General features: G+C 35.7%; 3 protein-coding genes and 1 long non-coding RNA gene across 7 annotated transcripts; 2 read left to right on the top strand and 2 right to left on the bottom strand.

The window, feature by feature from the left end:
* Positions 1-25,025: 25,025 nt before the first annotated feature.
* On the top strand, positions 25,026-27,866 carry LOC116265806 (DNA polymerase-like). Its single transcript, XM_050080880.1, is given in 1 exon segment — positions 25,026-27,866. A coding segment is annotated over 1 exon segment (2,841 nt).
* Positions 27,867-28,993: 1,127 nt separating this feature from the next.
* Positions 28,994-30,748, bottom strand: LOC116265805 (probable DNA-directed RNA polymerase). Its single transcript, XM_031646750.1, has one exon. It carries the CDS (start codon positions 30,746-30,748, stop codon positions 28,994-28,996), a length of 1,755 nt encoding a protein of 584 aa, XP_031502610.1.
* Positions 30,749-46,815: 16,067 nt separating this feature from the next.
* Positions 46,816-61,759, top strand: LOC116266484 (uncharacterized). 4 transcript variants are annotated; one of them, XR_007575083.1, is made up of 5 exons: positions 46,816-47,103; positions 49,265-50,003; positions 50,147-50,484; positions 52,046-52,143; positions 61,422-61,759. It is a non-coding gene; the product is annotated as an uncharacterized LOC116266484 (long non-coding RNA). The 4 variants fall into 4 exon arrangements; XR_004175384.2 differs by lacking the exons at positions 49,265-50,003; positions 50,147-50,484 and having other exon boundaries at positions 46,824-47,103; XR_007575084.1 differs by lacking the exons at positions 49,265-50,003; positions 50,147-50,484; positions 61,422-61,759 and adding an exon at positions 58,084-61,411 and having other exon boundaries at positions 46,824-47,103.
* Positions 61,760-63,684: 1,925 nt separating this feature from the next.
* On the bottom strand, positions 63,685-68,406 carry LOC116266262 (uncharacterized). Its single transcript, XM_031647409.2, has 7 exons — positions 68,126-68,406; positions 65,987-66,454; positions 65,762-65,885; positions 65,420-65,550; positions 65,060-65,122; positions 64,901-64,969; positions 63,685-63,986 (listed from the first exon to the last, which is right to left on the bottom strand). Exons 2-7 carry the CDS (start codon positions 66,164-66,166, stop codon positions 63,915-63,917), a joined length of 639 nt encoding a protein of 212 aa, XP_031503269.1. The 5' UTR covers positions 66,167-66,454; positions 68,126-68,406; the 3' UTR covers positions 63,685-63,914.
* Between the last annotated feature and the right edge of the window lie 3,141 nt (positions 68,407-71,547).

The raw sequence follows: 71,547 nt of genomic DNA, 5'->3' as shown, positions 1-71,547 counted from the left end.
ACTTGGTACTTCCTCTCCCCTGCATTTGGAGTTTGACTGCATGGTGGAGTGACACAAACAACATGTTTGTGTCCAACAAGAACGAGAAAACTGGATATATGCACAGGCTTCTATGCATGTCAAGTTCCACCAAAAGTGGGTTAGGGCTCCAGTATAAATGGGCCAGAAGGCCGCTTGTCTTTTTCTTAAAGGCTGCATGCCGAGCACGTAACCGGCCCTCCAAAAATGACCTCCCTAATAAATCAACAAGATTGACCCAGCTGGCGATTGCGGGCACTTGTGCCTTTATGGATTCCTTCCCTCTACCAAGTCTCTTGACTCACACAACAACAATGAGACGCAGTTGTATGCCACTCCTTTTTGTGTTACTTTTCCAGGTTATGCTTAGTTAATCTTGTATCATAAAGGTGCGTGGAAGTGGGTGAGAGAATGCATCTATAAAAGCACAAGAGCTGGCATTTTATTCTCACTTGGTCCAGTCCTGGACTTTGATTAAGCTTGGACTAGACACCGACCCGGTTGGTGATTGAAAGTCATGAATTGGGTATTCAAATTTTGATTTTTGCTAATGGTTTTGGATTTAAATATTCAAATCTTGATTCAAATATATAAATTTGGAATTGGACATTTAAACTCGGATTCAGATATATAAATTAGATTCATAAATCCATTTTTTATGTTTTATATTTACTATTTGATCTGATACTTATTTGATACCAAATCCTAATCCAAATTTGACAAGATGTCACTTTTAGAAACCAAATCCGATCCGATTTTATTTGGATATCAAAATTTTGTCTAAAAACATCCATCCTTCATTTGACATTAAGAAAATGATATTGTTGAGTTCAATCTAACTTCCTTTCACTCAATTCGCACTTTCCTATTTTGAGTTTCACCAGCAAGGTAGCATGTATGTAACAACCCTAACCTTTAATGAGCTTCTGGAAAGTGAAATTAAAGAAAACAAGACGACCAGGCATCATCATTGACAGCAAATAAAACATCCAATCTACTTGCATTGAAACACTAGAAATTCACACTAACGACATTCAAACCACAAGTAATGTTAGTTATTTGATTTCAGCAATTACGCAACAAGTCTCCAACCAACACTGACCGAGAATGCCAAATGTAGAGCTACGCCCGAGTAACCTTCAAGACCATGAATTTTCATAGCAAACTCCACAAGTCAATATGATAAATCAAGCACTTGTAAGCTCAATAAAACATGCAAAAAAATAAAAAAAGCCAAGCCAGGATCTTTTACCTTGATGGATCACGTGACCTCACCATCAAAAGCCAAACTACATAGCCTGCACTGAAGTCAAATATTCCAAGTATATGCACACAAAAGGTCAAGGCTTAGGCCAAAAGTATCCAGCTTGGTGCCCATACACCTTACTTGACCAAGAAATCCGTTGTTTATCATGTTGGCCATCACTAGCTTAAGAAACTACGTCAGTCACATGAGTTTTTCAAACATATGGGTCATGATTTTTTATCTTATTAAAAATCTATCACTAAAATTAGAAAGGTGAAACTACTTACGAAAATCATTTGATTGTTTTTCAAACCTGCGGAGTCATTATTCCAATTTCACTCATTTCTACTTAGATTTATTATACTTTTTCCAAATTTATGGTTTACTGGCACTTAAAAGTCCTGGCATGAGGCTGCAAACCTGACCCAGGACGAGAGGGAGGTGGAGGGGTGGGTAGCGCATTGGGCAGCAAAGTGATCCACTAGTCCACTAACAAGGGGGTCTAGGTTATGTTCCCTCTGCTCACTGTTGTCACGTTCCAATGTATTGTTACCCGAGACTATACAGGTCCCGAAGCATGCACTGTGAACCCTAAAGACAAGAGACGCAACGAAAGGCCAAAGACCTCTCTCCAGAGTGGTAGAAAAAACACTTTCCCGAAAAAAAAAAATATTAAAGAGGCCACAAACCCATGTGGACCAGGACGAAAGTTTTTGAACCAAATGAAGTCCTAGACCATCCCCTGATTATGCTTCAAAGTTCAAACCCTATAGAACAAGTACTCTCATAAACTATTCTATTTTTGAAACCTGGTTTTAGACCATTCTAACATGATGGTATTTTAATGTGGTAATATATAGTAGACATGACGGTCATGACGAATGGTAGTGGTATTGAACATGGTCATAATATACATGACCAAAGCAGATCTAATGGTGATAATGCAGAAAGTGGCAGGAACAGCAGGCATAGTGGCAACTAACTTATAGAATGAGTGAATTAGTTATATGAATCATGGATTCTGTGATAATATATTGATTTACCATTACTGGTCAAATACAACTTTTCAGTTTGACTGAATAAGAGGCACTTTCTCTTTCCCGTGGACATAAATTCCCTATGAACTTGCCTTATTGTGTTTCCTTCATTTTCTTCATAAAAGAAGACCTGTTGTGCTATCAACTGAATTCTCTTTGTTTCTTTGAAGCTGACTCGTGACGATTTTCTCTTATAGGATGCACAAATTTTGGCTATTGATTGAAGCTAGGATATGGATGGACTCCTTTTGGGAGAGACTGGCATGTCTCCGAAGCATGTGAAGGACTGTTCTAGCAAACAATAGATAAGCCTTTTGTTCCCATCCTGCATATGTTTCTTGGAAAAAATCATAGTCTTCTCACTGTTTTGGATAACTGATTTTAGGACTAGTTGTCATACTTGACACCTTCAAAGAGATATGGACTGTCATACTTTGAATCTTTTTCTCAGGACTCCAAAGAAGGATAGTTTCGTTCCATTATGAGAGGAGTTAAATGAGTAGAAAAAAGTAGAAATGCAAATCCAAGAATTTGTGTGATGGTCTTGGTGCTATTTGAAAGCATGTTGATGACAAGCTTAAAGTTGTTTGGATTCTACAAGGACTCGAAATTGGTTATGAGCCCCTTGTAACCAGCATGTTGAAGCCTACGGGTCCATTGATTGAGATATTGTACCACTTCTTCAAAACTATAAAACTAGAAATCTTATAGAATATTACCTTCCAAGCTGCATTTATTTCTACCAAAGGCAATTTCAATAAGAAACAATATTATTCAAAGGGGAAATTTTAAAAGGAAGGGTTTTTAATCAAACCTCAGACAAGGTTGTTTAATTAAGGAAATGTGGAAAAATGGTTCAACCAATACATCACACCCTCAATCTTCACTTTATTTTGATAAATACATACAACTTATAAAAAACTTGAAAATGTGACAAACACTTACAAACACTTAATCAATTTAAATAAAACACATAACACTATTTGTGTCATTCATTTATCTTATACACAAACCATATATGTATAAATACATTTATAGAAAATAGACATGCATCCTTATTACATTTTTCAAAAAGGTTCCCAAGACCATCATAAGGAAGGCTAGCACAATAAATGACATTCTAACATATAAAAAGCTCTTTCTCAATAGGATCTGAACTATGTTATTCAATTTGCCTGCTGCTCTAGCCTACAAAGACCTCAAAACAAAAAATACCAATACAATATTGAACCTTCAAGGAATGATGGATAACCAACCAAATATTAACCCATAGTGTGTGTGCATCATATCAAGTTTTAAGGCATTACATTACCTAACACAATGATACTTTCCTGCTACATTTCACAATACATTGCAGACTCTTATTACGCATTCCACATCATTTGCAGCTTTTTAAGTATATTCACATGTCATATACAATTCCACAAAATCATATGCCATAATATACTCAATCAAACATTTATACGATCGCAATACACTTGATCACAATAGACTTGATCAACCATTCACTTGATCTTTTTGTTTCATTTAAAGGGTATATACAATGGGAGTATTATCAGCTAACTAAAACAAGTTTTCATACAACCAGGGTATGCATTTTTCAATGCTTAACATTTCAAGTATACATATTATTGCTTCAATAGCTTGGACCACTATAAACACCCTTCTATATCACATAAATGTAACCCTCATTCATTTAAGAGTTTTAATATGTTTACCCCTTAAGCTGTATACTAAGATGCGGTTAAGTGCAATCTACTTTCAAAGTCCTGAACTATTAATTTAAGTGGTATTACCAATTTTTAACCATCTTATATTACACTCCTTTCACATTTCCACTTTTTTATTATAGGTTATGCTAGATTAAAGCATAAGGGTGTGTGTGTACCACGAACAACATTCAAGTCATGGGAAACCCATGTGATGGCTCGAAACATGATGGATCTTGACAAATACTGCAATAGATAAGCCAATTGGGAATGATAAAAGTAGAGATATTTGATCTGCCCTAGGATACAAGGTCAGAAAGGTGAGATTGTTCCATTTCCACTTTTTTATTATAGGTTATGCTAGATTAAAGCATAAGGGTGTGTGTGTACCACGAACAATATTCAAGTCATGGGAAACCCATGTGATGGCTCGAAACATGATGGATCTTGACAAATACTGCAATAGATAAGCCAATTGGGAATGATAAAAGTAGAGATATTTGATCTGCCCTAGGATACAAGGTCAGAAAGGTGAGATTGTTCCTCTCCACAACATAATGCAATACAATATCCTAGGGCTTTGCATCACCTACCCTTCAATTAAGCTAGCCACTAGACGATATAGGGTGCACCTGCATGGGGTGTTCATTCAACTAGCCAGACACACATTTAGTACATTATCAATTTTAGATGTTGGGTAAATAAACATACGAGCAGTTATTTGATAATTCATGTCGGCATAACACATTACCCATAAATTTAATTCACACACAGTTACTCAAAATTCAATCATAATCAATTTTGGACCACAATAGTTAGATGGTACCCAATGGAGCCTCCTTGGCATTAACACAAACATAATATCCTATCAGTCAATCATTCAAGCATTCAACTCTAGTAGCATCAAATACTAACTCCTATTGAGTTCGACATTCAAGACATATTTTCCTAATTTGTTATGTACATTCTAGGTTCACTTGGATCCTAGGTAGGTTCATTATGTCATAACCTAATTAGAGGTCCTCATTCTTTTAGAGTAGATTTAGTTTGTAAAAGCATGCACATCTATCAAAACCCACGGAGAGCATTTTCCATGTGTAGTCAACAAAAAATGATCTTATATAATTAATAATCTATCATGCTATCTAATGCATGGGTTGTGCTCAAAGAGTCAATCTTATCTCATAGACACACCTCAAACTATCCTAAACAGATGTGATACTATATGTGCATGTTTATATTCATTCAAATCGATCAGTTGCATTCATATATCAATCATGTTTCTCCAAGAGTGCACATTCAATTGGTTGAATTAGATGATATATTTCAATATACAAAGTTTGAGCAAGAATTTAAATGAAAAGCCACCATACTTGTGGTGCATGCTATAATGCAGTCAAAATTTTTCATTCAAACCTCTACATAAGACCACCTAACTATCCCTACTATTGAAACTGCCACAACTAGCTCACTCTTCTCAACAGCAGTATTGTTAATGTAGCAAGTGTCTTTTCTTCTTTTCTTCTATTTTCTCCTTCTTCCTTTTCCCCTTTTTATTTTCTCTTTCTTTTTCTTTCTACTTTTTCTTTTTTTCCTCACTTATGTTGGCTATTGAACTGCAACCCCCTTCCTTGGTTCTCTCATAACTCTTTTTTTTTTGTCTTTTCACTTTCTCTTTTTTCTACATTGTTGTATGTTGTGACACCCATCTTTATATTCTTCTACTGACTTGCCATGCCACATAGTCTCTCTCTCTCTCTCTCTCTCCCCCCTCACCCTTTCTCTATTTCTCTCTCTTCGTTTCTCAACCCCATTCTTTCCTCCCTTTCTCTCTATAAAACCCCATCCTTCCTCTTTTGACTCTTTTAATTAGGTTGAGATATGTAATGAAATGAACGAGATTTATAGTTTATTTAATGATTTTAACTTGTAATTACATTTATGAGATTCATTTACATGATTCTAATCACAAGCATGTAATGATACAAATGAGATTTAGGGACTTCAATTTGTTCAGTTATAGTTTCTTTAATGAGATTAACTTGTAATTAGATCTACACAGATTCAATCAATTGATTGTAATCATAAGTATAATGAAATGAATCAAATTTAGGTCCTTCATTTGCATATCCATAGTTAATCCAATGAATTTGACTTGTAATTATATCTATAGAGGTTCACTTAAAAAATTATAATCACAAGTGTATAATGATAATTTGAACAAGAATTTGGCACTTCATCTGATTAATTGTAGTTCATCTATTGAGATTTGTTTCTAACTACATCTAGAGCAATTCATTTGATTGGTTGTAATCACAAGTATGTAACGAATTAAGGAGATTTAGGTCATTCATTTGTATCATTGCACTACAACAAATGCTGTTTTTTGGCAACAGTGGCCAACCGTTCATAGTCCTTACGGGTCCTTGGTTGAACATGTATAAGCATACGAGTCCTAAATCCACCTAGCCACTTGTGTAAACAACAAAAACTCCTTCTCCCATTCTCTCTTGTTCTTTAACCCTAGAGGAAGTGAGCAAGATTCTTTCATTTAGATCACGATCTATCAGCTGGTTGTCATCCTCAGCCATGCTGCCACCATCAATCTCCCATTGTTCGTCCACATTGACAAAAGTAGGGGGAAGTTGAGCATCATTGAGGAAGTGAGGCTCATCTCATCTTCTAGAAACATGAAGGCAGTAGAGAAGACGAGGAGCTAGATAAATGAGGAGAGAATACTCAACGAGAAGACTATTTTGTGTTGTGGGAAGAAACTTGAAGGGAAAAGGAAAGAGAATCAATTTCCAGTCTCTTTTCCTTCCTTTCTCATTGAAGCAAAAATCAGTGGAGGGAAGCAGGCGATTGTCTCCATTTTTGCCTTCCTCTTGCTAGGCCTTCTCTCAAACCTTGTATTTTATTCATCAGCTTTGTTGGTCACCATTAACTACATCAAGTTCTGTGAGCATGTCCTATATGAAGGCGAGAACATCTTCTTTGATCTCATAGATCACAATACCTTCTATAGTTCCAATCAGCCAAACGTCGATTTCACCGTAAGATTCTAACTTTTCATCATCTGTTTCTTCTAATTTTTTTGTAGATTTGCGCCTTTGTTCTCTGATTAGTAAATTTTTTGTCTTGTACATGGGTGACTAGTGTATCATTTATTTTTAAGAGGATTTCTTTGTTGTTTTTATCCTTTTGATGATTTTAGGGGTACCTTTTGGCAGGTATGTGAAAAAGCTAATGGATTTTCATGTTTATGCAGAGTCATTGATTGTTAGAGTGTTTTTGCTCATCTAGTTACCATGAAAACCATCTTCACCAAATTCATGTCACATCATAATGTACTACTTTACTGAAAATTTGGCTTCCATGCTTCCCTGTCGTGTATTTCTTCCATCTTGTTATCAATGGTTTACCAATCCATTCCATTTTAATTTGTTCCTAACTAGTTGCTGCTAGTCTACAACATCTATTCTTTGATTTTGAACTTTGTATATGTCATGTGCAAGGTCAAAGTTTTTAATTTTGTAATGTGATCATGAAGCTCCATTCAATGTCCATAAATGTGTTAGGAAACTCGCCTAGCTTTTACTCAACCTTCATTTTCTTCATTGTGAAAACCATGCTTTTTCTATCTTGATATTTTAGTCTACATGGACATTTTTTTCCAATCTTGCTGGTATTATATTATTTTATATATTTTTCATTTTTTGATAAGATTATGTATTGAAACCAGTACATTAGTTTGTATTTCCAAAATTCACAAAAAAAATGTTCCTGCCGTTAATAGGGTCTGGAAAAATCTATCTTTCACATGGTTCTATTATTTTTTTTACTAATTTATTTGATAAATAAGCTTTTCCAGCATCAAGCATATCTATGTGGATTATGTGTCAAAGCTCCTCTTACATTTTTTCTCTCATGACCTTGAATGATTTCCTGCTCTGTAATGTTGGCAAAAAACTTAGTGAAAAAGTTAAATGCTAAACAGCAACTAAGGAGAGTGGTAGGATGATTCATCTTGTGATGGGGCAAGAAAATAACAATTATCAGTATGTTTCTATTTTGGAAGATTGTGATCTTTGTCTTCTCATGGAATAGGCATATTGAGTTTCAAATCATTTGCTTTTGTGTTGTGTTTGGGGTATGTGTTGTGGTTTATGCACATGTAAATAAGGTATTGATTGTGGTGTAACATTAACATGATGAAAGTTTAGATTCTGGCTCACATGAGCATGGGGTGAGTACTAAACTTGATAGTTAACAAAACATATGCTTCTTGGGTTGGAAAAAAATGTGAGATATGCTAGCTCGAAGAATTCAATTTTGAACAATCACTTGAACTCTTCAGCTATTATACTTTCAGAATTGCAAAAGCTATGGGGAATTATGTAGTCATCAACACTTTCCTTTCTTTTACCTAAATGACTTAATTGCTTTATTTGAGTGACTGACAAAAAAAACATTCAACGTACTATATATCCGTTTAATCTTAGCCATATGCCTTTACGACAAGAAGATTTAAGCTTTATATTTTATTACAATCTCCTAATTTCAGGCTTTTGGAGGTAATATGCGTTCCACTTTGTGTGCACCACTTGCTGCATCTTGTTGCCTCTTTTGGTCATTTTCTTGAAGTTTCTATGTTCCTTAGTGGACTTTTAGATCTTTGGAGTTACATACTATAGCAGTGATGTTATTTGGCATTCTTACCTATGAATTTTGACAACCATAGGATCTTGGAAGAAGATGAAGAAGATTCTGATGAAAAGGCTATTGTTCTTGATGAAGGGAATGTTGAGTGCAACTAAGCTGCTGACCTGGATGATCGAGGCAGTCCTAGTTCTCTTTCTACAGCTATTGGATTGGGAACAGATGGTGGCAACGGTTCAATTAGTCATTGTACTGAAGGGGTGTCTTCGGATTGTGATTCAGCACAAAATGTATTAATCGATTTGGCTAACCATGTGGCTCGTACAACAAACGATTTTGTTGAGAACAGATTTTCCCACACAAGATTTTGTTGAGAATGGATCTTCCCATTGGGCAACTGATGAACTCTCCAAAACTTCAAGAGATGGAGACACTAGTCCTGTTACACCTGCTTCAAGTAGTTGTGATCTTGTCGACCGCAAGCGCTAGTGCACACCTTTAGTTCTGAGGCTACCCATGGGATCTTACTAAAGAAGATGTCTAGAAAAGTCAGTTTGATGTGGCACTCAATTTTGACAATTTACACACAGCAAAAAATTTGGGGATTGGTTCTCAGCATTCCTTGAAATTCTAGATATACTAGTTCGTACTTGTATGAGGAATTCTGGTTTCACAACTGAGCTTTCCATATCCAGGGATAAGTTCCTTTGGTTCTAGTATGGGTGTCCAAAGTTAAATTATGATTTAAACCAAAGATTTTGCTTTATAGCCTTGTAAGAAAGAAAGTGGGAGAGAGAAAAGGTAGGTAAATAGTTCTAAAGAAAAGAAAGGTACTAATAAGCCACTAAATGAGGCAGGAGATCATAAGAGAAAATTCAAGAATGTACACACACACACACACACATATATATATATACATCTTCAGCTTTGTCTAGTATAAGATGTTTGAAATGTGGAAGTGCCTACAGACGTTGCTTTTGCTTCTATAGGTTCCTTCACTTTTTCAGCCAGCATTCTGAAGTTATATATAGCTTCTTTCCGAGCTAGTGCTCATGTTACACTTTGTTCCAAAACATGCTTTTAGTGTTCTTATGTTTATCTTATACATCTTTATTTTCCACATTTCTTTTAGGTTATCAATAATTTTCTTGATCCTATGGAGCATGATGATACAGATTTTGATTGGTCCAAAGGCAAAAAACTTGACGTTGAGTTTTCCAGTACCACTAAGTAGTAAGAGAAATTTAGCAGGAGGTATTGACTGGCTCGTGTAATGCAAAGAGGTAACTCTTCTTCTCTAGTGATAGTCAATCCCATTTTCCCTGATCATGAAAAAGCATGTGAGTCATTCAATATGGCAAGCTCTTTGACATTACAATGTTGAAATTGTGTAGGTATTTTTTGGTGATAAGGCAAAATGGGATTGACTATCACTGTCAATGGAGAATTACCTCTCTACATTACATGATATGGGTAACTTCAAATTTTTTTCCTTTTTAGCTTTGTCACTGTCTTTCTAAATCATTGTTTTCTTTTAAGATTTGACATATTGGCATTGTGATTGGGTTGGAAAAGTACTCATTATGCATAAAGATTGGATACTTGTATATTATTTTTGAGTGATCTTATGCAAGATTGAATAAGATTTTGCTAATATCTAGCTTATTAGATGGATAACTATATTCAAGTAAAGATGAAAGAATAAAACTTTTTAATATTCAAAGTCGAGATTCAAGCACTTTTCTGGCTGGCTTCTGGATAACATTTCTATGGTAAATATGGTACGTTTTTTCTTGCTGCAAGTTGTGAACATGCCTCAAGTTTACTTGGAATGATTTTGCAATTCAGGAGAATACAAGAAGAAGGATGAAATGATCTTCCTCATGTTGCTAATTATCTCTTAGACACTGTAAAGGTTAGTGCCTTGCATGTGATTGTTTAGGCATTCTTTAGTGTGTAGATTCCATATATGATTACATCTACTTATACTCTTCAGCAATTGTGGTCTTTTTTTTTGAACTTTTTGGTGATTAATGAAGTAATAGTAGAACAAGAGACTAATAACTAGAAATAGATCACCTATACACTGATATCTGTTGCACATGCTGTATAAAAATGATGTCTATTGCACATGCTTTAAGAAACTATAAAACCGATGTCTATTGTCACATTTTTCTGCAATATTTTGGGATTTTTCATAACTTTGTCAGCCCATCACAAGACAGTTTCTACCTCCTTTTTTTAATTAATTTGTCCTTTCAGATAATTGGCGTGGCAGAAAAAAAATGGATTTAGTAGATTCTCCAACATGTTTGCTTTCTTGTGACTCACTTTTTTGTAGCATTTCAGGATTTTTCATAACTTTGTCAGCTCAACTCATCCATAGGTGTGTCCTTTCATATACTTGGCATGGAAAAAAAATAATTAGAGTATTATATATAATCTTTTTTTGCTTTTGTGTGTCTCATCACTAGCTGGTTATCTATGAATGTAATCATACTTCCTTTTTCATTTCCCATAGTAAATCATGAGGCTACCTGTTGTTGCATCTATATTTCTACTTAGGGATATGCTACCATCATGGGTAGTATAATATTTTGAGGTCATAATCTTCAAATATTTTGACCACCTCATTTGTCTTTGATTCAATTTTTTTGGGAGAATACGTATTTAAGCAATTTGTGGTCTATAAATACTTCAAATTTTTCTCCATAGAGGTAGTGTCCATATTTTCAATGCAAACTAGTTCCAATATGCATAGGATAGTGTTTCTCACGAGTTTTAGTTATCTACATTTGATAGTCTATACATGATCACAAAGACCCATCCTTCTTTTTCACGAACAATATTGGTGCTTCCCATGTTGATACAATAACTTGAACTAAAGCTTCATCCATCCATTCTTGTAGCTACTTTTTTAATTCTTCGAATTCAGCTGCAGCCATTCGATAAGGTCCCTTACATATAGGAGTGGTTCTAGTATTGCAATATATTTTGAATTCTACATCTCATGCAGGAGCTAATCTAGGCAACTCCTTAGGAAATACAACTGGATACTCTTTGAAAATTCTACATCGTTGAGTGTCAATATTTTACATTCATTTTACATGATCTTGACTAGGAACATTATCCTTCCTTTGTTCATAAGATGTTGTGCCTTCAAAGTAGATATTACTATCCTATTTACCTTACTTTTTTTTATTGGCATTCTATAGGTTGCATCATGTGGGGAAATAGTTGTATTATTTCTTTTTTGCAATTTATATTGGTGGCATACACATAAAATTGATCAATTTATTATCATCAAAACTACTTAAATACATAATTAGTAGCTATCTACATGATGTTCATGAATCACCACATCAATGTTTCGCAAATACTAATTACATGAATCTTGAACATTAATAGGACTAGCTATTTAAAAGTATAAGGCATACTCTTCATAGGCACATTGAATAAACATAAAATTGACTAGAAATAATCAAATGAGTTACCCCAGAATTAAACCTGAATCACCCCAGCATGCCTCCATATGAACACTCTACATATGTTGGCCCAATCCATGCCAATAATCTTTCTATATGCAAGCCGAAGCTTCTTCTATTTGTGATGCCATTGTAATAACCTCATCAAGATCTCAAGGTTTGCTATATGTCACTTTCTTAGTAGACTAGGAACAAATTTGTTTGTTTGTACTGTAAGTGCCAAAATTTGGTCACATATTGCTCAGCACTAAAATTGTTTTGCTACAATTCAAGGAACTCTTTCATCTTCCTTTCTCTTGCATGAGAGGCAAAATAAGTGCTTAAAAAGGATAATTTACATTGTGCCCACATGATTCGTAGTTGATTCGCAAATTAAAAGACACAACTTCACAGGAACCATTGCTTGGAATGATCCTTTAGCAACTACATGTCATTATGCATCTTCTGTTCCTCTAGCATTGAGAAGCTCGAAAATAAACTCCACCTCATGAACTGACCCTTGCATGGCCTTCAACTACTAGTATGTCACTTGCATTGGTCCCTCCATGTTTGTTGCACTAATTTCAGCCACAAGTCATTCAACACCCATTCAGTTGTCAGCCAATAGCTTCTGTATCAAGGAGTTAGTGTTTGAACAACAATTAATAATAATGTTTGTTGATTTACTATCAAGTTTGGTCTAATTTGTTCTTGAGCATCCACATTTTCCTATCCTGTATGATGCTTTAGAACTTGATCTTTAATATGGGGTTCATGTATTAGGGTGGATGAAGGTAGAATTTGGTAGTGTGGTGCTAGCCAATCTATCACATTTTTTGCCCCTTCCTTGGTACTCTATCTATCCATTTAACATAATTACATCATATTGTAAGAATCATAATTGACACTAAAAGCATGCATCAAAATGTATATAGATAGGCAACCAAAATTTTTATTCATTTCACTTTCACATACTTGTGGATACAACATACAAAAGCATTCCATCTTTCTTCAAACACACATCTGTAGACCCTACATTTACCCATTGTATCATTTAAATTTATATAATATTGTTTCATCTATGTACGTCAATGCAACTTCAGGTACACCCATATTTATTTCCTATTCAATCAACATTTCCATCTCTAGGTCGTTGGGTAATGGGATCCTATGAGCTCACTGATCGCTTTTTTTCTCAATTTTATGGTCATTTGTAGTTGTCTCTCTTATCTTTGAGAAGGAGCCAAGGTTCATTGGCACACCCAACATCATGAAAAGGCATGGAAGCTGCCCTTCATTCCAATCGGATACTTCATTTTCATCAGTTTTATTGGCCTCTATCACCTTTTAATAGTTTTTAGCATATTCTATCCTTCTAAAAAACTGATATCCTTGGTGCATGGTATCTAATATTTACATATCATATCTTCCCGTTCCTTAGATTTACTTCTTCCATGGTATAAGGTCATGCACTAAACCACTTATGCTTGGCACTGACATTTTTGTTGCCAGCAACATGCAATTTCTTGTGGGAGAGCAATTCCTAAAATTATATCTATGTGATCACCAATTGATGGATTTTACATTGATATCTTTGATACTAGAAAGGTGTTGCCACTATAATTTTTCTTTTTTAAACACACTATCCTATGTATCTTGACCTAAAGAATGAATACTTGTATGCCTAGAAAAACCTCAGTATTTCCTAACAATAACAATATGAAACCAAGTCTTTCCATTAGGATCCATGTAAATACATCTTTTTCTAATGGAAAACCACTACTCTATTCAATACTATAAAATAAGGTTTATTCATGATATACATACTTAGGAAGCAAAGCTAACCAAACAAGCATTTGCTCACATCCAAACCAGGTCTTGCTTTAATACCAACATTATCACACAAAAAATCTTCACTCCAATTTTGTTTTTGAAAATACACAAAGCACAATAGATGTGTCAAACAATTAATGAATTCATATATAACATAGAGCACCATTGGGGCCATTCAAATTCCCTATATACAGAACATATATGTACAATCACTTTCGTATAAAATAGACATAGTATTATGACACTTTTTCAAAAGGTTAACAAGACTAATAAAAAGGAAGGATCAGTAAAGGACGTGCCTTCACACAAAACATTCATTTATGGTGCGCTGTGAGCTATGTCCTCTGATCTACCTACTAACCTGGCTTACTTCCTATGTTACCATTATTTTCTCATTTCCACTTTTCATTTTTAGATGTTGTGGGCATAAATCATTAGTGAATGCACACAACAAGAAATCTCTATATTAGGAGAAACTCTTGTAATGGCCCAAAATACTACAGATCCTTATATATTGCAGCAGTAGAGCAACCAATTAGGAATGCATCCACAAGTAGTGATGCTTGGCTTCCCTTAGGGTGGCCTAGTGTGGAAGGTGGAAGCATTATGCTCTAAGACACAATAAGGGAAGATATCTTGGAGCCTTCAGCTGCCTAGCCTACTCAAAGAAATAGGGGTGCACCCACACGAAGTGCCCATCCATCTGGCTAAATAATTAATTTTAGGTGTGGGTCAAAGAAAATTATATTGCATTTATGTGATCGTTCATGTCAATATAACACATGGCAATAAGCCTACACACCATCACTTTCATTACACACAATGACTAGGGATTGCCGATAAGTAGTTGGGAATTATAGTAGTTAGATGGTGTCCTAGTCAAGCATCCCTTGCATTAACATAGATAGTACCTTTTCAATCAATAATGCAAGCATTTAATTATATTGTTGGCCTCATATATCCATGCCTGTTGAATTACACACTTGGGGTAGATGTCATAATTTGTTATGTTATTAGGACCACTTGTATCCTACATGTATTCATTGGTCATAATGTTTTAGGGTTTCCAATACTTTCAAATGAGTTAGTTCATAAATGTGGACATATTTATGAAATTCATGGTTTGTGAATAGTTGTCCTATACAATTATAAATATATTATGCTATCTAATGCATGGGCTATGGTGCAGAAGTCAATCTCAACTCATAGACAACCTTACAACTATCATACACATACTATATGCATGTGTATCACTACAAAAAAAACAAAAGAGTAATTATCCATGGCTTTGTCCTTGGCTAATGGAACTGAAAACCATGGCCGAAACCATTTTCAGCCATGACTTTTGTTATGCTAGGTTGCTCGAGTTGTTGTGCCAGTAACCATTCTTGCCATTAACCTTTATCCCTTAAATATTCTCCCCACAATTGCCAATACGGGAGGTATCAAATAAGAAAAAACCAAAGTGGCATGTCTAAAAATACTATTCATTCACATAGCATGAATAGGGATTGACGACAATCAATTTGTGATCATATTAGTTAGATGTTGTCTCAGTCAAGCATCTTTTACATTAACACAAACATAGTACCTTGTCAATCAATAATTCAGCCATTCAATTCTATTGTTGGTCTCATATATCCATGCTGCTGAATTCTACACTTGGGATAGGTGTCTTAATTTGTTGTGTACATATTAGGTTCACTTGGGTTATACAAGTATTCATTGTGTCATAACTTAATTAGGGTTTCCAATACTTCCAAATGAATTAATTTGTAAATGCAGGCACATTTATAAAACTTCATAGAGTATTCTTTGTTCATGGCTTGTGAATAGTTGTCCTTTACAATTATTAATATATCATGTTGTCTAATGCATGGGCTGTGATACATAAGCGATTCCCAACTTGTAGACAAGCTTACAACTATCGTATATCGATATCATACTATATGCATGTGTATCATTACAAGAAAAAGTAATTATCTATGGCTTTTACCTTTGCTAATAGACCCAAAAACCATGGCTGAAACCATTTTCAGCCATGGCTTTTGCCATGCCATGTTGCTTGGTCTGTTGTGCCAATAACCGTTGTGACTATTAACCTTTAGCCCTTAAATATCCCCACCCACAATTGCCAAAATGGGAGATATCAAATAGGAAGAAACTAAAGTAGAATGTCTAGATGTCAATTATGCATATGAAACAAGGTCCATAGGAAGAGAGAGAAAGAGAGAAAGTGAGAGAGAACAAACTTCCATAACATGCAAGAGAGATGCTACACAAAAACAACACATATATCCACGAAAATGTTACCCACAACAGAAAGTGTACAATTTCTCTTCATGAAAATTTACAAAATTGCATAACTTTTTTCAGTCTGTTGGAACTTGGATTTGACTATGCAGATAGGCCCGAGAGACATGTTTGAAAAGCTATTGTTGGAGGATTTTAAGCATTTCAAGGAAAATTGTTCACCATGCATCATCTAACTTTTACTGACTGTCATTGAAGTTATAATTGTGATGGTTCACATATCTCGGGTCATGCATAAAAAGTTAGAATATATTGCAAGGTATATAGTGCATCAACTTGGTTTAGATCATGTTGAACCAACCAAAATGACATGCAACATATGCAAGTAAAATCAGATCCCAACTTCTGCATAAATGGTTATCTAGCTTTTTTTATTCCAGAAGTAAGCAACAATATAAGTAACAATCACAAAAAAGGTAAGAACTTTTATCATAAGGTCAAGAACAATGTCATTTGAGTACAAGAATCAAAGAAACTCCAACATCAAGGGAATTAAGGAGCCATTTTATATAAATATGAAGTTAGATAGGACTGAATTTTCTCAAATTTCAGGAAGCTATGATACAGTAATAATTAAAATGTTTAAGAAAATCAAACCACGAGATGAAACTGTTGATTTTTATCAGTCTTGCAATGATCTAAGATACTTTAACTACAAGAGGAATGAACTAGGAAAACAAGGAGCCAATACATATTTTTTTAACTTGTCAGTTAAATCAAGTTGCTAATAGTAGAATATGAAAAAATAACAATAAGGAAGCATGGCTATTTGTGTTATTTATATACATATAAAGATAAGACAATCACATTAAGATTGAAACACAAAGAGACCACAATTGATTATGAAATATTAAAGTGGCTAAATTCACCTCATTATAAATCTCAAAGTATGATACATGAAAAATATAAGAAGCAGGGGAGTTGGACAAAATCATATAAGAAGTCTAGTGGCACCAATTTATTTACAACACAACGCCTCTTGGATGATACTGAATATGTTCTTAACCACATGATCCAAAGTGACCTCTGATCTCACTGTAGTGGGTGGGTATGTTTTAAAGATTGGATTCATACTTTGTAATTCCAAAGCACTGAAAATTTTCTAAATGTAAAATCAGGATTTCTAGAAGGATAAGAAATTATGACACAAGGAGCAATTAAGATCAGGTATGGATAACACACCATTTCTTTTTATCTCTATGCAATCAGGATTTCTTCACTTATCCTTTTCTCATATTTTCATTTATTATCAATCAACATTGATGAATTAATAGCTAAGTTGGTTAAAGGTTAAGTAAATCAAGAAATGAACTACAAAAAAAAAATCAACAATTTGAGATGGATAAGCTCTTCGCTCCTTTGCAATGGAATCACTTACACTTTGACAAAATGTACTCTTCACCACAATTGATACCTATAGCATTGGAGAGAGAGAGGAGGGAGCAGAAGGCAAGCTTTGGTGATAAATGTTGTAGCATTGTTGACAACGGCTGCTATAGCGTTGCCTTGACTACTACAGCCATGGTGTCAACAAAATTGGGAATGGAACTAGCTGCTACAATAGCGATGGGGGTGCATCATTAAGAAAAAGACGATGAGCATCTTTCTAGGCATAGATTCCAGGCAAGAAGAACTCCTGACTTATAAGGATATGCATACTAATCGCCACAATCACAAGTATAAGATTTTGTGACTATAGTAGTAAAAATAATAGCTGTAGTAGAAATTTTTATTTATATCCATAATCCAAGTTACCAATATAGATTTATACCAATGTTAGCATCACTAGAGTTTTCCTTCCATTAAAATATTTCCCAATCCAGAGGCACTTAGCAATATTTGTACCTCTATGTAGTCTCCACTATATATGAACTTACGTGGATTAGACCTCTGTCTTAGAATTATTGTGAGCACTCAAATTTTTTGTAAGTCCAAATGACCATTTTACCCTTCACCATGAGATGTCCGAATAGATTTTCAATGACCAAATTTCAAGAACAAGGGGCCATTTTGAGCCAAAAAAGCACTTTTCACACCAGCATTGAACACCTAGACGTAGATCACCTAGGTTGGTCAAACTAAAAATGACCCTTTTGCTCCTTTATTTGACCATTGCACACAAAAAGTAGGGATTTTCACCAAAATTTCTGAAAATTGCCCATTTCAGCAATTAGGTGATTTCTCTGTATATAAACATAGGAGTCACTAGAGTTAGCTCACCAAAGCCATTCCAGTTAAAACTAGCTCCCATGTAACTCATATCAACTCTAGGAACTTAAAACTGTGATGTTTAGCTCAACCAAGTCAAACAAGTTTGCCTTAATGAAGAGAAAGTTTTATTGCACAGATTTTGAGTCACCCAACCCAAGTTTCAGTCATATACTAACTTGCATATTTCTACTTGTCTTTCTGTCTCCTGTTTTAGGAGTTTGAACTGAATTTTAGTTCAACCTGAAAGATTGAGCTAAAACTGAGCTAGGATCATGTTTATCATGTATAAATCAAGTGTTCATTAGTTCATTTTGAACTCATTGATCTTATTTTGAGTTCAATTTTGTTTCGAGTGCTTTGTCTATCTAGTTTGTAGCGGTTTCAGTTGAATTTGAGATCAACCTGATAGAGTGAGCTGAAATCGAGTTAGGATTATATTTATCATGAGTAAATCTATACTCCCTTATTTTGATTTGAGTTCATTACTTCCTGTTTGAGTTCAATTCAATTATAAAGGCCATAGAGCTCATTTCTGGTACTCGCTACAGTACAAACTGTTGTCAAATTTTGTAAAATTAAAGTGAATTTCTCTGATCATTCAATATCTTTACAGGTAAATAGCTTTCCCAAATGCCCACAGCTCCACCTATGAAAATTCCAATAAAAATCTAATTTTTATGGCCTTCCTTGATTTATCTTTACAAATGTGCCACATACAGCTTCGTAAAAATTTGTTTATGATTTTCATTGCAATCCAGGTGGAATTTTTCAGCACGAATTTAAACCATAGCCTATTTAGGAACCTGGCAATACGTTGGTTTAGTCGAATTGAGAGAATTCATTCTAAACATTGAATGTACACAGTGGGGCAATGTGGTCATTTCCTTTTTAAGCATATTTTTTGCATAAACATTGGGTATAGGTCACATAGACCTTGGTTTATGATTTTCTTTGATTCCAGATCCTTAGTTCAAGCCCATGTATTTATTTGAACCTGTTTCATCACACAATCACACACAATGGTAGGTCATTTGCTATCATGTACATATTTTTCATAGACCTAACTTAAGGGTTACATGAACTTAAGTTAGTTTTTCATAAACATTTCATGGATCTAGTAAGCCTGGGCCCAAGCTCAGCCTATCCCAATTCCTCATCAAAACTGAATTTTCTAAAGACAGCACCTTAGCTGAGCTTTCACCCAGCCTAGGCCTAAACCTAGTCTTTTTTCAGTAACAGAACTTGACCCAAGTCCTGCCCATGTCATAGATCTTGAACCCACCTACCGCAGCTTGAGTTTGGTCCTGGCCCTTGCTATTTTCATATCTCCATTTCATACATTTTATCCAGACTATATATCCAAGTCTTATTTCTATGTCTGCATCTCAAATCCAAGTCTCAAATCTGATCTATCTTTAGAAAATCAGATCCATCATTCTCCTTTTACATCCTGGATATTGAATCATAAACCAAATTTCAATACCATATCTAGATCCATCTTCTAGAATTTTTTGTATCTGGACCTGGATTTGGCTCTTAGTATCAAATCTACATCCATGATCCACATGTAAGCTTAATGCACATTATATCTCAAAAATGTATCATGATTTTCTCACTCCATGCTTAATGTCCATTCACACATAACCATTTGAAATGTGTGAAATTCTTAATTGAGTGCCCTGGCATAGACAGAATCAAAAACGATATTTGTATGTGGATGGGACAAACATGTTATTTATTTATATCAAGTTATAGAATAAGGTTTAAAAGTGTGTTTTCACCTTTGTTTGTTTTTGTTTTGTTCATTTTGCACATTCAATGTCAATCCAAATACTTTATGAAGAAGCAAATAGCACTTTTCCATGCACACAGGCTTTTTACAGAATCAAAGTCTAAGTTTGGATGAGTTCACAACAAACAAAATACGATTGAAAATATACTTTTAACCTATGGTTTAGGGTGTTGAAGATGAGAGAGAATACCAAAAGTGTTAATCTAGCTCAAAACAAGTTAAATTTTTAAGAGAATCCTTCGTCTAAGTTTTGGTTTGGGCTGTATTAGAACTCAATCTAGACCCAACCAGACTTAATGTGGGGGTCATGGGAGTGGGCTCAGCCAGGGCACTGTTCGAGTAATTTCCTTTTCCCTCTTCTTTATTTTTTTATTACCAGTTTAGTTCTTTTTCTTATGCATGTTTAGTTTAGTTTTGCCTTCAACATGTCTAGTTCAATTTTCTTTTTCCTTGTAGCGTGTTTAGCTTTCTTTTTCTATATAACATGTTTAGTTCTATTCTATTTCTTGTTAAATTTAGCATGTTTATTTTCTAGATTATATCTATTTTAATGTCTTTAGGGTAGACATAGGGGTCAGGTATGCCCCTCTCTTCCCTGTCTATTTCTTTTAAATTCTTTGCTTTTGTTTACTTAGTTTTGCTTAAAGAATGCATATATAATACAATTTTCTTTCATGCTTGTTTTAATCATCCGTTGCACTTATGTTTTAATTTACACTAAGTCACCTTGCACCCACATGCATCTCTTGTTTGAAATCAAACTGAGTCAACCTAATGGCATACCATCTGTGCATTAGCCTAGGTATGTGAAAACCTGTATCTAGTTTGGTCCTCATGCAAAACCATTTCAAAATCATAGTTTTCCAAAACATATTTGGAAATCAACTTCTTTAAATGATTTTAAAAACCCTAAGCCATGCATGTATGGAGTCCAAACCTAGCACACCTCTCTAAGGCTTAGCATAGAATGGTCTTAGAGCCTATTTCTTATCAACCCAGACCCATAGCCTAGGTCTAGTCAAACATCTTTAAACACTCTTTCATATGAAATGAATGATATCTATCTTATATCACATGATTTGACTCAGACCGAACACATTTACAGTCAAATCCATACCAAGTATGTTCAAACCTAGTGTAGGTAAGACTGAACCTAGTCACTTTGACCAGCTTCTCCCTAGCCCATTTGGATGTTGAATTTCAATTCCAAGAATTGAATTCATATCATAAACTTTATCTTGATATAAACCATGACATTAACCCAAGTCTACCTACCTAGATTTGGATGTCCAGTATTGGATTTTGGATACCAAGAATTAGATTTTGGATCTTGGAATATGGATGTCACATCTTAGATTTTAGATTTCAGATTTTAAACTTTGGTTTTAAAATCAGATTTCGCATATGAGTCTCGAACCATAAACTTCAGATCATGGATATTTGGACTTTTGCAACTTGAACCTTATATTCTGGATTTTGGATTTTAGATCTTGGATTTTGGATTTATGATTCCAGATTTGGATATCAGATTTCAGAAACTAGATTATGGATTTTGTGTCTTGGATTTTGGATCTCAAATATTAAATCGTGGATATTGAACCACAATTTCAAATCTTAGATTTTGGATTTTGAAGTTGTCTAACATGATATAATATTTTGTATCTTCGTGACATCTCCTATTTTAATTTAGAACATTTCACAATTTCACAAACAAGCATGCAAGCACTCGCACTATGGCACGAGAACTCCAAGTATTTTCACAAGCACTTACATTTTATGTGAGATTTTCACACTCTGGTGCACAATGCAAACAAGTACTCCACTGCATATATTTCACAAGCATAATCATGCATTTTCACAAGCATCACATCATTATTCACACTGGGGCACTTTTTTTAATTTCAAAATGGATTTCATTTTTGAAATTTTCATTTCAAAAATATTGTCATTCTCAAGATGGGTGTTCGTTCTTTGGTACTAAGCACAGTTTCCAGTTCAATATTAAAGAGGGGCATTTGTGAACACTCAAAGTTTTTACAAGTTCAAATGGCCATTTTACCCTCAACCATGACATTTTCAAATAGATTTTAAATGATCAAATTTCATAGACAAGGAGACATTTTTGAGCCAAACAAGCATTTTTTACACTAGCATTAAACATCTAGACCCAAATCACCTAGGTTGGCCAATATAAAAATTATTCTTTTGCCCCTACATCCAGGCATTGCACCCAAAAGATATGAATTTTCACCAACATTTCTAATAATTGCCTAACATTTAAGCAATTAGGTGATTTCTCCATTTTACACGAACCCAAGAGTCGCTAGAGTTAGCTCATCAAAGTCATTCTAGTCTGTAGGCAGCTTCCCTATAGCTTAGATCAGCTCAGAGAACTTAAAACGATGATGTTTAGCTCAACCAAGTCAAAATACGTTTACCTTAATGGAGAAAAGCTTCATTTCTGATTTTAAGCCACTCAGCCCAAGTTTTAATCATATACTAACTTGCATATATTTCTACTAGCTCTTTTCTCTCCTATTTTCGAGAGGTTTGAGCAGAAGTTGAATTCAACCTAGAATATTGAGCTAAAACTGAGCTAGGGCCATGTTTATCACATATAAATCAAGTTTTCATTAGTTTAGTTTGTTCATTCATCTCAGTTTGAATTCAATTTAGTTCTGAGTGCTTTCTCTCTACTATTTTTTAGGGGTTTGAGATGAATTTGAGTTCAACCTAATAGAGCGAGCCAAAATTGAGTTGGGATTATGTTTATCGTGAGTAAATTAATACACCTTTAGTTTAGTTTAAGTTCATTCACTCATTCCTAGTAGTTGCTACGTTCTGTAAATTGTTGTCGAGCTCAATACTACAAAATTAAAGTGAATTTCTTTGATCTTTCAACATGTCCTTATAGTGAATTTCTTTGATCTTTCAAGATGTCCTTATAGGTAAGTAGCTTTCCCAAGTGTCCTCAACTGCATATATGAAAATTTCAATAAGAATCTGATATTTATAGTGTTCCTTGATTTCACTTTGTAAACGTGTTGTATACGGCTTGGTAAAAATTTATTTTTAATTTTTGGAGCTATCTAGGAAGATTTTTTTAGTAAGATTTTAACCAGAACCTATTTAGGAACCTAAACGCAAGTTGGTACATTGAGATCAAGAGAATTCATTTGGAATCTTCCAACAAGATTTTAATCAGATTCTATTTAGGGGCAAAAGGTTATTTTCTTTTTTAGCCATATTTTTCTACGTAAACATAGGGTGTAAGTCACATAGATCTTGGTTAATGATTTTCTTTGATTCCAGATCCTTAGTAGAAGCCCATCATTTTATTCAAACACATTTGAGCCCACAATCATACACATTGGTATTTTGGTCATTTGTCACCATGCATGTATTTTTCATAAATCTAACTTATGAGCTACATGAACTTATGTTAGTTTTTCATAAATGTTCCACGTATCTAGTAGGTCTAAGCCTATGCTCAACCTATCCCAATTCCTCCTCATACAATTGAATTTTTCGAAGGCTGCACTTAGGCTGAGCCTGCGCTCAGCCTGAGTTTGTACAAAGTCTTTTTTCAGTAACTGAACATGACCTAGGTCCTGCCCATGTCATACAGCTTGAACCCACCAAGTGCTACTCTATCCATGTCTCGGTTCTTGCTATTTTCATTTTTTTCATTTTTCATATTTTTTATTCAGATTATGTATCCAAGTCTTATTTCTATGTTTGCATCTCATATCCAAGTCTCAGATCTGATCTATCTTCATAGATCTAGTTCCAACACTTTCTTTTTAGATCTTGGATATTGAATCATAATTCAAATTTTAATACCACATCTGGATCCACCTTCTAGAATTTTCTTTGGATCTGGACTTAGATATAGATCTTAGCATCAAATCTAGATTCAAGATCCACATGTGAGCTTAATGCACATTATATCTCAAAAATTTATCATGATTTTCACACTCCATGCTTAACGTCCATTCGCATGTATGTCATTGAAACATGTGGAATTTTTAGTTGAATGCCCTTGCATAGATAGAATCGAAATCGATAACTATATGTGGTTGGGACAAACATTTTTCTGATTTATTCAAGTTTTAAAATAAGCTTTAGAAGTGTGTTTTCTCTTCTTCATATTATTGCTTAGTTCATTTTCCACACTCAATGTCAATCCAACTTTTAACCTATGGTTCGGAGTGTTGAAGAGGGGAAAGAATGCTAAAAATTTAGTGCTAGATCGAAAATCTGAAGGGAATTTGCCCCTTCTATCTCCTATAAATATGGCCTCATACCCCCTTATCAACACATACTTTGATCTAAACCACTACCCCCTTTTAGGGGAATAGACTAAATAATAGAGTAGTAGAATAAATAATAGAGTAGTAGAGTAGTAGAGTAGTAGAGACCCACCCCAAAACCCCTACCCCCTTTTAGGGGAATAGACTAAATAATAGAGTAGTAGACTAAATAATAGAGTAGTAGAGTAGTAGAGTAGTAGAGACCCACCCTGTATATCATACCCCCTTTTAGGGGAATAGACTAAATAATAGAGTAGTAGACTAAATAATAGAGTAGTAGAGTAGTAGAGTAGTAGAGACCCGGGTAGTAGAGACCCGGTACCATGAAGTTCAGAACCCGCCGAGAATACGGGGAAGAGGACCGATAAAGAATAGGAAGAGGAGGAGGTGCTAGATCAGTTCCAGGCCACATTGATTGGAGAGCGTGAGTATGATGTTATTTAATCGTGCGTCTAGTATTATGTTTTATGAAAGGTCATATGTGACTAAGAGGTTTGATTCTGATTTCACCAATCAGAGGTTTGATTCTGATTTCACCAAGAAGAGGTTTTATTCTGATTTCACCAAGAAGAGGTTTTATTCTGATTTCACCAATTATGCTTTATATAGTTCTTGGCAAAGTTTGCAAAGTATTACAGATTATGTTCGATTTACACTTCTTTATCCTGGATCTATCTATGCTTCTATGAGTTTTGTAGAGCCATACCCTCGAACTAATGATTTTGAAGTTATAACATTAGCCTTCATACAGTTGGTCGAACAGTACGCTTACAATATTGATTCTGAGTATGTGAAATTTACAATTGGATATACTATGCAATTACCAGCATCCTATGATATATCCTTGACTTTAGGTCATGCTATTCCATTGTGTGATCCTGTAGGTAATAGACTTCACAAAAAGAGGATATATGATATGATTGAACAATTTGTTAGGTTAAATGGTGAGAAATATCATGATGCTGTGATTAAAGGTGTCTTTATTCGTATCTATTATGAATCTAAGGATTCCAGTCAATCATTAGACTTTCCTAAGATATCAAATCTTCTTGGAAGAATCAGAAATGTTATGGATTCTGAAATCGTCAGTGGTAATCTACCCGAAGTCCTATCACTGATGTATAAACAAACTCGTATTCCCTCTAAAATCAGCGCTATCAAAGGTCATCAAAAAGAATGTCGTCCTTTCATTGTAGCCGATCTAGAGACTATAGTCTTGAATTATGTTCATGTTCCTTATGCTGCAGGTTTCTTAGTGGTTAAGCCAGGTGATGATCTAACATCCCTACCTTCCTATTCTATTCAAACCTTTTTCAGTGAAAACCACATTAATGCTTATCCTACCTTTGAAGAGAGGACTGAAAAAATGTTATTTGAGTTTTTATTCACTTTGGAAGAATATGTGAAAAAAAATAGTGGTTTTCGTCTTCGAACAGTATATTTCCATAATTTTGCCCGATTTGATGGCATTTTCAGTAAGAGGTATTATGTTGATCGTGGTAATAAGTATAAAATCAAAACATTGTTGAGGAATCATAAACTTTATGAGTTGAAAGTTTATCTTGGCGATAAGTTATTATTTCGTTTCAGAGATTCTTGCACATTACTGCCTAGCTCTCTGGAAACATTGGGAAAGACATTATGCCCTGAATTAGGATCCAAAGGTTCTATCCCACATGCGGATTTGTCTGTGTCTAATCTTCTGTTGAATAGTGTGGATTTGATCAAATATCTTCGCCAAGATATCCTGATCTTAGGTGGTGTGATGTTGAAGGCTCAAGAGATTAATTGGTCTAAATACAGTATTGATGTCGAGGATGTGATGACAATATCATCGCTTGCCTTGAAAATCTTTCGTAAGAATTATTTTGATGATGAGACCTTTCATATTAATATACCTACAAGAAACCAAGACACATTTATTAGGCGTGGCTATTATGGGGGTCATGTTGATGTCTATAAGCCCTATGGTGAGAATCTTTACTATTATGATGTGAACTCATTATATCCTCATATTATGAAATCCTATCCTATGCCTTGTGGTATACCTGTCTAGAAGAATAATTTGGAGCGCGTTGGATTGGATAGCTTGTTTGGCTTTATTGAGGCCTATGTAGTATGTCCTACTAAGATATCACGTCCATTCTTGCCCTATAAGGATAAATATGGTACTTTACTCTTTCCTACAGGTAAATTCATTGGAGTCTTTTATAGCGAAGAGTTGAAGTTTGCACGCGATTTAGGTTACCATGTCATTCCTCTGAGGGGTTATTTGTTTGAGAAGAAGTCAAGTCCTTTTGAAGGCTTCATCTCAAACCTTTATGAAAGCAGACTAGAAGCCAAGAAAGCTGGTGATGAAGCTATGACATACATTTATAAGATTCTAATGAATTCCATATATGGTAGATTTGGTATGAATCCTGAAAGTACAGTAACAGAGATCTGCAATCAAAAGAAATATGAAGAATTGATGAGGAAGGATAATTTTAAATCTGCAGAGAAGCTGACCGATCATTATTATATGGTCAATTACAGTAGCAATAGTAGCTTTGCTGACGACGATGAATGGAAAGCTCCTAAGATGTCGGCTGTTCAATTGGCTGCTGCTATCACTGCATGTGCTCGTATTCATATGTACCCATACATTTCCAGACCTGACTATTACTATACTGATACTGACTCAATAGTTCTAGGAAGTCCTCTTCCTGACGATTTGATCTCTTCCATTGAATTGGGTAAGTTTAAACTCGAAGACCATGTCAAGAGAGGAATCTTCTTAGCACCTAAAAGTTATATGTTAGACATAGAAGATGATAGACAAATTATTAAACACAAAGGTCCAGCTAAAGATTTAGTCACATCTGAATGGTTTAAAAAGCAATTAGCAGATCTATCTCTAACGGGTCAGATCCCCACTGTAGCTAATTTTAGAATCAACTGGAACAAACTCCTGATTGGAAAAAAAGAGATTCTCATCAAACTACGACTACCACATAGTCATAAAAGACAGAATGTCTATGATTCCAATCATGTCTGGATAGACACACGACCTATAGATGTAATAGACATAGGAAGTCCAGATGCTAATACTATTTTACAATATGAACTCTTGAAGAAAAATGAAGAATCAGTCAGTAAGTCCACTATTGAAGGTCAAAAGACCACTACTATTCAACCAACTCTCTACAAAACCAAAGGTCAGGCTAAGAAGGCTAAGGCTAAGAAGGACAATGAAAATAGCTCACCCTATAGACCAAAACCAAATGAATAAGAACTTGAGTGGGCCCTTCCATACCTCCCTACTCTCCGGTTCATCCGTCAGACCGGTCCATTTTAACACCATACTATATTCTCAGACACAAGAGAACCTGACAAATCATAAACACTCTCATAGACCTGAGTGATCATTACATCTCTATGATACTTTCAGGTCTTTCCCATTGTAGATGCCCCTCCATATTAATATAGAGTTTACCTTGCCAAGGTCTAAGAACTGTACCACCCCTGGTGCCTGAACGTACTTTAGCAACCAAACCCCATGCTGGAAGTACGATGTGTAACTGCAAAATCTCATTCAATTTGAATACAGTTTTCTCATCAGTAAATCCAAGGATTGCGGTATTCAGGCACCTAGCCCAAAAACAGTTTAATCCAGATTGATTTATAGTATCATAAATGAAATGATCAAGATGCTCTAAATACAAGTCCATCAGTACAAAATATAGCAAGCCTATACCTTTAGTTGGTTTCCTTTGAGTTTGAACGAATCCTAAGATTCTATCAACCTGATCACCATTGACCTGTAGTTTATTGATAAAGGAATCAACCAATCTTTTTAGAATTGGATTCTGTAACAAAGCATCAACTTTTTGCATCAGTCTCCCTCTGTCCATATATGATGTATCTGGTGTCAATTCATAATGCTTAAAGGATCCTAGTGTGATTGATGCTTTATTTGCTATTAAGTTATCCAGAAATTGAAAACGTATGTAATTAGGATGGAATTTCTTGATATCTGGGGTTTGTTCCCTATTTTCGTCATCCATATCCATATTCTTCTTTTTCATGTAAAGGAAGTGTGCCAACGACGATTGAATCAATGGTTCCATTATAGGATCATATAGCATATCATTTTCAATATCATTGTTACTGATCATTCGATTTTTAAAACATTTGATATCAACACTAGAAATCCTGGGATATTCAATATTATTCAGTTTATAGTTAAGCTCCATTACATCAAAAAAGAACTCCAATTCCATAGGACCGGTAGTCATGAGTCGTTTTTTCATCCATTTAGTTTGAATTTCATTTCATATACTCCTTGCACTAAGTTACTTAAGTAGTCCTACCTATCTGCTATTTCCATAGCTTCTCCTCACATAATTATCTACATAATTAGTAATGCACGCTGTAATTATGACTTCTGTTCTCTAGAAGTTTCTTAAATTGATTCCACTTCTCTTGAATAAGGAAAGGAGAAAGATCCTCTGAATCAATCACTTGATTACTGCATACAGCATCTACATAGTTGTTGTAATACTGAACAAATTCTGATACCTTTTTCTTCCATTTGATTTTATCTTTAGTTGATGAATTATCAGGTAAAAGTGAATTCAATATCTCAATAAGATAATCAGATGGCATAGGATAATTATGGTTATAGTATAAGGGTGATGAGTTATGACTATCTCGAATGTATGATGTAATCAGATTGATCCTAATAAATTCATTAATAATTTTAAGTGGAGGACCCATATTAATAAAGACCTTGGTATATATATCAGGTACAATTCTGACGTAAGGCGGAGTAGTTATAAAATTATCATGTACGGTATATATAGGGGCTCCTTCTCTCAATAATGATTCTACGACTTGAATGGCAATGTATGCATCCTTCTGATGAATAAAGTTAGCGCATGCTGAGGATTGAGTCTTTCGCTTATCCCTATTCATAGTAGGTACACTTAGAGTAACCTGTCGTCTCTTTTTGCTAGTCCTTTCATAAACCATTATCCTTTCTTTGACGAAAGACATATAATCCTGTTTTGTAGTGAAATATGGTATACTGTAGACAACCGCTTTATCCATTACTGAACAAAACCAACTAATGATGGTAATCAACTTCATAATATTGACTATATCTGGATATTTATGGATCCAAAATTCATTGCTCAGTATAGCGAGGTTATAGCTATCCTTTCGACTAAGCAATTCACCATATTTTTGCCTAATATCCTTTTCCATGCTGATAAATGTCTTCCCATAGATCAATGGCATGAATAGACTTTTGATGAGCTTTCTATCTAACTTAGATTCAATGATTTCCATCTGTAACTTATTATTTATTCGATGATGCAAAAATTCCTTAAAATCATATAGCAAGTACATGTATACATCTTGTATTTTCCCATCAGGGTGGGGAATCAGATTCGTTCTCCTAGCCATTTCTTCGTTAAGCAATAAATAACTCATGATCTGATAAGCACTGGCAACAGCATCTTGAGTTATTGGTATGCTATTAGATTCTTGAACTCTATCGTCACACAGGACCTTGGCTATGAACTGAAATGGATCACTAGCGCCCTTTGCGAAGCTTATTAAACTATCATCAGAAGCATAGATCAAACTCTGTTTTTCCTTATACCATTGAAGAGCTTCATCATAAAGATAGAATTTCTTATACTTAAAGGCTGCTGAATAGGCTACTGTGTCCTTAGCCGACAGGTTGCTTCCTTCTTGATGATTATTGGCAAATACTATTAAACTTCTAGCTAAATCACGCTCATGAAAATGCAAAATACCTGAGCGGTAGATTCTACCACGGAAGTCCATAAAGGCAGGCAGATAAAATACATAATCCTCGTATGCGGACACTAGCCTGATTATTAAATCTTGATACCTAGCAGTCTGCACCCTATTAGCTAATTCCTTTAAGAGAACACTCAGACTACAAACTGTCTTTATATCCTCATTCTGGTAATATTTTCTCCTCAGAAGATCGTAGGCTTCTTTCAGATTCACGTGTGCTAGTATTCCAGGCATAAGAAGACCTCTTTTTTCTAAAGTAGCACAATTGTTCTTAATGAACTCAAATATTTGATGATTTATCTGAAATCCTTGTTTCTGAAGCCCATTCAATATGTTGCACATTTCCTTATACCTATCATCTTCTAATTCAATATTAAAATTGCTAAGGTTACGGGATGATATCAGACTAAACCTATTATTTAAGGAAGAATTCAGACGAAAACTATTATTTAAGGAAGAATTCAGACGAAAACTATTATATATATCTAAGGTAGGACAGCTTAAGTAACCGCCTATCATATCCGATAACAGAAAAGGCTTCCTTATCTCAAAGTCAAAATGAAATGATTTTTCCGATATGTGTTCCCAATTTAATGGCTTGCAAACCATTGGAAGATTGAGTTTCAACGGGATTAGACTTAAGTTAAAATTACATACTGCGAATAAATTGGATTTTAAATAACCATTTCCTTTCTTTTTCACTACAGCTTTCTTATCATCATCTGCAAAGGTTTCAATATGGATCAACTTTCTATCAATCATGAACTCGAACAATCTTTGACCTATTTCATTTTTTTTTTTATGCTTGATATCACCTTCCTTACTACTATCAACTCGACTATTTGTTGCTGTACTACTAACCATGTTTTTCTTATTGATTATATTAGCCTGTGTTCGAACTGTGCTATCTAGCCGGTCCACCAATGTAGATACCCTCACAACCGAGGACTCTTGAATACAGTTGTACAACACCCCTAGGACATATATAATGATAGCCTCCAGCATATATTGACCAAACTGATCTATATTACTATTATAAATATCTTGAGGTAGGTATTTATATAAATAATATTTAGCGCTTATAAGATCCTTTCCTACTAATAGGTTGATTAAGTTTGGAGTCTCCTTAAATATACTATATTCATCGAAATTACTAGTTATATCTTCAATCCTCTTCTGTAACTCATATAATTCATTTTCCGATAGATCCATAGTCTGATTTTGGCTTTTATCCATCTTGTACTCATTCAATAATTTAATAACTTGGATATTAAACCTGGAAGGATCTTCATTCTCTATGCATTTAGCTTCTATATCCCTGTATAAATCATCCCAAAACTCATTAATGATAGTCTGACTAGAATATCTTACAATTCCATACCTCATATTCGACAACTTTAATATAGTATCTCTTAAATTTTGCCTTTTATGGGCTAAGGTGTTGCCCTTACGATCGGTGATGATAATCATGATAGGATCCGTTTCGGGAACGTTGGATAAATTCAGAAAGAATATTGATGAGGAAAGAAAAAATAAATACCTCATGATTATCTACGAAATTTGATATCAAGGTCTTTTGTTGAGTACATGTTATAAACACATATGAAGGGACAGTCAAGGAGCGGGGGGCCCCATCTCCTTCAATCAATGAGTAAGTGAGTAAAAGTTATAAACAAAATGACAAATGGAGTGAGGGGCCCCATCTCTGGAGCGAGGGGCCCTATTAATGAGGATGATTGATAGTTAGTAATTACCATAATCCTAACTCTATCTCAAAACACTCCTTCAATCAATGAGTAAGTTAGTACAAGTTATAAACAAAATTACCAATGGAGCGAGGGGCCCCATCGACAATTTCCAGAATCCTAACTCTCGGCTCAGGAGGGGGGAAGCTCAGTATTAGGCCTCAAAAGAGAGTTAGGATTCTGGAAATTGTCGATGGGGCCCCTCGCTCCATTGGTAATTTTGTTTATAACTTGTACTAACTTACTCATTGATTGAAGGAGTGTTTTGAGATAGAGTTAGGATTATGGTAATTACTAACTATCAATCATCCTCATTAATAGGGCCCCTCGCTCCAAAGATGGGGCCCCTCGCTCCATTTGTCATTTTGTTTATAACTTTTACTCACTTACTCATTGATTGAAGGAGATGGGGCCCCCCGCTCCTTGACTGTCCCTTCATATGTGTTTATAACATGTACTCAACAAAAGACCTTGATATCAAATTTCGTAGATAATCATGAGGTATTTATTTTTTCTTTCCTCATCAATATTCTTTCTGAATTTATCCAACGTTCCCGAAACGGATCCTATCATGATTATCATCACCGATCGTAAGGGCAATGCCTTAGCTCGTAAAAGGCAAAATTTAAGAGATACTATATTAAAGTTGTCGAATATGAGGTATGGAATTGTAAGATATTCTAGTCAGACTATCATTAATGAGTTTTGGGATGATTTATACAGGGATATAGAAGCTAAATGCATAGAGAATGAAGATCCTTCCAGGTTTAATATCCAAGTTATTAAATTATTGAATGAGTACAAGATGGATAAAAGCCAAAATCAGACTATGGATCTATCGGAAAATGTCCAAGTCTCAAATCTGATCTATCTTTAGAAAATCAGATCCATCATTCTCCTTTTACATCCTGGATATTGAATCATAAACCAAATTTCAATACCATATCTAGATCCATCTTCTAGAATCTTTTGTATCTGGACCTGGATTTGGCTCTTAGTATCAAATCTACATCCATGATCCACATGTAAGCTTAATGCACATTATATCTCAAAAATGTATCATGATTTTCTCACTCCATGCTTAATGTCCATTCACACATAACCATTTGAAATGTGTAAAATTCTTAATTGAGTGCCCTGGCATAGACAGAATCAAAAACGATATTTGTATGTGGATGGGACAAACATGTTATTTATTTATATCAAGTTATAGAATAAGGTTTAAAAGTGTGTTTTCACCTTTGTTTGTTTTTGTTTTGTTCATTTTGCACATTCAATGTCAATCCAAATACTTTATGAAGAAGCAAATAGCACTTTTCCATGCACACAGGCTTTTTACAGAATCAAAGTCTAAGTTCGGATGAGTTCACAACAAACAAAATACTATTGAAAATATACTTTTAACCTATGGTTTAGGGTGTTGAAGATGAGAGAGAATACCAAAAGTGTTAATCTAGCTCAAAACAAGTTAAATTTTTAAGAGAATCCTTCGTCTAAGTTTTGGTTTGGGCTGTATTAGCACTCAATCTAGACCCAACCAGACTTAATGTGGGGGTCATGCAAGTGGGCTCAGCCAGGGCACTGTTCGAGTAATTTCTTTTTCCCTCTTCTTTATTCTTTTATTACCAGTTTAGTTCTTTTTCTTATGCATGTTTAGTTTAGTTTTGCCTTCAACATGTCTAGTTCAATTTTCTTTTTCCTTGTAGCGTGTTTAGCTTTCTTTTTCTATATAACATGTTTAGTTCTATTCTATTTCTTGTTAAATTTAGCATGTTTATTTTCTAGATTATATCTATTTTAATGTCTTTAGGGTAGACATAGGGGTCAGGTATGCCCCTCTCTTCCCTGTCTATTTCTTTTAAATTCTTTGCTTTTGTTTACTTAGTTTTGCTTAAAGCATGCATATATAATACAATTTTCTTTCATGCTTGTTTTAATCATCCGTTGCACTTATGTTTTAATTTACACTAAGTCACCTTGCACCCACATGCATCTCTTGTTTGAAATCAAACTGAGTCAACCTAATGGCATACCATCTGTGCATTAGCCTAGGTATGTGAAAACCTGTATCTAGTTTGGTCCTCATGCAAAACCATTTCAAAATCATAGTTTTCCAAAACATATTTGGAAATCAACTTCTTTAAATGATTTTAAAAACCCTAAACCATGCATGTATGGAGTCCAAACCTAGCACACCTCTCTAAGGCTTAGCATAGAATGGTCTTAGAGCCTATTTCTTATCAACCCAGACCCATAGCCTAGGTCTAGTCAAACATCTTTAAACACTCTTTCATATGAAATGAATGATATCTATCTTATATCACATGATTTGACTAAGACCGAACACATTTACAGTCAAATCCATACCAAGTATGTTCAAACCTAGTGTAGGTAAGACTGAACCTAGTCACTTTGACCAGCTTCTCCCTAGCCCATTTGGATGTTGAATTTCAATTCCAAGAATTGAATTCATATCATAAACTTTATCTTGATATAAACCATGACATTAACCCAAGTCTACCTACCTAGATTTGGATGTCCAGTATTGGATTTTGGATACCAAGAATTAGATTTTGGATCTTGGAATATGGATGTCACATCTTAGATTTTAGATTTCAGATTTTAAACTTTGGTTTTAAAATCAGATTTCGCATATGAGTCTCGAATCATTAACTTCAGATCATGGATATTTGGACTTTTGCAACTTGAACCTTATATTCTGGATTTTGGATTTTAGATCTTGGATTTTGGATTTATGATTCCAGATTTGGATATCAAATTTCAGAAACTAGATTATGGATTTTGTGTCTTGGATTTTGGATCTCAAATATTAAATCGTGGATATTGAACCACAATTTCAAATCTTAGATTTTGGATTTTGAAGTTGTCTAACATGATATAATATTTTGTATCTTCGTGACATCTCCTATTTTAATTTAGAACATTTCACAATTTCACAAACAAGCATGCAAGCACTCGCACTATGGCACGAGAACTCCAAGTATTTTCACAAGCACTTACATTTTATGTGAGATTTTCACACTCTGGTGCACAATGCAAACAAGTACTCCACTGCATATATTTCACAAGCATAATCATGCATTTTCACAAGCATCACATCATTATTCACACTGGGGCACTTTTTTTAATTTCAAAATGGATTTCATTTTTGAAATTTTCATTTCAAAAATATTGTCATTCTCAAGATGGGTGTTCGTTCTTTGGTACTAAGCACAGTTTCCAGTTCAATATTAAAGAGGGGCATTTGTGAACACTCAAAGTTTTTACAAGTTCAAATGACCATTTTACCCTCAACCATGACATTTTCAAATAGATTTTAAATGATCAAATTTCATAGACAAGGAGACATTTTTGAGCCAAACAAGCATTTTTTACACTAGCATTAAACATCTAGACCCAAATCACCTAGGTTGGCCAATATAAAAATTATTCTTTTGCCCCTACATCCTGGCATTGCACCCAAAAGATATGAATTTTCACCAACATTTCTAATAATTGCCTAACATTTAAGCAATTAGGTGATTTCTCCATTTTACACGAACCCAAGAGTCGCTAGAGTTAGCTCATCAAAGTCATTCTAGTCTGTAGGCAGCTTCCCTATAGCTTAGATCAGCTCAGAGAACTTAAAACGATGATGTTTAGCTCAACCAAGTCAAAATACGTTTACCTTAATGGAGAAAAGCTTCATTTCTGATTTTAAGCCACTCAGCCCAAGTTTTAATCATATACTAACTTGCATATATTTCTACTAGCTCTTTTCTCTCCTATTTTCGAGAGGTTTGAGCAGAAGTTGAATTCAACCTAGAATATTGAGCTAAAACTGAGCTAGGGCCATGTTTATCACATATAAATCAAGTTTTCATTAGTTTAGTTTGTTCATTCATCTCAGTTTGAATTCAATTTAGTTCTGAGTGCTTTCTCTCTACTATTTTTTAGGGGTTTGAGATGAATTTGAGTTCAACCTAATAGAGCGAGCCAAAATTGAGTTGGGATTATGTTTATCGTGAGTAAATTAATACACCTTTAGTTTAGTTTAAGTTCATTCACTCATTCCTAGTAGTTGCTACGTTCTGTAAATTGTTGTCGAGCTCAATACTACAAAATTAAAGTGAATTTCTTTGATCTTTCAACATGTCCTTATAGTGAATTTCTTTGATCTTTCAAGATGTCCTTATAGGTAAGTAGCTTTCCCAAGTGTCCTCAACTGCATATATGAAAATTTCAATAAGAATCTGATATTTATAGTGTTCCTTGATTTCACTTTGTAAATGTGTTGTATACGGCTTGGTAAAAATTTATTTTTAATTTTTGGAGCTATCTAGGAAGATTTTTTTAGTAAGATTTTAACCAGAACCTATTTAGGAACCTAAACGCAAGTTGGTACATTCAGATCAAGAGAATTCATTTGGAATCTTCCAACAAGATTTTAATCAGATTCTATTTAGGGGCAAAAGGTTATTTTCTTTTTTAGCCATATTTTTCTACGTAAACATAGGGTGTAAGTCACATAGATCTTGGTTAATGATTTTCTTTGATTCCAGATCCTTAGTAGAAGCCCATCATTTTATTCAAACACATTTGAGCCCACAATCATACACATTGGTATTTTGGTCATTTGTCACCATGCATGTATTTTTCATAAATCTAACTTATGAGCTACATGAACTTATGTTAGTTTTTCATAAATGTTCCACGTATCTAGTAGGTCTAAGCCTATGCTCAACCTATCCCAATTCCTCCTCATACAATTGAATTTTTCGAAGGCTGCACTTAGGCTGAGCCTGCGCTCAGCCTGAGTTTGTACAAAGTCTTTTTTCAGTAACTGAACATGACCTAGGTCCTGCCCATGTCATACAGCTTGAACCCACCAAGTGCTACTCTATCCATGTCTCGGTTCTTGCTATTTTCATTTTTTTCATTTTTCATATTTTTTATTCAGATTATGTATCCAAGTCTTATTTCTATGTTTGCATCTCATATCCAAGTCTCAGATCTGATCTATCTTCATAGATCTAGTTCCAACACTTTCTTTTTAGATCTTGGATATTGAATCATAATTCAAATTTTAATACCACATCTGGATCCACCTTCTAGAATTTTCTTTGGATCTGGACTTAGATATAGATCTTAGCATCAAATCTAGATTCAAGATCCACATGTGAGCTTAATGCACATTATATCTCAAAAATTTATCATGATTTTCACACTCCATGCTTAACGTCCATTCGCATGTATGTCATTGAAACATGTGGAATTTTTAGTTGAATGCCCTTGCATAGATAGAATCGAAATCGATAACTATATGTGGTTGGGACAAACATTTTTCTGATTTATTCAAGTTTTAAAATAAGCTTTAGAAGTGTGTTTTCTCTTCTTCATATTATTGCTTAGTTCATTTTCCACACTCAATGTCAATCCAACTTTTAACCTATGGTTCGGAGTGTTGAAGAGGGGAGAGAATGCTAAAAATTTAGTGCTAGATCGAAAATCTGAAGGGAATTTGCCCCTTCTATCTCCTATAAATATGGCCTCATACCCCCTTATCAACACGTACTTTGATCTATTCCTTGAGAAGCCCAAAAAGTTGGTAAAATTCCAACTAGGTACTCAAAAAAGGGGTCAAGTTCAAAACAAGTTTTTTTAAGAGAATCTTGATCTAAGTCTTGGTTTGGGCTGCATTAGCTCTCAAACTAGACCCAACCAGACTTTGTGTGCCAGTTTCAGGTAATTTATTTTCCTTCTTCTTAACTTTACTCGTAGATGATGTTTCAGCCAAGGAATGAAGGGGAAACTGCTCCAAGATTGGGACAGCAGCATTTCTTCAAGAGACAATCTTTAATAATGACCTCCAAAGGGCTGGTTCGTAACCTCCCAATGCTGGACGTGATGATCCCTTAGGCAAGGATCTCACCCAAACTTCTTGTTCATGGAAGAGAAAGCTGGCCGGCTCTTGCTTGCTTGGATGGATGGATCATAGTGATCAGACTCGAAGAGTGATCTCCAAGAGCTGGGTTGGAGCTTGCCTTCTCCAAGATCTTTAAGAAAAGAAGGTTGGTTGGCTAGATGATGGTGTGGAAGCTAGAAATTTAATAGAATTAGAATACCTAAAATGTGCTACAGATTATCTATCTAGAGGTTCAAGGGGGATATATAGAATTTTCTTACCAATAGTGGTGAGAGATCTGTCGCAAGAGGGTGTGTCAAATAGCACTTCATGCAAGAATTTCTTTTTCTGGTGGAGAAAATATTTTTGGATTAAGGTTGTTTATGACCAATAGTAAATTAAGACAATGTTTATCATGAAATAGAAGAATTGACAAATTTTCCTCTCTAATCGACCGAAAGTTTTATAATGGATATTATTATTGCTGAGCCATTTATCTTAAAAATCTTGCCATGATTAAAATACTTTTTTTTTAATAAAAAATGATCATGGATCACACAATTTTGCACATGTCCATTGATCAATTTATATATGAGTCTCTTTGAAATCATGATGAATCATTAGAACTTCCTCATAATTTAGGCCTATGGCCAGTTTTGTCATGACCAACCGAGCCAATGGTTTGGGATTAGGCGGCTAGCAACTAGGTCAGGCCATGCTACCCCATTTGGGGCGAGTTGATTCAACCAGCTCGGGCCAATGGCCCAGCTTGGTCAGTCCATGATGGGCGGCTTGAGCAGACCGCGGGCCATATATGGGCCGGTTGGTTATATATATATATATATATATATATATATATATATATTCTTTTGGTTTGCAAAGTTTCTTCCTTGAAGATTCAATTTGAATTATAAGATTGGGGTTTCATGTTTGGATCCCATCCCTAATTCAGCTGAAATGCGTTCTCTTGAATTTTAGACCTTCAATTTTAGAATTTTGTGATTAAAATGTCTAGAGAGGGTTTTTTTTTTTTTTTGGCATGGGTCAAAGGTGACAATACTCCAGCTTTTAAGCTGGTCGTTTGTTTCAGCCCAAGGGGCCTGACCAGATCTGGTCGGGTGGCCAATGAGCCGGCCATGCATTGGCCAATGCATGGCTCGTCTCCTTACTTATATTCCCATATGTTTTTATATTTGCTTCCTCTTTTTATTCTTCTTATTTTTCTCCTCATTTTACTATAATATTTTAAATTCCCTTTTTAATTTTGAATCTTCGCCTTTGCTTTCAAATGAATTTCACATAATGATCGATTCATGATCCGGTTTGGATTGGTGTCTTGGTTCACGAGTCAAATCATGGCCCTGATTTAGATGTTGATCCTGGACCATGAATCCAGTTTTGAATCTTCAACTTTTGAATAAGAAATTGGACGATGGATTTGGATCCATAATTTAGATTCAGTTTTGGATTTTGTGAACAGCACAATTTTTTTACATTGCAAAATAACCATTTTATCCATACATCAATTGTCTTATCACTATTTTTGAACGGTTTTACATCCTGTTGGGTCTGTGACTCTAGCTTGAGGGCCCCACCCCATTGTATTAGGAAAACTGGCTCCTTAACCACTGTGGAAGTTTATTTTCGACTCTGTCCAAGTCTGGCTACGTTTGCAAAGGTAACACCCGACCCTACCAAATTTAGAAGCCAAAGCCCACAAGATGCTATTTTATAGATCTCATTCTGCTAAACCTACTGAAAAATTTCTTCACCGAAAGCCCAACAAATAGATCTAGTTTCATGCTTCTTTCGCATATTCATTAACATGCATAGTGGACATATTTAGCATATTTGGTTTTGTTTTATGTTTGTTTCCTAGGTTCAGAATCGTAAATTTCAGTTGCATACCCTCACATGCACATAGAGCATGCACACGCCATGCAAGAAAGATAAAATTTCTGTTATGTCTATTGACAAAATACAGCAAATTGTTTTTTGTAGGTAGTATTACAGATTGCAAAAATCTATCCTCTATTTTTTGTTGTATAGCCCACAAACCAAGAAGAATCTTACTATCTTACAAATGGTAATTGTTTCTGTTTGTATTAGCTTTCCAACAAGTCCTATTTTACATGTTTCCAATGTCTTTTGACCAAATTTTCTAGTTGAATTACAAAGAATGCTTTACTGCAATCAATATTTTAGCAGAAATCTAAATGATGATAAAAGCATAGCATACTTTTGATAATTAAGGTGAGTGTCTAGCACAAAAATTTTGAGTCTGGTATCTGGTGTCCTGCATTTTGTAAGTGTCTAAAGTCATGTTCATGTTCGCTATATTTCTTTCTCTTCATAAGTGGAGTCATGATCATTGGGTAAAAGGTCGTTAAAAGAAATTAAGGCCCTTATATGGATGTGGCTTTCCCTTGGCTGGCATCCTTTTCTTTCGTTTCTACTGATGGCATGTTATTTGCTTGATTAGTTTAGATTTGAAGTCATGATCACTAAATCATTAGCGTGCTTCATGTAAATAGAGTCTTGTGCATAAGGATATAAGTTGTTTTAGAAAGGTGGTTTCATATTTAGGTTTCTCAATAGTGTTAAATTTCAAGTGTAGAGTGTTGTGCATAAAGAGTTTATTTTGCTTGCTTATAGATTTTCCCATTGGCAATGGTGTGAGTATATCCTAATAATTAAAATTAATTATAATCATTGGCAAGTTTAGATTCTCATTTCAGTTGTTGATTTTGAATATTAGGTGATTATGCTTGCCATAAATGTGTCATCTTTTGATTTACGTGTTGCATGCATTCCATTTTATTCATTTTAGTTTAAGCTTAGGACATGTTTGATTTGGTATATTTAATGATTCTAGTGCATTACAAGTTGCATTATGTATTGTATATTAGCTATTTAGGTTGTTATATGCATATTAGGCACGTTATCACTATGTTATAAAGGTGTTAGGATGGGTTTTGTATGTTATATTGTCCCCATGTGTTAATTATAGTTTATGCATGTTTGTTTTGATAAAACATAGGTTCCCCATGTAGTCGAAGTTGTTTTCTTTTTCTAAATTTTGGGACCATAAGATCTTTAGTTTGAACTAAAAAGTATATTTGAAAAATTACAGATTTTTTGACATTTAGAAACCTAGTTCAACCAAACCATAGCTTTTTTTCAAATCCGTACAAAGTAGAAGTTTCTCCTACGTGTCTAGTTTGTTGCCAATTTTCATGGGATTTGGAGTTGTTTTGGTCTATCACATTCGATTTTCAGAAATTAGTTTTCTACAATTTACATAAATATACGTTTTTACTGCACCCACACCTAAAATTTTTTGAAAACTGTGACATCTTCTCCCACACCAGCACCCATGTAACACAGTTAGAACATGTTAGCTAAGACCCTAGATCAATACTCTCTAAAACCTAATTATGATACATCCTTGTTTTCCGCTATAACTAGTTTTCTGCTCCATGTTTGTCATGTCATACCTCCCAACCTAGTATGTCTTTTCACAATCTGTCACCTCTCGTAGACTATCCTTTATCCAAAGAGTCCAAGGTCCAAATGGCATATTGAGCTCATGTCATATTCCCTAATTTCCCACATGGTATAGGTTGCTGCAAAACAGGACTGTTGTTAATTTTTCAAAAGCAAATAACACTAAAACATAATTGAAAACTCTCAACTATTCTATTTGGTATGGTTTTCATACTTTTAAACTTGCAACTTAAAACATTTACACTTTATAGTTTATAGTTTCAGATGAAAAGCATGTTCTAAGTAGGTGGTTGAACTTCAAATTGGTCATTTATGTGAGTTTCACATAATCTAACACTTCAATAATACGTCGCGATGTATAAGGAAGGATGACATTAAGTTTCTTGACAATTGACCATGTTTTGCATTGTTATGGCGTTGATAAACATGCTATGTCACATTTTCAATAAAAATGAAAGTCTTTTAGTCTGTCGTTTTTCTTACCTAATTATGATACATTCTTCTTTTCTGCTATAACTAGTTTTCCGCTCCATGTTTGTCATGTCATACCTCCCAACCTAATGTCTTTCCACAATCTGTCACCTCTGGTAGATTATCCTTTATCCAAAGTGTCCAAGGTCTAAATTTCATATTGAGCTCATGTCATATTCCCTAATTTCCTACATCCTATAGGTTGCTGCAAAACAGGAATGTTGTTAGTTTTTCAAAAGCAAATAACACTAAAACATATTTGAAAACTCCCAACTATTTTGTTTGATATGGTTTTCACACTTTTAAACTTGCAACTTAAAACATTTACACTTTACAGTTTATAATTTCAGATGAAAAGCATGTTCTAAGTAGGTGGCTGAACTTCAAATTGGTCGTTTATGCGAGTTTCACATAATCTAACACTTCAATAATAAGTCGCGATGTATAAGGAAGGGTGACATTAAGTTTCTTGACAATTGGACCATGTTTTGCATTGTCATGGTGTTGATAACTTACTATGTCACATTTTCATTAAAAATGAAAGTCTTTTAGTCTGTCATTTTTCTTATTTCTTATATCGATGTTTTGGGTGGAACTTCCACTTCTTACCATTGGGTTTAGTCTTTTCCATTTGACTCACAGGCTGTCATCCCATTTGGTCTCACTCTTAACCAACACTCCTCTTTTAGTCTCAGTATTTTTAAGTCTTGTACTATTATAACATGGGTTATAACAAACATAATAATGCATGCATAGCATACCTACATAACATGTTCATTTACTATATGTTCTTACATAACATTATTTGTTAGTGCATTTTAGGCGTGATAAGCAGTTTAACATGTGGTTTTCATGGACTTTCATTATTTTAGTTCCTGTAGTTGTTGTTTGGTATAGTTCATGCATGCATTTAGCTTCTAGATCTTCATTCAGAAATCATGCGTAAAGTATGAAGACTTCTCTACAACTTTTCTATGCTATAGAGCGATTTCAAATTACATACACATCCCTTTTCAGTTTTTCTTTATTATGCTATTTGAGTTAATGTAGCTTGCGTTGCATATAGTTTACCTTTCACGGAAGCATATGCAAAATATTTTGTCATGCATCACACACACTTGCTCGTTTCAAATCCACACAAGTTAGCCAAAATGAATGCTATTCAACATACTCACCATTCTTTTGGCGACCAAAAAAGTTCAACATGATCCATATAGTAGTCTGAAAGATTTTTGGGTGGTGAAAGTTGAAAAACCTTGGTGTCCTTTTAGATACACATTCAAACTAGCATCATGGCTTTGAAACCATCTTTACACTTAGTTTTCAAAATTTAGTTTCCAAACTTCAATTTCCACACTTCATTTCTAATGTTATTTCAAAGTTGCCCTTCAACTTCATCCTCAAAATCTTGCATTCACACAGGGTTCTCTAACACATGGGTCAAAATCTATTTTCAAAATCCAATCTATATGGACTCCAATGACCATTTCAAATTCAATGTTTCATATTCCAAATTAGATTTTCAATTCCAATTTCAAACTTACATTACATATATAATGTAATTATATGATTTACAACATGTCAAAATGATGGAAAGGGTTCTTCAAACGATATGTTCTATATTTCTAAATCCCTAAGGGTCGCATAGATGTTTCAAAACTAATTCATGATTTCAAATCTAGGAGCATATGTATTTTATGTTACGCACTGTTATCTAGGTTTAAAGAATAATATGTGGGATTAGGCATTCAATACTAGGGTTTTGACCTTAGATTGGCTACCCCATATAAAGGCATCAAGAATGACTGATCCACATACCAACAAGATGGGTTCCATCTCTTTTTTATGGACCAAGGTGAGTTAACTATTTTTTTCCCATCAATTGCGTGCAAGACATAAAAATTGGCATGTGAACATATTTAAAATCCAATATAAAATTGGATTCCATAATTGGACTTAGATCCAAATTTTAAGTCTAGCTTAAGTCTGAAATCCAAACTTGGATGGAAATCTAGATCCAGAGTCTGAAATTTAGCTTTACATTTTAGTTTTGGATTGGATTTGCATCCATCATCTAGATTTGAATTTAGGGTTTTTTTGGCTTAGATTTAGATCTAGGTTCTACACTATGACCTATTTATGGATTTAGAACTTCGATATGGGTCTAAAACTTCCATTTGGATCTAGTTTTGGATTTGGATCTAGATTTGGATCTGGTGTTGAAATGTGAATCAAATTTTGAGTCCAGAGATGCAATTTTGGTTCTTGTATCAATGTTAGGACCTAGCTTTAGATCTAGAATCCACATTGGGATTTTAGTTTTAGAACTAGAACTTAGATGTGTGTTTAGAATCTCTTTTTTGTCCCGTACTTGGGTTAGGCATTCAAATTGACTTTAAATTTAGATATAGGGCATGGGAACCAAACCTAATTTTGATTCTAGGTTTAGAATTTGATGCCCTAGATTTGGATCCAAGTTTTAGAACTAACCATAGGTTTATATTTTTAGCTTGGGGTTTGAATCTAGGTTGAGATCTAGAGTTTCTTATGGACCTTAAATTTGGATTCAAGTTCTAGGGTTTAGGTCAGATCCCTAACCTAAGGTTTAGGTTTTTTGTTATCTAGTAAAATGAAGTGTATCAAAGCTAATTATTGTCAAATACCTTGAAATTTAGGATAGTGTTTTCATCCTCAAACTTTATTTTGGTCTTTGGAGTGCTTCAGAAAAATAAGATTTTATTTTGAAATGAAAGAGAAATAAACTCCCCGTTGGTACAAAGTCTGGCTGCTCAACATGTTTACTGGGGGTAATCTGACCAAGAACAAACATTTTGCTTTGCATATTTCGATATTTGAAATGTCATCCTAAATCCTATATGCATGTGTACTCAAGTCTAAATATCTTTTTTTAAATATTGAGACAAATTTTGAAATAATTAAAATATGCTTTGGTTTAAAAAAAAAATTGTCATCAGGTTTAGAACTACAGTTTTAAAGGATAACAAACCTGTAATAATTAGTAACGTTAGACACTTGAGATTGAATTGTTGGAATAGCCAAATCGTATAAAAAACAAAGTGTTTAAAAGAGACATTTGTAAGATCATTTGAGTTCTTCAAATATTGTCACTAGAACTCAACTAAAAGATAACTTATATTTGAAGATCGTTTTTAAAATAGAAGTTTTCAACTTATTTGAGGAAATATAATTAAGAGCAAATAGATGGATGATGACAATAGTTCTTGTTCATCATAGGGCCAAAAAGAGAGATTTTGCAATATTGTAAATATCAAAATAATATGTTGGAAAAAGTGAAGGTTTCATAATTTGTAATGATGTTTTCCTTGAATCCTAAGTAAGTTTCAATATTTTACCTTAATTCGTTTATCACCTCATTAGGGCTTGATCTTGTCTTACTTAAGCTTCTTAGAAATATGCTTGTGAGCATCCATGAGTCGCATAAGTGATTGTGTATGCAAAACATACATCTATAGAGCAATGGAAAGGAAAAATTTGATGGCAATTGATAGAGGTAAGATTTCATCTAGTGAGTCTTTTAATGGTGTATTGAAAATATAGATGGACCAATGAAATACTAGAAGAATGATTAAGAAAAATATAAAAGATGAATTTGCGATTTGAAAAATAAAAAATGATATGCTCAATGCAAATTAACATGTACATCAAGCGTGCTTGGTTGTTTCTCTGGTTGGACATGTCCTAACCTCAAAATGATAAAGATAGAAAAACAACTCATCCTAAATCCTTACATCGTAATACACATCCACGTACAATCAAGCCATCAAAATAGAGAATTAGATAGATAAATGAAAAGAATAGTTAGGCGATGAGAGAACAAGAATAGTTAGAGAAAAATTAAAAAAGAGAAAGAGAAAAATGAAAATACATAGAGAGAAATAAAAATAAAAGAGCCACAACAAGTCTGTATCCTCTTCTCTTCCAATGTTTTTTATCCTCCTCTTCTTGTCTTTCTTATTCCAGCTATAAGAGGCTGGCAGTGATATAGTAGCATATGGAGAGTGATTTTGCACTAGTACCAAAAATTGTAAGACCAACATTGTCCACGTTATCATATTCTTGTTTCACTTACTTTTCCTCCTTCCCTATTTCTTGCATCGTTGGCAAACTTGTCGGGCTGACTCGGAAAATCTCCTGAGTCAGCTCGGATCACCAACAAATTTAGCCAAGAGTAAAGGTTTGGCCAGACTTGCCCCTCAGTTAACTCGACTTATATTGACTCGACTCGACTCGGCCCTGACTTGCCCCTGAATACATTATGGTTATTTAAATACTCGACCGAATCAATGAGTCAACCCACTGAATCAATGAGTCAACTTGCTTTGAGTCCGAGTCATAGGTTTGCCAACTATGATTTCTTGTTCTTCCTTTATTTTTCTTTGTTGTCCATTTCCCGTTTCACGGCTTTCTTCCAAAAGAGCATGTCCAATAAACAAATTCATTGAACACCTTATTCGATTTGTAAATATATCTGTTGTAAGCGGCTGGTAGCTAAAAGAAGCAACAATTGGTGTATTTTAAGGTGTAGTCCGTAGGTTGTCTTGTTACTTGAATACACAATTTCGATTGTTAAAATCAAGTTTTCATCAAACTTTGGTTTTTGAAAGTGTCATCTCAGCTTTGTTTGTTAAAGTTTAACTCGGAATCGAATTTAACCCGATAACCATCCCCATCCTATCGAGCGGTATCGAATTTCGGGTCAAAGCCCTAATGATCCAATCCGTTATTCTCCTGTATGGCTGCATATTGCATCATGCGCAGCATCGCCATGGTGGTGTGGGAGAAGGCGGCGTTTTGCGTGACCTCCATTGAGTCTTCTCCAGGGCGGGGAATCCAGCCTATGCTCCCCAAATCCGTTCATTCCCATGCCGTCTCTTCGGTTGGTCGCTACAAGTACAGGATTTCACCATGCTTGGCCATTCCCAACTTCTGTTACGCATGATACGAAGGGGAACTCCACCCCCCACATCTGGAAACGGCATTCTTTCGTCCATTTCTCTCAGGACCACTTGAGGTGCCTTTCTTCACAGGTCAGGGGCAACCCATCATTAGGATGTGTTGCTATCTCTCTCTCTCTCTGATGCCCTGAAGTTTTGCGCCAGCATGGGCTTCCTTCCTGGAGGAAAGCAACTACATTGTCGTACCGTTAAATACGTATCATACCTACGTAGTAACTTACAAAACCAATTATCTGTTTGTATGTGAAATGCTGTTGTTTTGACACGCGTACCAAATATTTGTCGAAATGCCTATGAGAACCGTCGTGTCATGGAACGTTTCGGTAACGGGGTTCGGTGGGTATGGGGGCAGTATAGCTCTCCGTATTGATAAAGATAACCATTGTGGTGTTTATTGTGGAAAGGTGTGAAAGATGGGCATTGTCCTTTCTCCACGATGTGATGATAGATGGCGTGACCAGTTCTGATCGTGCAACTCTTATTAGTGTCATCGGTGTACGCACAAAACTCGGGGGCATTGAGATGGGGAGACTAGTTCATTGTTATGTGATCAGGAGTAACTTTAGATTTGATGCTTTTGCGGGTAATGCTATTATCGAAATGTATAACGCCTGCACGTTTATGCACCAGGCGCGCCAGGTTTTTGATGAAATTAACACTAACAATTTGTTTTTTGTGGAAGGGGATGATATCCGGTTATGTACAAAATGGTCTGGCAAGAGAGGCTTTTGGAACTTTTGGTTTGATGCCAATTGATGGAGAGTAACGAGGCGCGCCAGGTTTTTGATGAAATTTAGGATGAAGGATTGGCTTCTGTGGAACGGGATGATATCCACTTATGTACAAAATGGCCTGGCAAGAGAGGTTTTTGGAACATTTGTTTGATGCCAATGGATGAAAGTAATGAGGTGCGCCAGGTTTTTGATGAAGGACGAAGGATTTGTTTTTGTGGAACAGGATGATATCCGGTTTTGTACAAAATCACCTGTCAAGAGAGGCTCTTGTTACTTTTGGTTTGATTCCAACGGATGGAGAGTATGGAGACTGTTTCACCTTTACAAGTCTTCTGAATAATTGTAGCACATTAACCTGAGAACGTTTTGGAAGCAAGTGCACGCTTGTACTCTTAGGTTATCTCTGGATTTATATGTGCTTGTAGTAAATTCCCTTATTGATATGTATTCAAAGAACATGAATATATCTGATGCTCGTAAAGCTTTTGATAGAATGACTGTTTGAAATGTTATTTGCTAGAATACCATGATTGTCGGTTATGGTTGTAGTGGGGAGCATAAAAAAATTTTAGGAAAATGCATCATGGAGGATTCAGACCGGATGAGTTGATGGTTGCTAGCATTCTTCGCTCAATCTCCAACTTGTCTTCATTATAATAAACAGGTCAAGTTCATGCTTTAGCTGTAAAATCCAGGAGAGGTATAAATTTGTCTAGTGCAAATGTGCTTCCCATTGCATATTCCAAAGGTGGTAGTTGAAGAGATGCAGTTCATATATTCCATCCTATTGTTGGCGCAGATATTATTTCCTGGACCTCCTTGATGACTGATTATTCCTTCCATGATGGCCATGAAAAATATGATTTATTCCTTTCCAGCTAGAATCGTGCAGGACGTTCAAGGCTCGACAAGTTGCATGTCTTGGGGTGCTTGCTGGTTGTAGCCATATGGGTTTAGCTCATGGGGGATTATATTGCTTCAACTTGATAGCAGGAGATTGCCATAATTGTTCCAGACTAGGCCTGAACGACGAGCCAAGCAACTCAATCTCGGCCCAAGCTCGAGTCGGCTCTTTTGCTTTATGAATCGAGCTCGAGCTGATGTTTCAACTCGTTCATTTAGTTGGAATCGAGTTCGAGTTCCCTGATCGACTCGTTTAAGCTCGACTTGACTCGAGTCTTTAACGTTCGTGTAAATTCCAATTCCCCCATTTCCCCTAAGAAGTAATCAAAAACTGAGTTTTTTCACAATGTTAACCAGTTAAAGAGCTTTATTGAGCTGATTTAAATGAGCTTTAAATGAGTTTGACGAGTCGAGCCAAAGCTAACATTTAACTCAATTCAGCTCATATTCAGGCCTATTCCAGACATGGAACATTATGCTTGTCTTGTTGATGTTTTGGGAAGGGCAGGTCTACTTGTTGATGCACATATGATTTTGGTGAATATGCGTTTAGCTTCAAAATCTAATCTTTTGGGTACATTTCTTGGTGCTTGCAGATTCATAAGAAGTTAACTTGGGAAAGTGGGCTGCAGAGAGACTGTTTGAGTTGGAACCAGGAAAGCATGTAACTATCCTCTAATGTCTAATTGGAATGAGGTTGCAGAAATTAGGAAATTAATGAGAAAAGGTGCAGGAGGAAAGTTTCACGATGCAGTTGGGAAGATATTGATGGTAAAGTGCATAATTTGTCTCCAATGACAAGTCTCATTCTCTAGTTGAAGAGATTTATGGGATATTGGAAAATCTAGTTCTGCTTATAAAGGGAAAGGATATGGTCCCTCTGCCAATTGTGCAGATGAAGAATGTGCTTAGGTCAGCTGGTGACAGTGATTTTGCTCACTTAGGATGATGCCCGTTATGCCTTTGCCATTTCAGAATGTAGCCACTACATGACATTATAGTGTATTGTGTAATTTCTCAGGTAAAAAGTCGTTGGACCAAACACTTTGGTGAATATTTGGAAAGCTGATCCTCATGAAAAGCTTTGTTATTGGTTTGTTGATAAGATTGGTATGATGACATGATTCTCATTCATGTTACACCCTCTGGCATAAAACTGTCAACTGTATGGATAAACTCTGTTTCTAAGTGCTTGTTCTCATTCTTCTTGGACTTGAAGGTATCCATAATGGCAGCACACAGAAAACAACTTTCAAAGAGGAAACCTAACACTCATATACCATCTTCTGTGAGCAAGACTGATGCAACGCCTAGTTTTGAACTTTGATGCTGCAGGTGATTATATTTTAGAAGATCATTAATTAGGTGAGGATATATATATATATATATATATATATATATATATATATATAATTCCTAACTCTCCAACCGTAACTCCAAAAATTCTGTAATTTGGACTGGTGATTCTTGACATGCAGGCGCTTCCAATGAGCCTATGCTCGACCAATTTCGACGCCGGAGCTGACAACGCCGGCCACTGGAATCCGGCACAGTTTCTGGTTTCACCAAAACTATAATATGCGGGTTGAAATTGATGATATCCGACTTTTGCTGCGCCAAACGAATATATATATATATATATAAAGTATATGCTTTCCACTCATAATGCATCATTAGGCATAGAAATGTGCAACCTCTATGTGGTAATATCCCTAACCTAGACCTTGATATTCTCTAACTAGAAATATGCTGCAAAGTGATAGGTCGATTGAAGGCCATTTGGAAGAAGCAAGTTCTAGTAATCCTACTATTTCAGGTACAGGTCGAATCAATGGGAATGTATACATTGTTGCCTTTGATGCTGCTGGCTCTTTAGATCTTAGAAGAACATTGAGTTTTTGTACTTTTTAAACAAAAACTTGATATTTCTAAACAAAAAATTCAGATCTACTAATGAGGTAGAATTACAATGCTCTGATCTAGAAAAATCTAGAGGCATATGTTGAAAGTTTGAGAAGTTCTTGGTTTGAAACAGTGTTGTACGATACGGGGCCGATACGTACGATACGGGGCCGATACGTACGATACGATATGATACATATTTTTTACAAAATACGATACGATACACGCCCCGTATCGTACGATACGGGCTGATTTCAAAAAATGGGGGCTGGAACCCCATATTTCGAGTTTTTTTTTATAAAAACCCGGCCCTTCTTCATTTTTAACCTAGAGATTGTGCCGCCGTGGAGGGAAATTATCGATTTCCATCGTTAAATCATCGATTTTCAAAATGAAATCATCGATTAAACCATGGATTTGTGCGTGGGTGGCTGATTCTCGCTGGAAGGAAAGAGTTTTTTTTTTAAATCGTGAAGATGAAAATGAAGAAGAAGATGGAGATGAGGATGAAAATGAATATGATGAAGATTATGAATAAGAGTCGAGAGTGCTTTCATTTTATATGTATTGACATTGAACATTTTCACAATTTCATTATCATCTTGTGATGTAATACATAACATCTAAAACTTGTTTTTTGATGTGGTATCTCATAGACTTATGGACCTTATGACTTATAAATCTATGTGTTTTTTATGAATAACATATTATTCTTGATTTTTACTGATTTTTTATGATTTTTTGAATTTTTTCCTATTTTTTCTGATTTATTAAAAAAAACGATACGGTTACGATACGTTACGATATTTTACAATACAACGTATCTTAAAGCCAGACCGAGACGACTTACGATATGCTTTTTACAACATTGGTTTGAAATTTGGCGGATCTACAATTTGTGTTGATCCTAGAAATATTCACTCTTATATTTTCTGTTCCTTTAGTAGATAAAAGAATATAATCCAAATACCTTTTTTTTTTATCTCAAGAGGCACAATAATGATTAATCTTCCAATGGATATTGGGAATTTGGAAGCTTTTGGCAATTATCTATACAAAAATGTCAGAAATAAATAAAAGAAGAATATATTTGGAAAACATCTTCTCTTTGCAGAAATGTAAAAAATGTCAAACTTTTCAAAATGCACAACTACAAAAGCTTGAGTGAAGAAGGAAAATATTACAATGTTATATAAAGTGATATGGTTACAATGCCACTTGCTAGATGCATGGGAAGGATTTCCATACTTTCTCATGGCAAGGAATATGTCCCTGACTGTATTACACACACACACACACACACACACCAAGTCTTTGCATTCTTGTCAAAAGAATAGCATGCGATCGAGGAGAAGCTTGTATTGCTTATTCACAACATGAAAAAGGATTCTTTAGTATTGATTGCAGTTCTTATCTTCTACATTAAGTTCAAAACTGAAACTTATTTCAAGCAATATTGGTCATTTTTTATCTAGGAGAGGCCCAAAGACAGAGATTGAAGTTGAGGATTGTAAACACCATGTTTGTTGTGATCGAATGTTGGATCTTATAAGAGAAAAGTAAGAAATGTCAAGTAAGATCTCTCTCTCTCTCTCTCTCTCTCTCTATGCAGATGATATTCTGAATTTTTCATGGTTTGTTTTCTGAACTGTAGAAGTTTAATGCATTCTCAAAGTTGTGCAATTCAAATTGTTCATGGAATCTAGTAGCACTGCATCATGCATTTTGTATAGGTGCATGACTTTTCTGCTAGTGATAAATAATAAGGTAGTCTATTCAAACACTTCTTGATAGAGTTATGCCTTTGTTTGGTCCTTTCTGTTACTTGCTGAAGTTATAATGCCAGTTGTTAAGACATTTAAGTAGCAGGTTCAAATATTTCTTGTTATTTTTATGCAGATTCAAGAGTAGACGAAAGTTTTTAACTTGGTTGTCAAACTAGTAACTAGTTGGTCCAACTAGTCGCCTACTCAACCAGATGCAAGTAAGCCAACTAGAGCCTGTGTCCAAATTGGCTGATCCATTTGTGTGATTCGTCAGGCCACATGGTCCACTAGTCAATGTCTAGTCGTTGACATGGGAGCTTCTAAATTATTAGATATGATATTTGTTTATATATAGATATACATATTCTGTATGCCTATATTCTACATTTCTTTTTATTCTGTATATCTTTTTATTATGTGTTTCTATATCTGTATGTCTCTCTCTCTCTCTCTCTCTCTCTTATGGGTGTTTCAAAAGGTCAACCACACCCCGGTCACTTGCATTGATTGTATGCCAAGTCCAAGGCCTGGTTCACCCCAGCCAATGCAACTTATTTCTATACATATCTTATGTCGCATATTTTAGCTATAGCCACAAATATTGTGACATTTTCGAAATTATTGTGATATTAATGTGAAAAATGACAAAAATATTTTTCATTTGAGTCGATCAACTTGAACCAACTCAAGGGGACCGACCTCAACTACTCCTGAATCCTGACTAGTCTTTTTTGGGCTTTTGACTGAATTGAGCCGGATTTTTCTATTTTGACAATTCAGGTTTAAAGAGTATGAGCTATGAATGGTCATTGACTACAAAATGTATATAAACTAGGCAAAGTATTTTTTCTTTTCAGCATTTGATCTGAAATCTGGTAAAGCATCACTGGCTCATGTTTGATCTCACGGCATTCTGGATTTTCCGAGTCAATATGTTTCACATACAGATATAGATGCTTGGACTCATTTGGACACAATTACATACATATTTATACTTAACTATACCTTGATGATGATTTGCTTTTTTCTTGAGATAATATCATAATAGATGTTTTAATCTTTGAGGCCATATAGGTGCTTTAGTTTTTCCATTTTTCTAGGATTGGATTCTGATCGGTTTTCTTCATAAGAACACGACATTTTTGAGACTCGAACACTGAAAATAGTACGTTACCTACACAGACATGATTGCACTCATATATGTACATAATTACATATACATGCAGAAAAACAGTTTCATACGAGTGGTTGTAGGTACTTTAGTTTCAAATTTCACTTTTTATTTATAATATTATCATGATAAATGTTATATTTACTAGAACTAAGTAGGAATCCCTGTTCCTGTGAGAAATCATTAAGCTTCCTGCTTCCTAGGCTTTCCTTCTTTCTGGTCGTCATGATATTCAATGTCAGTTCACTTGAATTTGGCACTCGGAATAATTTCTTTTACATGTCCAACCAACCTCTTTGGTGCACCTTGGTTCCACCTATTTCTGATTCATCTTAGATTTGACAAAGATTGGTTTTTCATCATATTGCATGGATGATGTGAAGAGATTCTTAGTTCAAAGGTAAAATATAGATGGAATCAATGTTTGATTTTGGCGGCTTAAGGAATTTGGTGGTTCTGTGGCCCAAGTAAACTTGCAGCAGGGTGTTGGTCAGGAGCTTGATGAGCTATATTCAATGCTTCAATCTCCTAAAAGGACATGAAGCAGCCATAGCTGCCCATGATAAATGCGCTGTTAGTTTGCGGATCCTGGCAGGAGTCTGACCTGGTGATGTGATAGAAATCAAGCAATTGATTGGAACGATGAGTTATCTATTGACTGGAGTTTCTTGGAGCAATTTGGTGGGCCTAAATTGTCCCCTTGTGTTAAGGGATTAGGCTGCGGTTAAGGGAGAAATCTATTTATAAGCTTCACAACCTATGTCACATGAGTGCGGGTATGATATGGGAACGGGTACGACGATACGGGTACAGACACAACAATTTTGAAAAAAATTGGATACGGCAAATTTTATATTCTTAAAAATGATAAAATGAAAAAAAAATATTAAATTAATAGTTCACTCGTACAATCTTGTAAGAACAAGTGCACAGGGAAGGAGTTAGTGCAGGGAACTACTGAAAACGTTGTCTACAAATCAGAGAGGATAGAGAATAAGGATTTGAGGAACAAGAATAAATCAATTGGTGAACATGCAAATGTGCAATGCAAATGTGAATCGGTGGCTTCAAAGGCTCGGGCACCTTGCGACATACATAGTCCAAAGGGTCATGAAAAAATTTGAACTTCCTTTTTCTAACTTTCTAGTAGTCAACTGTACAAATCTTAATGTTTGATTGCAAAACGTGCTAGGTTTGGACAATCAAACCCATACCTATTCCACCACAAATCTAAACAAAAATATAACATTATAACAAATCAATGTGAAAGTTCTAAAAGAATCAAATGTAACAAATGCAAAGTAAATTAAACATTTCTATGTATTTACCTGGACGCATGGTTGTCCTAGCTCGAACGGCGACAAGTTGTCCCATGCCCCGATAACAAGTATCATATAGATCCAACTCATTGCTGACGGCATCTTGTTCTCTAAATCTGCCACTAACACGTTAATACAATCCAACAAACCACGCCAGACTTCTCTGTCTTTCTTAAATGTAGGAGAAAATCTAAGTTGTCCAGTTCACCCTTTATCTATCATCTTCCATATGGGCATATATAACTTTTTCTTTCCTTTTAAGTTGTCTCGAATTGCCTCTTTTGCTTTATTCATGGCCTCATATAAGTACCCTATGGAAGGCCTATCCTCGCTGTCAGCTAACTTGAGGACTTTCACTAATGGAACACAGACCTTCAATAGCTTCACACATTATTAGACCTTCAATAGCTTCACACATTATTCTCAAAATTCGTTATTAAATATGATATCCACAACTAAAGAAGCATTTCTTTTATGAGTATGTGGATATGCAACCATTCTTCACTAGCGAACATTTGCCTCAAAGGAGTTCTTTGTTTCACCACACTCTGCACAGTTAATACATTTGTGGCAAATCTAGTTTGTGCAGGTCGTATCAATTCAACTCCTTTTGTAAACTTTCTCATCAAACTCAATACATATGCATGATTATAGATAAATTTTGTTACTTCTTGACGTTGGTCAATGGCGGATTTCATATCATGCATCTCATTAAGATCTTGAAGTATAAGATTAACACAATGAGTGACACATAGACCCCAAAAAAATGTTCCATACTTTTGAAATAACAAATCTCCTGCAGCTCTATAATTTGCAGCATTATCTGTAATAAACTGTATAATGTTTGCAGGTCCAACTTCTTGTACGACATTATAAAAAACATTGAACAAAATCTCTGCAGTCTTATGAACATCAGACAAGTCAAGAGATTTCAAGAACATTGTACCTTTAGGGCAATAAAGAAGAAAATTTACAAGTGTTCTTGACCTTGTATCAGCCCATCCATTTAACATAATGGAGCAACCTGTTTCCTTCCAAGATAATTTCAATTGATCGCAATGTTCAAACACTTCTTTCACCGTATCTTGAGGAATTTTACTCCTCAACTGATGATATGATGACATTTTGAATCTGGGGCCTATAGAAGCAATTGCATCTGCCATGGCTTGGAATTGAAAAGAATTAGCTGCATTAAATGGAATACTTGCATCATAAAACCATTTTCCTACCATTTTTTGTGCTTGATGTAGCATATCCTTAGATGTCATAGCAACACGAATTTGCGGCTGACTACCTGGGCTAGTATATGAAGGGAAAAAGCTCTTAATAGAACCAACACTAGACCTACCAGTAGGAACTCTACCACTAGGTGGTTGCATACCACGCCTGTCCCTAATATCTGCTGTGCCTCTTCTCTTCCTTTCCGTTATGCCAGATCGACCTCCTTCATACATGATCCATTTTCCTCTACGATCTCTACCTCTTGAGGTCTCCAAATCTGTTTTCGGACTGCTATCATCTTCATCATCACATTCATAAGCTTCTTCATCTTCCAAAGGCTCATTATAGCATACATCTGCCTCTTCAATTTCTTCTTTTATCCTCTTTTGACGTAAAGCATGAAGCATATATAAACATTGCTGACGCACAAATGGAGGCAAATGTTTGTTTGGTCCTCCAACACAAGGAGACGCATCTTTGGAGGTCCCTGCCAAATGGTGTTTCATTCTATTAATCCCTCATGAAAATGTACCCCCATAAAAGCTACATTTAAGTTTCAAGCGCGGTTATTCTCCTTCACCCTTTCGCACCATTGCCATGTAGGATCCATATCTTAAAAAAAAAACGAAATCATATGGTAAACTTAATGAAAAACATTCAAAATCTTTCAATCTACGATTGTATGGTAAAAAATTATGAATATATGGTAAAAACATGAGATTTCATACCTTACGAAGAAGAAATAAAGAAAACCCCTTTCCTCCCAACGAAACTCAACCACCCACACACAAATCGACCCCCTTAATCTTCGACTTCATGGTGAAAATCAACTTTTGGATAGTGAAAATTGACGATCGCCCTCCTTGATGGTAGTATTCGAGTGTGAGAAATGAAGAACAGAGGGTATTTTTCAAAAAGAAGTCGAATAAGTAGGTCTCTGGTGGGTTTTTGCGAAATCAGCCCTTATCGTACGATATGGGCCCTGTATCGCACGATACGTGTGATACAGGAACGATGCACCCCTATTTCCGATATGGGGGTGTATTGTACCGTATTTTCAAAATGGTACGATACGTAGATACAACATTGGATTAACCGTCCAATCTTCAAACAAAAACATCCCCAAATAGGCAAATCCAAAAAAAAAAAAAACCCAAATCAAGAACATGGAAACCTAAGTTCTAATATCGAAAAGAAAAAAAAAGAAAGAAAACACTTACCTGCTTGTTGCCGGCTGCCACCGGACACCATCAGACGTCGCCATGGATCGTCAGACGTCGTCGTCGTCGTTGCCAGCCATAGTTGTCGATGCTCTGCTGCAGAAACTGTCGCTGGTGAAGTGGAGAGAACGATGCTGTTCGAGATAAAGTCGGGTTTATTTTTTGGTTCCGATCGGGTCTGACCTAGACCCGATCCAGCTCGTACCCACCCGTGTCCCGTATCCGGATCCACGTGTTGTCGTATCGGAGCGGGTACGTGGGCTAAACCCACGTATCCGTGTCACATAGTTAACAACTTGCTACTAGAAATTGGTGGCCTCAACTTAAACAAGCTGTTCAACTTGAAGGGATCATGTTGTTATTCTTCGGTTTCAAAGAACGAGTTCTTCTTGGGTGTAATGTGGCGAGCTTGAAAAAAAGGAAAAATACGATAAATTTTTAAAAAGTTAAAAAAATTAAAAATGAGGGAAAAATAAAATAAGTGAGAAACTAATAGGACAAACATAAAAAAAATAAGTAGATTTGCAACAAATGAAAATTAGAAATTGAAAACAACAGTTTGACATTAAAAAAAACTTGAAAAAAGGAAAAAAAAGCGATAAAAAAGTTTTTTCGTATTTTTTTTCATTTTAACATTTTTTTCAAAAAAATGGCGTTTTTAAGTTTTATACAGCTAATTTATTTATCCCATACTTTTTGCATTTTTTTCAAAAAAGAAAAAACGCGTTTTTTGTGACTATGCTTCCAACTAATGATTTCTTTCCCTTGAATATGAAGTTGTGTAGCTCCCAATATACTTTATGTTATTTGTTCCAGACAACTCCAATCAAGCAACTCCAACCACTCCTCCTCTCTCTCTTATTATTCAATGCTCAGAGTTGTTCAGCACTAAATGAGGTGACAAAGAGAAAGAGTTGTGGGTGTATCCAATGGTGAAGTGTTAAGGTCTGATCACTCTCTCTCTCTCTCTCTCTATATATATATATATATATATATATATATATATATATATATATATATATAATATATCCTTGCAGTATGAAAAATATTGTAAACTGTTTAATCAGATATTTCAAAGGACTCACATGTCATTCAAACATAATTTCACGAGAATATAACTGAGTTCTTAGTTTGAGTTTTTATTTTTTAAAGAAACTTTGGAAGTGATGGCATGTGACTAGTGCATGTGACTGGCTGACTAGCAGTGGTTTGCAGCCCTCAAGTTTTAATGCCTTATAGCCCTTTGATCTTTTGATGTTGTATTTTCCTTCTTATACATTGAAAGGCTGTGATTTTCAGAAGAAATTTGTCGTCTTTTTAAGCAAACTATGTAGATCACATGTATCATATTATTTTAATCACTTGGATGGGATGATTATATTCAAGGGAACACTAGGACATAAAGATACACGATCCAATCTCTCTCTTTTTCAAATCAATTATCCAATTGCAGCAAGTGATCATACATACATATATACATAGAGAGAGAGAGAGAGAGAGAGAGAGAGGTGGATTCCCACATAAAGTGGGAATCCCCTCTCTTTGCAGCCACCTGATGCACGCTCCCACCCTTTTTGTTTTTCTTGGGTTGTACTTTCTCATTTGGACACTCTTTGGCTAAAGCTGGCTGGAGAAATCCTATATATATATATATATATATATATATATATATATATATAGAGGGCGAGAGAGAGAGAAATTAGTAGGTGTATGAGACCTGTAAAGAATCATTTTGGCAATTGCCCTTTCCAAAGTGGATGACTGAGAAAATTAAGGAGAAAAAATAAATAAAATATTTAAGTAACAACTTTTTTTTCTTGATTTTCTCTCAACCATCCATCTTGAAAAAATCAATGGCCAAGATGGTTCTGTATGACCACGTTTGAAACTTCGAATACATGGTATGAAAATGTCCAACATTAAAATGTCAGGTATTTAATACTAGGTGTCATCAGGTGGAACAAAATATCAGGTTCCACCTGCCATATTTTGTGCGATGACATGGTACTTTTGTTTCGCCTATTTAGTTGGAACTTTATTGCTAGAACAAAAATACCAGGACCAAGCAAAAACACCCAGGATTCAAGTTTCACTTTTGTTTCACCGTGGAACTTTCTGGATTACTTCTATAGTGGAATACCACATATTCAAAACGTAGCCTATGGGTCTCTTACTAATCTCTCTCTTTTGATATGTATATACACGTATAGGAAGAAATCTATTAGCTGCTGGATTTTGCTGGATGGATAAATATTTAAAATGCATCATAAGAAGCATCATAAACCATCATCAACCATCACTGCTCGTGGTCAGGTATTTTTAGCTATGGTTTTTAAAGAAATTTTCACCCAATAACTGGCTGATTTTGATTCATATATACCACCTTTGCACCTTTGAACGGGGAGAGTGTGGCATGTCCGTAACACAAATGAAATGAGCATTTTTGTGCTTTCACAAAAGTATTTAACCTGCTGACTTTTCTAGCCCTTTGCCGTGGAGGGATGAAATGATCAATAATTTAGATCTTTCTTTTGGGAGTTTTGGCTTTATGGTAATAAAGGACAAGCAATTTTGATCATTCCAAATCCAAGCTCATGCACTTTGATCTAGAGGAAAAGAGGCAAAAAATGGAAACTTATAGCAATTTTCCACACCATGAGGATGTGTTGCACTTTCCTACCATATGATGATAGCAGGGCCAGTATTTTCACAGATCAATGGCAAATACCCCTAAATGCCAGCTAAAATGATGTACAAAGTGAAGTGTTGATGTACAAAGTGCGAAAAGTGATGTACAAAGTGAAGTGTAATAAACAAGTTCCCAAGAGATGCTTAGATGGTTGAGTCAATATGCAGAGGCAGCTTGATAAAGTCACTGGCAGCAGGTTGACTGCCTAATCTCACTCTGTGCAAAGCTTTTTACACAGCATTGCAAGTACCCCTAAATGCCAGATAAAATGCAAAAGTATCGACAGATTGGTACTTCATGTGATAAAGTTATCTTGAGGGGAAAAAGGAGTTTTTTTTTTTGTGTGTGTTGAGGTCATTGGTTTTGTTGAATGTATATATATATATATATAGTGCACTGTCTTCTTTCTAAGTTGTGCCTACTAATTGTTAAATTGGAGACTGGTTGTAGGTTTTGCCAGTGGCTTATTGCATTGGGTGGCCTTGATTGGACGGAGATCCAGATGGATAGAGGATCTCACCTCTCTCTCTCTCTCTCTATATATATATATATATATATATAACAAAGATGAGTTAATATATCCCACACAACGTAAATCTCAAAAAGAAATTGTTTGTATCTATCTATATATATATATGTATATGTAACAAAGACGAGTTAATATATCCCAGACAACTTAAATCTCAAAAAAGAAAATGTTCGTTTATGTAGATCTCACAATTGAACTTAGCATATATTAAGCCAGCTGTTTTACTTTCTTTGATGTATTCTCTGGGTAATAATACTCAATGACTCTCATGTAAATTTTGATGATAGGGTTAAGATTTTTGTAAGATCAGTTTTTGTAAAACCTTTTTAGTAATAACTAAGAAGTGATAAAGATATTTGAGCATTCAAATTAAGTTACTGTCATTTTCTCTTGACATAAGTTGCTTGGGAGCTGTTTGGTAGTGGGAATAGTTGCGTACTGTTACATGAATATAACTACTAAAATAGCGATGAATCTGTCTATTTTATGGTTAAACTTCATATAATAGTATGTAGTTATTCTATGCCAAACAGCCCCTAAGGTTCACGTCCAGCAACCCTAGGTGAGAGAGAAGAGGGAGTGAAAATACCATTCTCAAAATAGAACTGGTTGAACCATTCTTAATGTGTGTGTGTGTGTGTGTGTTTCTCTCTCTGTTATATACACACACACACACAACTATGTGAAGGAGAAGAGTGAACAAACCAGAACCAACTCGTTCACACAGCTGATGGCAGCTATTTTCCAAAAGTCCATCTCCACAGGTGAGGTTGGATAGTTGAAATCTATATAAGTGCAATAAAATTTACCGAAATCGAGTGTGTGTATGTGATTTTGTGGCCCCTTAGTTTTGAAGTTTATGGTGCCATGATTTTGGTCCCTTATCAAATGTCTTACACACCTTCGTTTTCTGTGATTTCTTTTTCCTGTATATAGATTTAATGTTTTGAATTCATCTTGCTGTTGGATTTCAAAAGACTGGCCAGAACCTGACCTAAGCGACCAGAAAGCACCCCATGGCCGGTAAAGTTAAACTGTTAGTTGCATAAATGGATCAAATATCAATTTGCATGTTCTCATATGTAAATGAAAGTTCTAAAACAAGCTGCTAGCTGCTGTCTACCCTCTTCTTTTTCACCTAGCGGCCTTTGGGTCATGTACTCCTATTACTTGAAGTTTCTCTAAACAACTTCTTGCTTATCTTATTGATATGCACTTACCATTGGACTGCTAAGTTTCTCTTGGAATTAAGATTTTGGTCATCCACTTTTATTTATCCTTTTGTTCACAAATTATTGTAAAGGGATCGAGAGACTTAGTGGCCCGCCTAGGTTGATAACATCCCGTGGCTGGTACCCCCACTTTTAAGGCCTTTACATGCTTTAAGGATTGTCAGAGAGCACCACTGAGCTTGATGTGCGACTGTTGTTTTAACAGCTGAGGCCCCTGCTGAGGCCTGTCTCTACTATGCTAAACCCCTTTGAGGCCGCACTTTTGGTTATTGTTGTGAACAATTACATGATGGGTGGGTGAAGTGCTGTGCTTTAGTTGATGAGAAAGTCTTCCAATGAGGATTAGTTTAAACTTGATGAAAAGAATGAGGTTGATACAAGTAGCAATGCTAATCATGGTGGTGGCCATGGCTCTGGCGGAGGTAGTGAAGCAGTGATAGTAGTTGTAGTGACAAAGTGGTGGTGACAACAATGTCAGCTTGCTGTAGGAGGCATGATAGTGACGGTGAAATGGATGTGGTAGTGAAGTAGTGGTGATGACATCGGCGAAGTAGAGCCGGTGGTAGCAAGAAAAGTGAATGGTTGAGTGACTGGGTACTACACATTTTATCTTCTGCTAGATGTTAGGCCAATACTGCACTGCGTTGGTCTTCTGGTATGGCAGGAGGGCCTTGCGTTGTTGGAACGAGATTGAAGGCTAAGGATCTTATAAGACTCATCTTCTTGAATGGTGTCTCTAGTAATCAAACTTGTGAGTTCTCATATTGTTTATGCTAATCAGCAACTGTGAAGAAGTCAGAAACCGTGAGTTTATTAGGACAGGTTGAACTTGCCAACCCTAGGGGGTTCTAAATTTTCTTGTGTTTAGACCAACGATTGACCGTCTACAGGCTGGCGTGTCAAAACGCCATTGAGGCTTTTCTGGTGCTCATTTTTAGGCGGCTGGAAAAGCGACCCAGTGGGAGGGGCTATATTTGTCTCATACGGTTCCATTTTTGACCTCCTTGACTTGGATATATTTAGCTCAATCTACACCCCAAGCTTCGTGCAGCTCTTGTGTGCTGACGTCCGTGAAACAATAGTCCTACGTGAGGTATTTAGATTCTTGTACCAGGCCCGTCATGTCAGTGAGTCCCAGTATCGATACGGGCCTTTTCAAAATGAGATACGGTTCGGACAGAAAAGGGGTTTCGGAAAAAAAGCGGTCTGTCAGACTGCCGCAGCGTAACGTCCACATCAACGCAGCACCCATGGTACGACGCATCAACGTGTCACGCGTAAGGCCACATCGACAGGCTGGCTTTTGTCAGTGCTAGCTGCCAGTCAATAACGCCCCTTGACAGGCGCTCACGTGATCGAAGCATGGGGTTGGGCCCTGCCCTTTCTGATATTATTTCTTTACCACTCAATTGGTAGAAAAAATTGCCTTTCATTACCGTCCTATACGTTAGGTTTCGCCGTTCACTCTACTGTGCCACTCAGCCGTTCTTAAAGAAGGTATTGTGGGATGCTTTCACATATATGACAGATAATTAGTCATGCATCAAAAATTTTCAAAAAAAAACTTAGGCGCTAAAATAATGGTAGGTGGGGAACGGCCGTCAAAGGTAAGACAACTGTCCGGATTTTGTTGTATCTGCGGGCTATCTTCTCTGTATCTGGTGGGCCTCCGCTGTCGTGAAAAGGTCATTGCATAATTTCTTACACACCCACCAAATGCCCGACGGATATTATAAATCAGTGTGGTTCCCTGATGTTGCAGCTGAAAAATGGCATTTAAATAGTTAGGAGAAGTTCAATCCAGAAAGGTTGCGAGTGTCATAGCATCCTGGTTTGTGACTATGCAAGACGGAGAGATGTTTTCTTTCTAAAGGAATATGCTGATTACTTAGGTCTGAAGAATAATGAGAAATTAAGAATAGTCTACAAAATTAGAATAGGGTTAGGGTTAGTTTGAACTTTTAACATACTTAAAAGATATAGCATGCTCAATAACCATGAGAGAGAAAAAGATAGAAAGAAACACCAAAATCTCAAGTTAACTGCGTGCGTCAGTCTGCCCTGCCCGTAGAAATAAAAGGCATAACAAATAAAGAGGGTAGGGCAAGGCTCAGTCCGTAGTATATACAGAACACATACATCAAATTGAATTTCTAATCTCTCTTAGCGCTTGATGGTAGAGAAATCGGAACGAGGCTCACGTGCATGCGGTCTTCAGTCTCTTCGCCGATTGGATGAACCCCACGATCACTTGAAACTCGTCCAATTGCTAAAACATAAAAGCACAACGAACATAAGATGGACGATTAGACAAATATAATACCAAAAAGCCCATTAACTAGACACATTCATGCGGATCATTTCTGAAGATGGACCCGTGGGGTCGGGTCCCATCCGCAATTCAAAACTGTCCTTCGTTGTCAGAGATAAGCCGTAATAATCGGCTGTCTGGCCCCCAACCACCGGCAGTTCCTTATGGTACCAGCTGTGCAGAAAAACATATCTCCTATGCTACGAAGGGACCACCCGTGCCTCGACCATCATAAAAGGAGGTTTAATGCCTTTACTTAAATTTAAAACCTAAAATTTGGTCCGTGAAAAGGCGATCGGGTTAAGATAAGATTCCCCACTTCAGTGGCTTAGCTTTTACATTTTCTCATAATGGATAGACACGAACCAAGCTGATCCTCTCCAACAGCTCGTACGCTAATCTTAACACGAATTGATTAGAGCAGTTCACAAACCTTTCTTTTCCAGATTAAATTGGGCGTGTACCATAATAATGCTTTTGGGAGTAGAGAGTATTTCCTGCGATGGGAGAGGGACCTGAAGGTGATTGTCTGGTCTCCTCCTTGACAGTGTAGGTTAGCGACCATCATTAATTAGAAAAGGCATTTGCAAACCTATAACCACTGAACACCCTTCCATTCTCCAATTTTACATGTGCTAAATCCACATTTCTCATGAAAATTGTGTTTCTCGGACCTCCCAACAGAATACATGATATGAATTTTTGCCCCCTTGGCTAGACCACGTTCTTGTCGGGATTTTGACATTAGTCGCAACAGGAAGATACTACAAAATAATGCATGTGCATGCTAATTGATAAAGATACGTTGAATGCAAACATGCAGATATCATGACCTATGAGCATGTGGTATCCTGTTGTAAAATATAGGGTACCTGCGATGTGAAATGTCGCTGAACAGCATGGATCAGTTGTTCCTTGGACGGATTTGGATTAATGTCGACCTGCCATTGTAATTCGTCGATGCCGTGAGAAAGAGAGAAAGAGAGCGACAGAGCGAGTTGTATTTGTTTGAAAAGCAAAGTGAAACTTACAAGATTAAAGTGCCTCCAATATCTCCACAGTGCAGCAGTCTCCAGCTTTGCTAGATTCACCTTCTAAGAAACCAGAACAAGCACAATAAGTACATCAAGGAACATATAACCAGAATAAATATCCTAGAAGGTTTGAATACAAAATGGATAGTAAACAGATGTGCCATCACGTGGCGTACAGTATCCCTTCAATTACAAACCGAAGTTGTCACTATCAGTATAGTATCTGAGGTTCTGATTGGCATTTCACATGGTGAGGGGCCGACTCGATAGTCCAGACCCTGCTCGTTTTAAGTGGATAATGATAACAGAGATAATATGCAAGGATTCAGTATTAAACAGAGGAAGGAAAAGAAATACCGTAGAAGGTTTATGGACTCCAGACTGTACTTCTCTGTAGTGGTTTCTGCTAGTTGATTTTGCCGAAGAAACCCAAGGCTTTGAATGCCGAACCCGAGGCTTAACTGGTTTGTGAAACTCTATGCTCGACCCTAGATAGAAAAGGGAATATGGTCAAAGGACATTATATCTGAAGGGTCAGTTAAAACAATTCATCAGTTTTGGACTTATTGACTAACACAACTAAAGGGGAATATATCAGGCTATGAAAGTAGAACTTCATGCTCATGGGATGATGGTTACTTGAACGCTACAAGGAAAGGCAAACAAACGTGAAAGATGGCTCAAAAGAACACGGCTTACCAATATCAGAGCTACTACTAAAGGAGTTATCACATTCATCATCATCATCCTCATTTCCTGTTGGTGCTTCGATAACACTCAAAGCATTCCTCTGCAGTTTCACTTCAACGCCATTCTTGAGAACCTGAAAGGTCCATTCGTCGTGAAAGTTACCTTAAAATGAAAGACGACGCGATGAAAAAAAGTAATTCAAAAGGACACAATAAAGAAGGCAGAAAGGTATACCAGCCAATGCCAACCTCCAAGACCAACGGCCTTCTTTACAACGCCTTGAAGCCCAACAAGGACTGACTTAGTTCTGTTGTTTCCTGTGACGATTACCTTGGTGTGTCTTGGAAGTACAGACAACTCTTCATCTCCGCTTTCTTCACGGCACGGAGAGAGAGAACGGGGTGAACACAACATAGGCTCCAGATTTGCTAATTAGATAATTCCTAGTACGGCTCAAAGGGAAGAGAGAGAAAGACAGAGAGAGTTCCGAGGAACCAAGATGTGGAACTCTTACTGGATTCTGTTCAAACAGTAAAGAAATAATAACATAAAATCCACTTCCATTTGTTCAGTATAATTTCTCTCAAAGCTCTCAATTCAAGGTCGTACTCGTCAGAAACGTGAAACAAATGGTGTCAAATGAATCATGGAAGTGATTGCTCTTTTCGGATTTGGATCAATCTTAACTTCAACTTCCAATTTCTGAAACAAAAGAAGAATAACAAATTTAAGACGAGTGTATACATCAATCTTCAAAAAGTGCACAAGACCAAGCATCAAACAACCTCCCTCACATGCTAACAACGCATGCCAACTGTCAATAAATAATGAAGATGCAAAAAAACAAGCCAATATCTGCAAAAGGTCTCGTTAGTAACATGACACCCATGATCAGTATGAATCTCGTTAAGGGAAAACAAATACAGGATTCTGTCTTTATTATTTTTTTTCAACTAAAAGAATTACTGATAATGCAAAAAAGGTAATCTCCAGAGTTTAGGAATAATTGTCACAGATAAAGACAAAGTTATACAAATCATCTACAAAACATATCACCAAAGCTTGCCCATCGAACAAATAGCAAAATTATGATCAGACGTTTAGTTGAACCATTTTTTCAGATCCAATAACTTTCTGTCAGTCAGCAAACTCAACCAAACAAATGCATTTTAGTAAACAAGATTTTTAGACAACCATGTTGCAGAAACAAAGTAGTAGTTCCCCTGATTTAGAATAATTGTGCTTTTTTTCCCTTACGTAAAATTGGCGAACCTTGGCATGTTTAACCTATGATTGCAATAGTTTTTTCATGATGAAACATGCAACAAAAATATCAACGTGGTGCATTTCGGGCACCTAGATCGTCCAACGACTAAATTGCTTTACGAGGGTCAAAGTAATTAACAATTTCATTTCACCCCTGTCACAAAAATAATGCTTCTCGTTTAAGCAAAAGGGACTAAAATTCTTCCTGGAGACGAGCTAAATTCTTCATTGACCGTTTCAGAGACATGGATCACATATGAAAATTCAAATTCCGGCACAATCACTTGACTCAAACAAGACAACAGCTACACTTATTTAACAAACTCAGACTTTAGAATCACAACAACTGCATTCATAAACGTTCCTTGTATGCAGTATAATGGAATCACACAAGCACACATATACAATTTCCATCAACGTAAACCCATGAAGACGCCGGGTGATCACCCTCTAGGCCTACTGGTTCCCATATATTTTTGACGCACTAAAAGAAAATTAGTAAAATCAATTCTTAAAATCTTGAAGTAAATTATTACAGCTCATATCAGAAAAACAAGAGCAAGAAGAAACTTAGATCTCCGTGTAGGGGAAATACATCCCCGAATATTCATGATTCAGGCGAAATGGGTGAACAGCTAGAGTAATTGAGAAGTAGTTGCAGCAGAAATAATGAGCTGTCTAAGTTTTACATTGAAAATAAGGACACTCGGGCCTATTCGCTTTTGTCGAAAGCGTTCAGTAATCGAAAATTACATTCCTAAGCAATGCGACACACTTCCCGGTCATCAAACACCAAAATACAGTAGAAAATTGATAAAAAAAAACCACCCTTTTCCCAAAGCACTGCCAGATCGCAAAAATGCAAGGTTTAGCTACCCATAAAGTAGTCAAAAAAGAAAATTTGGACAGAAGAAACAATGTTTCGCAGAAGATTCGGGAATCCCATGCCGGAAAACACTAAAACCTCAGCCAAAGGCCCAGATCTCACATAGGATGCATAAATTATACACCGTTGAAACAGAAAAAACTACCAATTCGACTCGAAGAAACATCTGAACAATCAATCCGCACCAATCCAGTAAGAAAACGAAAAGCAGTTCATTCTACCTTCCCGCATTACGTTATTCGTCATATTCAAGAACCAGTTTGGATGATAATGGCCTTCTCTACAGCCGATTTTCCGGCTCCGCTGAACGCAAAGCTTGATTCCTCTCGGAATTTCGCGACAAATGGATTTGAGCAGTGAATCACACAGGCTCAGAAATTCCTGATTCCCGTTGTGCTTGATTGGAATCCTCTGGAGGCCTTCTGACGCCTCTTTTCACCTCTGAGAATCAATACGAGAGAGAGAGAGAGAGAGAGAGCAAGCACACTAAATGCTGTCCAACTGCCATGGAAACGACCCTGTCTTCCTCTAAAATCCCACTTATACCCCCCTCCATCACCGGTTCACCGGCGACAACCGGTCGTCCAAACCCCACGAACAAGAAACTATCTCTCGCGTTTTCCCAGGCCGTTTTCCTTTTGACACGTGTGGGCTAGTCCATCGTGTAGGGAGACGAATTACCGAAAGGCCATCAAATTTTAAATCTATCGCCACTGTACCCTTTCGCACCTCCCAACTGGGTGGGGAGTCCACGAGATGCGCTATTGACCAAATTGGGCACGCCGTATAGACATAATGACCTTAGTTATGCTACAATTTGTAAGTCATCGTTTTTATTTGTTTAATTTATCCGTTTGCACGTGCTGTTTGATGATGCGATCAATCTAAGTAGTTGAATGCGCTGTCCTATGAATATGTCTTAAAAATAATACATTCCAGGAAATGAAGTATTCTTGTTACTAATTGCCCTCTAAAGGGTATATGATAAGTAGTTGAGCTTGTGTTACGGTCACTTAATTCATATATGTGCTAGATTCATGTATTATATGTGCCAGATTCATGTATTATATGAGGTGCATGGAGTATTGTTCCAAGATGAGGGTCCGTCATCTCTTTATCAAATATTATCACAGTAAGGGGACTTCCACTCTCCTGTTACATATTCAGATATATCATTGTTGCTAACAATTAATGAGCAAAACTTCTTGTCAAGAATCAAATGATGCATGACCCTTGTTTCCTTCTTTCAAATTTTTACTTATTTGGGTAGATTTGCATGACTTTAAAATTCCGTCTAAATTCAAGTTTTACGACATTGCTTTATGCATTACGAAAGTACACAATTAGATTGATTTCTTGATCATTATTTAGTTTAATTACCATGTTGGTATAACATCATTATGAATACCATTTTGTGTCGGTGCATATCGATATACATTATATGGAGCCAATAATATAGGTTTTTGTATTTTTTTTTTTTTTTCATAGAAGGCATGCTTTTATGGGTTATGATTACAAAAATGAAATTACACGTCATGTAGCATCCAACTTTGAAACTTTTTCTCAAGTTGGTCTCCGACGTTAACATTGTGGTACATCTGTAGTAAATAATTAAACATGATATATATGGCTTGATTTTTGAGGGAACGAGAGCTACCCATATGAGAGCTTAGTTCTTTTCTTTCCTTTGCCTCTTCCTCGTTCCCCAAGTTTTAGTGCATCGAGATACTGCCTCTGCACTTATGTGTCGTTGACTCTTGTTTGCAACACAGAGAGTTGGCACCCTAAGAGCTCGAAGCAAAGATTGGTTGCTTGCGCCCTACCCGATTCCATACCAACCCCCTTGAAAATCCACCTTCTTACTCTCATTATAACAAAAATTCAAGGAAAATTAATATATGAACTTCCAAAGTTAAATATCTGAAATTGAGAATAAAGTCTTTGGGTCAAAAGTACTGTTGTAGTGAAGGCCCCAACAATTTTTTTCATGTAGTTTAAAAATGAATTGTGGCGGAGCGGAAGACTGTCCACTGACTTAGAGCCTAGAGGCGTAATCAATTGGAGTGAGTTGAACAGAGACAATATTTCTGTCGGCTTTTCTTCTGTCCTCTTTTAAATGACAAGGCTGGAACCTTTCAAGGACCAGACAGTTTATGAGACCGTCTTTTTAAGAAATTAACCTATATTGATTTGAGACACAGGCTCAAGCCACCCGTGGTTAACATTTGCTTGGTCAGTGGTTCAAGTGGCATGCATGGATGCAGAACCCTTTATAAGGAGCGATGCACTAATTAGCATGGGTACCAAGCAGCTCTAGATCTGGAAAAATGCTTCAGCTTAAGCTTAATTTACCCGTTAAAAATAAAACATAATTGTTAGATTTTCAATATTTGACTTTTTTTTTTTTTTTTCAAAATATCAGAAAGCATGGATGCTATTACCGGTCGACTATCATTTAGGAAAAGTGTGGAACAAACAGAAAGGTATTAATAATGTCCAATAATATTCAATTTCCTGGTTTCTGAAAAGAATTGTCACAGGATGCTTATAACAAATTAATGGGCCTTTTCACGCTAATAGGACCAACAACTGTAGGTTAAGAAGCATTGCTGCAAGCGCTTTGGTAAGCGGTTAATTTAAGATATTCTAAAATAATTTTACTTGAAATTTCAATGCCTTTCTAACGTAATATATATATATATATATATATATAACACATGAATGTTAAAGGATCAGATTCAAATAAAATGTCATGTTACCATATCCAATTTATCGGATATTCAAGGCTGTGATTCGAATTTGGATTTAGATACCAAGGAAGAAAAATCCATGCCATATCCACATTCAAATTTGATTTAAATTCACAATCCAAACTTCTTTTAGATTTACATCCACACATGAATCCAACTTTTAAATACAGGATCCAGAACCACATGACGACAGATTTTCAACACGTATAAATATTGGGTATATAATAATTCATTTGAAATTGAATTCGAATGGAAACTTGAATCGGAATATGATGGGATATTTAGTTAAAATTGAACCCGAATTCGAATCCAACCAGATGCCATTTCTTAAATATAAATCCAATTTAATTTCTTAATTAGGTTCTTTTTCATATCAACTAACTTTTTCAGAGCAATTCAGATCGGCGTCCAATTAAAGGATACGCTTGAGAGGGCCTCTCCCTCTTTATTACAAAAAAAAAAAAAAAGGCTAAGTGACTTGCTCTGGTGGTGGTTGACCAACGGATTTTGTGGCAGAGCTAAAAATTTTGGTATAATAGATATTAATACATAAATTTTTAGTTTGAAAATGAGTAATAATATGTAGATATGCACACTTATACAAAGTTTTTGAAAAAGCAAGGGGGAAAGTGTGCCCGTTATAGACATCCCTTTCTGTCTATGAAACGTGCTAACATATTCACAACCTCCTAAGAAATTATGCCAAGTATGGCCGTATGGGCGGAGCGCTAAGGTAGGACGCACATGGGCTTTGGCCCCTCCTAAAAAAATATATATATATAAATTTTAGAAAATTTCACTTGTTTTATATAAACATTAAAAAACATGATATTTTGGCCTAGTAAAAATTTTAATTCAGTCCCCGTCATGAAATTTTTTTGGCTCCCCTGATG

Source organism: Nymphaea colorata, chromosome 12 (genome assembly GCF_008831285.2).
Source record: "Nymphaea colorata isolate Beijing-Zhang1983 chromosome 12, ASM883128v2, whole genome shotgun sequence".
Classification (NCBI taxonomy): Eukaryota; Viridiplantae; Streptophyta; class Magnoliopsida; order Nymphaeales; family Nymphaeaceae; genus Nymphaea; species Nymphaea colorata.
This window is presented reverse-complemented; position numbering and strand designations above follow the sequence as displayed.

Bases quoted from the DNA above. Each gene is read 5' to 3' on its own strand.
- LOC116266262 (XM_031647409.2), bottom strand. From the start codon at position 66,166: ATGTTGTGTTCACCCCGTTCTCTCTCTCCGTGCCGTGAAGAAAGCGGA. The intron at 65,886-65,986 runs GTATACCTTTCT...TGGACCTTTCAG, and splicing joins TTGGAGGTTGGCATTGGCTG to GTTCTCAAGAATGGCGTTGA. The intron at 64,970-65,059 runs GTAAGTTTCACT...TTACAATGGCAG, and splicing joins ATTGGAGGCACTTTAATCTT to GTCGACATTAATCCAAATCC.
- LOC116265805 (XM_031646750.1), bottom strand. From the start codon at position 30,748: ATGTGCAACATATTGAATGGGCTTCAGAAACAAGGATTTCAGATAAAT.